Source organism: Bombina bombina, chromosome 6 (genome assembly GCF_027579735.1).
Source record: "Bombina bombina isolate aBomBom1 chromosome 6, aBomBom1.pri, whole genome shotgun sequence".
NCBI lineage: Eukaryota > Metazoa > Chordata > Amphibia > Anura > Bombinatoridae > Bombina > Bombina bombina.
Genome location: NC_069504.1, coordinates 264,685,646 through 264,757,734, shown reverse-complemented (window position 1 = coordinate 264,757,734; position 72,089 = coordinate 264,685,646).

Here is a 72,089-nt window from a genome sequence, read left to right as displayed (position 1 = left end):
TGAAAGGACGGAATGGAAAGCATGAGGAACAGGTTTGAAATAAAATTGGATCTTCAACCATTGCATGCTCGATAATGGAGAGGGACGGGAAAGATGGCCTGAATGGAAGAGGATTAAAGGCAGATTAATCCTGACAGTTGACTGGAGGAGATCGAGATGGCAGCGAGAGCTGAACAGATCTCCGACTTGATACAGTCTATTTTCTCCTGAGGTTGAAGAAGCTGAACCTGGGTTGCATCTATGGAGAAACCTAGGAACTGAACCAGTTGTAAAGAAACCAGGCTTGATTTCTCTACATTGATCACAAACCCTAGGGAGCGGAAGAGAGTGGACATGTCACACAGTTGAGACAATGAGGCATATTTATCAAGCTCCGTACGCTGCTCCATAACCTGTCCGCCTGCTCTGAGGTGGCAGACAGAAATCAACCCGATAAAATACGATCTGGTTGATTGACACCACCTGCTAGTGGCCGATTGGCCGCAAATCTGCAGGGGGCGGCTAAGAACATGACTAAGAACCTACTGCAGGTTTCAAACATTGTTTGTTTTTTATACTTATGGACCCTGCCTAAGAAAATAAAGGTCTTTTAAAAAGATACTCGGTGGCTGGAAAATGTGATTGTTTGCAGTTCACTGGAGACCTGGCTAGTCTCTTTCCTTGCCCCACTCTGGAGAGTGTGCTGTCTTCCCCCGTGGATAAAGAGTATTAGGTGTTATCAGTGGAGTGCATAATGCACCTGAAATGTAGAGTACGGGGGAAATTAGGCTGGAATATAAATACAGGTAGCCCTCAGTTTACACCGGGGTTAGGTTCCAGAAGGAATGGTTGTAAATCGAAACCGTTTTAAATTGAAACCCAGTTTATAATGTAAGTCAATGGAAAGTGAGGGGGTTAGATTCCAGGCCCCACCTAATACATCATTTTAAAGCTTTGAAATGAAGACTTTAAATGTTAAACAGCATTGTAAACAGTATCAAATAATCACACAACACAGAATATATAATTAAACTAAGTTAAATGAACAAAAACATTTGCTAAACTGCATTATAAACCTTATGAAATAATCACTCAACACAGACTTTACTTGCATTTTTCTGCAAACAGTTCCTTTTATGCATTCCAATCTGGACTGATTTATAGACAGGAAGATCTTGTTCCTATAAAAACTGCTCGATAGCTCATGTCTCGCCAGCTACACTGATTCATTTCAGCCTGCTTGTGTGTATCTTTGCAGCAACACAAGCGGACAGCTCCACCTATTTTAATCAATGCACTGCTTTCTCTATGCTTTTCCATAGCAGTCACATGACTAAAAAAAAAGATTGTTATTCTGAAACGGCGCAAATTGAACCAGCATAAACCGAGGGCCACCTGTATAGATGTAGATGCATTGCATATGTGTGTATGTATATATATATATATATATATATATATATATATATATATTTGTGTGTATATATATATATATATATATATATATATATATAAATACATACAAAATATCATGAAAAAAAAAGGAATATATAAAATGTAGATAGATAGATAGGCACAAAATATGGGCATATAAATTGAGTTAAATAAAATGCTGTCTTGAGAAAAGTACTTGTAACCACTTGATTGGTAATGGAGTAAAATGCTTAAGAAGTCCAAATATTGTTATGAAAAAAATAAAGAAAAACTAATAAGATTTATATATATATATATATATATATATATATATGCATACAGAAGAGAGAAGCGCTCTAACAGGAACGAACAACAGCTCATCAGCTAGTTCTCTGGCGATTTACCACCTGGAGCAGCCTCTTTTAGACCAGTGTGCCTTTCACATTGGAAAACTATCCTGAAGCATATCAGTCTGATCCCGCCAGTTAAGGTCAGTCCAGCTCCGAAAGACCAGGCAATTCTCCTTTGAACAAGGAACTTGACAACCCCAGACAATCGTTTCGGCCTATTGGGCCTCATCGGTGAGGTGCAGCCACATTCCTCTAAGCAAGCACTGGCCAAGGAGTCCATATCTGGTTGCCCCTAACACCCATAGGGAGACTTCCCCAGGGTCATAATTAATTTGCATACAGAAGAGAGAAGCGCTCTAACAGGAACGAACAACAGCTCATCAGCTAGTTCTCTGGCGATTTACCACCTGGAGCAGCCTCTTTTAGACCAGTGTGCCTTTCACATTGGAAAACTATCCTGAAGCATATCAGTCTGATCCCGCCAGTTAAGGTCAGCCCAGCTCCGAAATACCAGGCAATTCTCCTTTGAACAAGGAAGTTGACAACCCCAGACGATCGTTTCGGCCTATTGGGCCTCATCGGTGAGGTGCAGCCACATTCCTCTAAGCAAGCACTGGCCAAGGAGTCCATATCTGGTTGCCCCTAACACCCATAGGGAGACTTCCCCAGGGTCATAATTAATTTGCATACAGAAGAGAGAAGCGCTCTAACAGGAACGAACAACAGCTCATCAGCTAGTTCTCTGGCGATTTACCACCTGGAGCAGCCTCTTTTAGACCAGTGTGCCTTTCACATTGGAAAACTATCCTGAAGCATATCAGTCTGATCCCGCCAGTTAAGGTCAGTCCAGCTCCGAAATACCAGGCAATTCTCCTTTGAACAAGGAACTTGACAAACCCAGTCGATCATTTTGGCCTATTGGGCCTCATCGGTGAGGTGCAGCCACATTCCTCTAAGCAAGCACTGGCCAAGGAGTCCATATCTGGTTGCCCCTAACACCCATAGGGAGACTTCCCCAGGGTCATAATTAATTTACATACAGAAGAGAGAAGCGCTCTAACAGGAACGAACAACAGCTCATCAGCTAGTTCTCTGGCGATTTACCACCTGGAGCAGCCTCTTTTAGACCAGTGTGCCTTTCACATTGGAAAACTATCCTGAAGCATATCAGTCTGATCCCGCCAGTTAAGGTCAGTCCAGCTCCAAAATACCAGGCAATTCTCCTTTGAACAAGGAACTTGACAACCCCAGACGATCGTTTTGGCCTATTGGGCCTCATCGGTGAGGTGCAGCCACATTCCTCTAAGCAAGCACTGGCCAAGGAGTCCATATCTGGTTGCCCCTAACATCCATAGGGAGACTTCCCCAGGGTCATAATTAATTTGCATACAGAAGAGAGAAGCGCTCTAACAGGAACGAACAACAGCTCATCAGCTAGTTCTCTGGCGATTTACCACCTGGAGCAGCCTCTTTTAGACCAGTGTGCCTTTCACATTGGAAAACTATCCTGAAGCATATCAGTCTGATCCCGCCAGTTAAGGTCAGTCCAGCTCCAAAATACCAGGCAATTCTCCTTTGAACAAGGAAGTTGACAACCCCAGACGATCGTTTCGGCCTATTGGGCCTCATCGGTGAGGTGCAGCCACATTCCTCTAAGCAAGCACTGGCCAAGGAGTCCATATCTGGTTGCCCCTAACACCCATAGGGAGACTTCCCCAGGGTCATAATTAATTTGCATACAGAAGAGAGAAGCGCTCTAACAGGAACGAACAACAGCTCATCAGCTAGTTCTCTGGCGATTTACCACCTGGAGCAGCCTCTTTTAGACCAGTGTGCCTTTCACATTGGAAAACTATCCTGAAGCATATCAGTCTGATCCCGCCAGTTAAGGTCAGCCCAGCTCCGAAATACCAGGCAATTCTCCTTTGAACAAGGAAGTTGACAACCTCAGACGATCGTTTCGGCCTATTGGGCCTCATCGGTGAGGTGCAGCCACATTCCTCTAAGCAAGCACTGGCCAAGGAGTCCATATCTGGTTGCCCCTAACACCCATAGGGAGACTTCCCCAGGGTCATAATTAATTTGCATACAGAAGAGAGAAGCGCTCTAACAGGAACGAACAACAGCTCATCAGCTAGTTCTCTGGCGATTTACCACCTGGAGCAGCCTCTTTTAGACCAGTGTGCCTTTCACATTGGAAAACTATCCTGAAGCATATCAGTCTGATCCCGCCAGTTAAGGTCAGTCCAGCTCCGAAATACCAGGCAATTCTCCTTTGAACAAGGAACTTGACAAACCCAGTCGATCATTTTGGCCTATTGGGCCTCATCGGTGAGGTGCAGCCACATTCCTCTAAGCAAGCACTGGCCAAGGAGTCCATATCTGGTTGCCCCTAACACCCATAGGGAGACTTCCCCAGGGTCATAATTAATTTACATACAGAAGAGAGAAGCGCTCTAACAGGAACGAACAACAGCTCATCAGCTAGTTCTCTGGCGATTTACCACCTGGAGCAGCCTCTTTTAGACCAGTGTGCCTTTCACATTGGAAAACTATCCTGAAGCATATCAGTCTGATCCCGCCAGTTAAGGTCAGTCCAGCTCCAAAATACCAGGCAATTCTCCTTTGAACAAGGAACTTGACAACCCCAGACGATCGTTTTGGCCTATTGGGCCTCATCGGTGAGGTGCAGCCACATTCCTCTAAGCAAGCACTGGCCAAGGAGTCCATATCTGGTTGCCCCTAACACCCATAGGGAGACTTCCCCAGGGTCATAATTAATTTGCATACAGAAGAGAGAAGCGCTCTAACAGGAACGAACAACAGCTCATCAGCTAGTTCTCTGGCGATTTACCACCTGGAGCAGCCTCTTTTAGACCAGTGTGCCTTTCACATTGGAAAACTATCCTGAAGCATATCAGTCTGATCCCGCCAGTTAAGGTCAGTCCATCTCCGAAATACCAGGCAATTCTCCTTTGAACAAGGAACTTGACAACCCCAGACGATCGTTTCGGCCTATTGGGCCTCATCGGTGAGGTGCAGCCACATTCCTCTAAGCAAGCACTGGCCAAGGAGTCCATATCTGGTAGCCCCTCACACCCATAGGGAGACTTCCCCAGGGTCATAATTAATTTGCATACAGAAGAGAGAAGCGGTCTAACAGGAACGAACAACAGCTCATCAGCTAGTTCTCTGGCGATTTACCACCTGGAGCAGCCTCTTTTAGACCAGTGTGCCTTTCACATTGGAAAACTATCCTGAAGCATATCAGTCTGATCCCGCCAGTTAAGGTCAGTCCAGCCCCGAAATACCAGGCAATTCTCCTTTGAACAAGGAACATGACAACCCCAGACGATCGTTTCGGCTTATTGGGCCTCATCGGTGAGGTGCAGCCACATTCCTCTAAGCAAGCACTGGCCAAGGAGTCCATATCTGGTTGCCCCTAAAACCCATAGGGAGACTTCCCCAGGGTCATAATTAATTTGCATACAGAAGAGAGAAGCGCTCTAACAGGAACTAACAACAGCTCATCAGCTAGTTCTCTGGCGATTTACCACCTGGAGCAGCCTCTTTTAGACCAGTGTGCCTTTCACATTGGAAAACTATCCTGAAGCATATCAGTCTGATCCCGCCAGTTAAGGTCAGTCCAGCTCCAAAATACCAGGCAATTCTCCTTTGAACAAGGAACTTGACAACCCCAGACGATCGTTTCGGCCTATTGGGCCTCATCGGTGAGGTGCAGCCACATTCCTCTAAGCAAGCACTGCCCAAGGAGTCCATATCTGGTTGCCCCTAACATCCATAGGGAGACTTCCCCAGGGTCATAATTAATTTGCATACAGAAGAGAGAAGCGCTCTAACAGGAACGAACAACAGCTCATCAGCTAGTTCTCTGGCGATTTACCACCTGGAGCAGCCTCTTTTAGACCAGTGTGCCTTTCACATTGGAAAACTATCCTGAAGCATATCAGTCTGATCCCGCCAGTTAAGGTCAGTCCAGCTCCAAAATACCAGGCAATTCTCCTTTGAACAAGGAAGTTGACAACCCCAGACGATCGTTTCGGCCTATTGGGCCTCATCGGTGAGGTGCAGCCACATTCCTCTAAGCAAGCACTGGCCAAGGAGTCCATATCTGGTTGCCCCTAACACCCATAGGGAGACTTCCCCAGGGTCATAATTAATTTGCATACAGAAGAGAGAAGCGCTCTAACAGGAACGAACAACAGCTCATCAGCTAGTTCTCTGGCGATTTACCACCTGGAGCAGCCTCTTTTAGAAGAGTGTGCCTTTCACATTGGAAAACTATCCTGAAGCATATCAGTCTGATCCCGCCAGTTAAGGTCAGTCCAGCTCCGAAATACCAGGCAATTCTCCTTTGAACAAGGAACTTGACAACCCCAGATGATCGTTTCGGCCTATTGGGCCTCATCGGTGAGGTGCAGCCACATTCCTCTAAGCAAGCACTGGCCAAGGAGTCCATATCTGGTAGCCCCTCACACCCATAGGGAGACTTCCCCAGGGTCATAATTAATTTGCATACAGAAGAGAGAAGCGCTCTAACAGGAACGAACAACAGCTCATCAGCTAGTTCTCTGGCGATTTACCACCTGGAGCAGCCTCTTTTAGACCAGTGTGCCTTTCACATTGGAAAACTATCCTGAAGCATATCAGTCTGATCCCGCCAGTTAAGGTCAGTCCAGCTCCGAAATACCAGGCAATTCTCCTTTGAACAAGGAACTTGACAACCCCAGACGATCGTTTCGGCCTATTGGGCCTCATCGGTGAGGTGCAGCCACATTCCTCTAAGCAAGCACTGGCCAAGGAGTCGATATCTGGTTGCCCCTAACACCCATAGGGAGACTTCCCCAGGGTCATAATTAATTTGCATACAGAAGAGAGAAGCGCTCTAACAAAAAAGAACAACAGCTCATCAGCTAGTTCTCTGGTGATTTACCACCTGGAGCAGCCTCGTTTAAACCAGTGTGCCTTTCACATTGGAAAACTATCCTGAAGCATATCAGTCTGATCCCGCCAGTTAAGGTCAGTCCAGCTCCGAAATACCAGGCAATTCTCCTTTGAACAAGGAACTTGACAACCCCAGATGATCGTTTCGGCCTATTGGGCCTCATCGGTGAGGTGCAGCCACATTCCTCTAAGCAAGCACTGGCCAAGGAGTCCATATCTGGTTGCCCCTAACACCCATAGGGAGACTTCCCCAGGGTCATAATTAATTTGCATACAGAAGAGAGAAGCGCTCTAACAGGAACGAACAACAGCTCATCAGCTAGTTCTCTGGCGATTTACCACCTGGAGCAGCCTCTTTTAGACCAGTGTGCCTTTCACATTGGAAAACTATCCTGAAGCATATCAGTCTGATCCCGCCAGTTAAGGTCAGTCAATCTCCAAAATACCAGGCAATTCTCCTTTGAACAAGGAACTTGACAACCCCAGACGATCGTTTCGGCCTATTGGGCCTCATCGGTGAGGTGCAGCCACATTCCTCTAAGCAAGCACTGGCCAAGGAGTCCATATCTGGTTGCCCCTAACACCCATAGGGAGACTTCCCCAGGGTCATAATTAATTTGCATACAGAAGAGAGAAGCGCTCTAACAGGAACGAACAACAGCTCATCAGCTAGTTCTCTGGCGATTTACCACCTGGAGCAGCCTCTTTTAGACCAGTGTGCCTTTCACATTGGAAAACTATCCTGAAGCATATCAGTCTGATCCCGCCAGTTAAGGTCAGTCCAGCTCCGAAATACCAGGCAATTCTCCTTTGAACAAGGAACTTGACAACCCCAGACGATCGTTTCTGCCTATTGGGCCTCATCGGTGAGGTGCAGCCACATTCCTCTAAGCAAGCACTGGCCAAGGAGTCGATATCTGGTTGCCCCTAACACCCATAGGGAGACTTCCCCAGGGTCATAATTAATTTGCATACAGAAGAGAGAAGCGCTCTAACAAAAAAGAACAACAGCTCATCAGCTAGTTCTCTGGTGATTTACCACCTGGAGCAGCCTCGTTTAGACCAGTGTGCCTTTCACATTGGAAAACTATCCTGAAGCATATCAGTCTGATCCCGCCAGTTAAGGTCAGTCCAGCTCCGAAATACCAGGCAATTCTCCTTTGAACAAGGAACTTGACAACCCCAGATGATCGTTTCGGCCTATTGGGCCTCATCGGTGAGGTGCAGCCACATTCCTCTAAGCAAGCACTGGCCAAGGAGTCCATATCTGGTTGCCCCTAACACCCATAGGGAGACTTCCCCAGGGTCATAATTAATTTGCATACAGAAGAGAGAAGCGCTCTAACAGGAACGAACAACAGCTCATCAGCTAGTTCTCTGGCGATTTACCACCTGGAGCAGCCTCTTTTAGACCAGTGTGCCTTTCACATTGGAAAACTATCCTGAAGCATATCAGTCTGATCCCGCCAGTTAAGGTCAGTCCAGCTCCGATATACCTATTGGGCCTCATCGGTGAGGTGCAGCCACATTCCTCTAAGCAAGCACTGGCCAAGGAGTCCATATCTGGTTGCCCCTAACACCCATAGGGAGACTTCCCCAGGGTCATAATTAATTTGCATACAGAAGAGAGAAGCGCTCTAACAGGAACGAACAACAGCTCATCAGCTAGTTCTCTGGCGATTTACCACCTGGAGCAGCCTCTTTTAGACCAGTGTGCCTTTTACATTGGAAAACTATCCTGAACCATATCAATCTGATCCCGCCAGTTAAGGTCAGTCCAGCTCCGAAATACCAGGCAATTCTCCTATGAACAAGGGACTTGACAACCCCAGACGATCGTTTTGGCCTATTGGGCCTCATTGGTGAGGTGCAGCCACATTCCTCTAAGCAAGCACTGGCCAAGGAGTCCATATCTGGTTGCCCCTAACACCCATAGGGAGACTTCCCCAGGGTCATAATTAATTTGCATACAGGAGAGAGAAGCGCTCTAACAGGAACGAACAACAGCTCATCAGCTAGTTCTCTGGCGATTTACCACCTGGAGCAGCCTCTTTTAGACCAGTGTACCTTTCACATTGGAAAACTATCCTGAAGCATATCAGTCTGATCCCGCCAGTTAAGGTCAGTCCAGCTCCGAAATACCATGCAATTCTCCTTTGAACAAGGAACTTGACAACCCCAGACGATCGTTTCGGCCTATTGGGCCTCATCGGTGAGGTGCAGCCACATTCCTCTAAGCAAGCACTGGCCAAGGAGTCCATATCTGGTTGCCCCTAACACCCATAGGGAGACTTCCCCAGGGTCATAATTAATTTGCATACAGAAGAGAGAAGCGCTCTAAGAGGAACGAACAACAGCTCATCAGCTAGTTCTCTGGCGATTTACCACCTGGAGCTGCCTCTTTTAGACCAGTGTGCCTTTCACATTGGAAAACTATCCTGAAGCATATCAGTCTGATCCCGCCAGTTTACGGTGAGTCCAGCTCCGAAATACCAGGCAATTCTCCTTTGAACAATGAACTTGACAACCCCAGACGATCGTTTCGTAATTCTTTTATTAGAAAAATAATCATATATGCATATATACAAAATAAAATCATAATTATAAATGCAAAGAAAATAACTCTTGTTACAAAACTGAAATATTGACCCAAATTTTTGTCATCAGAAAAAAATCAAAATGCAATTAAACTTAAATAATCACACAAAATAAAATTAAACATATTTCAAATACAGACAAAAATAAACTGGAGAAAAAAAAAAAAAAACTAAATAATCCAATCCTTCCACTTCTTTGTCTTCCAGATGCCTTCAGAATCTAATTCCCCATATCGCCTCCTATCAAAAGAAAAATACAAAAACAACTTCCCACGGATCATACCCACACAATTACCTACAGTAACTACCTCTTTCTTAAAAATCAAAATATTACGCACATCCCACAACACCTCCTTCACACAACATGCCAACAACCATATCAATCTTGCTTTTTCTTTTTCCACACCATTTCCACACAAACCATACATCATCATATTAAAAGTAAAAAACTGCACTCCAGTCAAACCCTTAATCATCCTTTTCAAACTTCTCCAAACATCCCTAGCATACTCACAATTCCAAAACAAATGAATAACACTCTCGCTTTGAAAACAACCATCTCTAGGACACACTTCTGAAGCCACTAAACGACGCATTCTCTGAAAATCCCTTGTTGGCAAACACTTATGCACACTCATCCAACTAATATCTTTCTGCCTATTCATCAAATACTTATTACACACATTTTTCCATACCAACACACATTCATTTTCAGTCAAACCCCCAATCAACTCAAGACCTTCCTTCTTCTCCAATATTTTCAACACCATTCTGTTTGCACACCACATCTCCCTACTAACATTCTCCAAACGATATTTTTTAATCCAACATTCCACCCTTACATAAAACCACGGAACAGCAAAACATACCGGTTTCTTTCTATCAATCTCAAATAAACCATATTGTCTTAAAACATTTCCACAAGCATACTTTACCATACAACCAGCCATGCTATCCTTACCACTCAGAACCACACACCTACTAACATATTTCACAGCCAAAAATCTCTCCACATTTGGAAAACCCTTACCACCAACATTCTTACTCTTAACAACAACATCTCTTTTCAAACGCTCCATACCAGAACTCCAGAAAAAAGAAAACAACACTCTCAAAATTCTCCGAAAAATCCTCTCAGGTGGCGGAAAAACTAACGCCAAATATAACATAATAGGGATCAAAACCGATTTAATAACTAACATTTTTCCTTCCAAAGATAAAGTCCTTAAAGACCAAAACTGAAGTTTTCTACTCACTTTATCAAAAACATTCTCCCAACTTTCCAAGCCTTTCAAATCCACATCAAATTTCACACCCAACACCTCAATTGCACCTTCAGTCACAGGCCATCCACAGGAATCAATCTCCCTATCATTACCAAAAACTTTAACTTTACACTTATTCCAATTAACTCTGAAACCACTTGCCATACAAAAACATTCAACTAAAGTTTTCACCCTCCTCAAACCAGCCTGAGTCTCACATACCACACTCACATCATCCATATTCCCAATCACTTTTAAACACCTTCGATTACTACCAGGAACACTCACACCTCTAACTAATTTATCCTTCCTCAAAGGAGACAAAGGACATCCTTGACGCACTCCAGATTTAACACAAAATTCCTCAGTAAAAAAACCATTAACCTGGACTTGACTCACAATATCACTATACAAACATTTAAACCATCCAATAATCTTACCAGAAAAACCTAAACGTTCTAAAACATGAAACATAAAATCATGCACTACCCTATCATACGCTTTTTCAAAATCCACAATAGCAACAGCAACAGACCTCATCCTCTCCCTCACATACCACAGTACATCACGTAGTAACAACAAACTTTCAGAAATCTGACGCCCAGGAACAGCACACACTTGCTCTTCACCCACAACCTTACCAATCACTCCACGCATTCTACTTGCCAACACCTTTGCAATAACCTTATAGTCAACATTCAACAACGTAATCGGCCTCCAATTCCTAAAATCTCTCTTATCACCCTTTTTAAATAACAAAACAATCAAACCTTTCCTCATTGAAACAGGCAAAACATTCATTCTAAAAACAAACTTACAAACATCCAACATATCCACCCCAATCAAATTCCAAAAACAAGTATAAAATTCAACAGGCAAACCATCACAACCAGGTACCTTCCCATTCTTAAAACTCCTAACAACCTCTGCAATCTCATCCAAACTTAGATCCCTTTCTAACAAATCATTATCATATTTTTCCAACTTAACCTCAATGTTTTCCAACAACTCATTTTCCAATAAAACATCTCTTGTTTTTTCTTTATACAGCTCACTGTAAAACTCATGAACTTCACGCAAAACACCATCTGTACCATTAACTTCGCACTCAACCTTATCAAAAACACTAACAAAACCAGTCTTTCCTTCAAAAGCTTTCTTAAAAAAATATTTACTACAAGACTCATCCTTTTCCATTTTCTCCAATCTTGCCATAAAAACAATTTTCTTTCCTTTTTCATACATACACTTTTTAATTATCTTTCTTGCTTCAGCAATTTCCTCATGCACATCAATACCACAATTTCTCAATTCATACAAATACAACAACCTCAGATACCATTTATCATACAACTCCCTTTCCATTCTAGCTTTCTCACAGCCTTTCTTAATAAAAAACCTCTTTATTTCCACCTTCAACCATTCCCACCACATAAGCACATTACTAAAATCACATTTTCTTTCACGCCACCTTTCATACATCCAAACAAACTAACGCTTAAACTTCTCATCTTCTAACAAATCCACATTCAGTTTCCAAACACACTTACCATACTTGATCTTCAAATCACAATTCACCTTACACATTAAAAGGGCATGATCCGTAAAGGGCATCCGCTTTAAAGAAAAATCATCAACACATAAAAATTTAGATAAAAAACAAAAATCAATTCGAGATTTTATCCCACCACTATCACTAAAGAAAGTAAAACCCTCCCCTGAAAAAGAAACAGACCCGAAGGCATCCTTCAAACCGAAAGATTTAAGCAAATCAAGTAAAAACTTCCCTGAGCTATCCACCCTATAATCACTCCCACCCTCTCTGTCCCCATTCTTAATAATACAATTAAAATCCCCAACCAAAAAAGTTGGCTCTCGGCCTGGCAGAAAAAACTTTAAAGTTTCAAAATTAAGCAAACGTTCTACCCTATTTGGAGAAGCATATACATTAAACAAACGAAAAACAGTCCCACAAAAACTAAAACTAACCAAAAGCACCCAACCTGGGACAATATGAACTACATTAAGGATAGAAAAACTAAACCCCTTAAACAAAACTCCCACCCCCCCATTCCTATCAGAAGAACAAGACCATACTTTAGGACCATATTCCCAGTCAGCACATTTAGGATGTTCAGAGAGACCACATTCCTGCAAACAAAAAATATTAGCAGAACATACAGATAATAATTTAAAAATTGCAGCTCTCCTTGCTATAGTTGTCATACACCTGACATTAAGGGAATAAATGGTCAGAGACATCACAAAAATAAATTAAAGAAAAACAAAAAAAGAAATAACATCAGGACTTCTTCTTTCCTTTCTTTTTCTTAGGACTCCAAGGAGATCCTTTAAATCTGCCTCTGTGACGTTCCGACCTCCTAGGCTCCCCCTTGTCAGCCTCATAATCAGTAACTTCAGCAAGTTGGTTCACATCTCTTTTATCTAGATATCCAACAGAAGAGGCATCAGAAAAGTCACCTATACACTGGCTTGAGTCAGTAGGAACGTCTTTAGTAGAGACAGAAGGAAACTCTGAAATTAAAGAGTCAGCATCACTTGTAGTATCTGGATCTGCACCCTTAACTACTGGAAGATTCAAATCAGGACTCTCCCATCCATCAGAATCTGCATCTATTTTTCGCTTGGAGGCAGATTTTTTCCCTTCAGTGTCCATATCCTCCTCAGAACTAGAGGACACAACAGCAGACCAATCAATGTTCTCCCCTTCACCAAGAACAGCATCAGGAGCAGCATCACAAGATGACTCAGTGAAGGAAAAATTCTCTGTCACAGGAACAGCAACAGTATCATCCACAGAATTGGGCCACAGGGCTTCAAGAACATCTGAAGCAGCTATCACATTAGATGTAGCAAGATCCACTTCCTGAAGATGAGATTGGGCTTCCTCCACCTTCTCAGCCACAGGAACCACCACAGGAGCATCAGATACCTCTCCGACAGGGACCCCAAATGCAGATTTCTTGCACAAAAGAGGTAATATAGAGTTCAATGCCTCATCAGAGACCTCCTCCTCATTCACAGATAGCTCAGCTGCAACTGAAGATGTTTTTTTTGCAACATCAGCATAAGAAGGCTTCACTCTATCAAGCCCCTGAAACATCTTCAAAGGACACATCCTGCACAGATGACTTGAAGAACCACACAGGTCACAGGTCCGGCGTTTACTACAGTGGGCAACAAGATGATCCTCCTCACCGCAATTTCGACATCTGGCACCTGGGCAATTTTCAGCAATGTGACCAAACAGATTGCAACTACAGCAAAAAAGAGGCATGTCATCATAGTATAGGAAACCTCTATTTCCACCAATGGCGAAAGTCTGTGGAGGGTGTTTCTTTCCACCAATACCTAATTCATCAGGCACAAACCGCACCCAGAACCTGCGCTTTCCATTGAAAGTCCCAAACTGATTCTTCAGCTTGCTACCTCCTTGAACATCATCAAAGTAGCGACAAAGAAACAGACGAATTTCCACATCAGTGACCCAAGGGTTGTACATATGTACTGTCACCGGGATTCTTCTCTCCCTCTGCACACAGGCAACAAATTTCATGCCAACCAACTCTGGAGCAGCAGCCATATCAATAGTCCGTTGATAGCAGGTCTGTAAATAATGCTCATCGGTGAAAGCCACATCAAAAATCCCTCTTGAAGGGAATGACTGAACACAATGCAAACTTGCTCTTGGCATCTTCAAAACACCCTCCAAAACCACCTGCTGGACATGAGCCAAACCAATCTTCTCTCGAAAGTCCTCAGAGATCAACACCCGAAGTGTATGGGGAACATTTGGCACATTAGTAGCCATATTTGCCCTATTGCCTCTTTAGGCTGGATTTCAGAGCGCCCCCCCAAAAGCAGCATGTGGCTGAAGTCCAGGGACGATGCCACAAGGCCAAGGGGACGGCCCTACTACCCAGTTGCTCTACGCCTAAGGAGTAGCCACCCCCCCAATAGCAGCAGGAGCCCAAACCCCAAAGGGAAAGGACCCCAGGCCGAAGGAGCAGGTCTCCAGGCAGCAAACCAAGACCAAGCATAGAAAACTGCACTTGATCCAAGCCAAAGGCACGAGAAGCAACCTCAGCTGATCATTTTGGCCTATTGTGGGCCTCGTCAGTGAGGTGCAGCCACATTCCTCTAAGCAAGCACTGGCCAAGGAGTCCATATCTGGTTGCCCCTATCACCCATAGGGAGACTTCCCCAGGGTCATAATTAATTTGCATACAGAAGAGAGAAGCGCTCTAACAGGAACGAACAACAGCTCATCAGCTAGTTCTCTGGCGATTTACCACCTGGAGCAGCCTCTTTTAGACCAGTGTGCCTTTCACATTGGAAAACTATCCTGAAGCATATCAGTCTGATCCCGCCAGTTAAGGTCAGTCCAGCTTCGAAATACCAGACAATTCTCCTTTGAACAAGAGGCTGCTCCAGGTGGTAAATCGCCAGAGAACTAGCTGATGATCTGTTGTTCGTTCCTGTTAGAGCGCTTCTCTCTTCTGTATGCAAATTAATTATGACCCTGGGGAAGTCTCCCTATGGGTGTTAGGGGCAACCAGATATGGACTCCTTGGCCAGTGCTTGCTTAGAGGATTGTGGCTGCACCTCACCGATGAGGCCCAATAGGCCGAAACGATCGTCTGGGGTTGTCATCTTCCTTGTTCAAAAGAGAATTGCCTGGTATTTCGGGGCTGGACTGACCTTAACTGGCGGGATCAGACTGATATGCTTCAGGATAGTTTTCCAATGTGAAAGGCACACTGGTCTAAAAGAGGCTGCTCCAGGTGGTAAATCGCCAGAGAACTAGCTGATGAGCTGTTGTTCGTTCCTGTTAGAGCGCTTCTCTCTTCTGTATGCAAATTAATTATGACCCTGGGGAAGTCTCCCTATGGGTGTTAGGGGCAACCAGATATGGACTCCTTGGCCAGTGCTTGCTTAGAGTAATGTGGCTGCACCTCACCGATGAGGCCCAATAGGCCGAAACGATTGTCTGGGGTTGTCATGTTCCTTGTTCAAAGGAGAATTGCCTGGTATTTCGGGGCTGGACTGACCTTAACTGGCGGGATCAGACTGATATGCTTCAGGATAGTTTTCCAATAAGAAAGGCACACTGGTCTAAAAGAGGCTGCTCCAGGTGGTAAATCGCCAGAGAACTAGCTGATGAGCTGTTGTTCGTTCCTGTTAGAGCGCTTCTCTCTTCTGTATGCAAATTAATTATGACCCTGGGGAAGTCTCCCTATGGGTGTTAGGGGCAACCAGATATGGACTCCTTGGCCAGTGCTTGCTTAGAGGAATGTGGCTGCACCTCACCGATGAGGCCCAATAGGCCGAAACGATCATCTTGGGTTGTCATGTTCCTTGTTCAAAGGAGAATTGCCTGGTATTTCGGGGCTGGACTGACCTTAACTGGCGGGATCAGACTGATATGCTTCAGGATAGTTTTCCAATGTGAAAGGCACACTGGTTTAAAAGAGGCTGCTCCAGGTGGTAAATCGCCAGAGAACTAGCTGATGAGCTGTTGTTCGTTCCTGTTAGAGCGCTTCTCTCTTCTGTATGCAAATTAATTATGACCCTGGGGAAGTCTCCCTATGGGTGTTAGGGGCAACCAGATATGGACTCCTTGGCCAGTGCTTGCTTAGAGGAATGTGGCTGCACCTCACCGATGAGGCCCAATAGGCCGAAACGATCGTCTGGGGTTGTCATGTTCCTTGTTCAAAGGAGAATTGCCTGGTATTTCGGGGCTGGACTGACCTTAACTGGCGGGATCAGACTGATATGCTTCAGGATAGTTTTCCAATGTGAAAGGCACACTGGTCTAAAAGAGGCTGCTCCAGGTGGTAAATCGCCAGAGAACTAGCTGATGAGCTGTTGTTCGTTCCTGTTAGAGCGCTTCTCTCTTCTGTATGCAAAATAATTATGACCCTGGGGAAGTCTCCCTATGGGTGTTAGGGGCAACCAGATATGGACTCCTTGGCCAGTGCTTGCTTAGAGGAATGTGGCTGCACCTCACCGATGAGGCCCAATAGGCCGAAACGATCGTCTGGGGTTGTCATGTTCCTTGTTCAAAGGAGAATTGCCTGATATTTTGGGGCTGGACTGACCTTAACTGGCGGGATCAGACTGATATGCTTCAGGATAGTTTTCCAATGTGAAAGGCACACTGGTCTAAAAGAGGCTGCTCCAGGTGGTAAATCGCCAGAGAACTAGCTGATGAGCTGTTGTTCGTTCCTGTTAGAGCGCTTCTCTCTTCTGTATGCAAAATAATTATGACCCTGGGGAAGTCTCCCTATGGGTGTTAGGGGCAACCAGATATGGACTCCTTGGCCAGTGCTTGCTTAGAGGAATGTGGCTGCACCTCACCGATGAGGCCCAATAGGCCGAAACGATCGTCTGGGGTTGTCATGTTCCTTGTTCAAAGGAGAATTGCCTGGTATTTCGGGGCTGGACTGACCTTAACTGGCGGGATCAGACTGATATGCTTCAGGATAGTTTTCCAATGTGAAAGGCACACTGGTCTAAAAGAGGCTGCTCCAGGTGGTAAATCGCCAGAGAACTAGCTGATGAGCTGTTGTTCGTTCCTGTTAGAGCGCTTCTCTCTTCTGTATGTATATATATATATATATATATATATATATATATATACACATATATACAGGGAGTGCAGAATTATTAGGCAAGTTGTATTTTTGAGGATTAATTTTATTATTGAACAACAACCATGTTCTCAATGAACCCAAAAAACTCATTAATATCAAAGCTGAATAGTTTTGGAAGTAGTTTTTAGTTTGTTTTTAGTTATTGCTATTTTAGGGGGATATCTGTGTGTGCAGGTGACTATTACTGTGCATAATTATTAGGCAACTTAACAAAAAACAAATATATACCCATTTCAATTATTTATTTTTACCAGTGAAACCAATATAACATCTCAACATTCACAAATATACATTTCTGACATTCAAAAACAAAACAAAAACAAATCAGTGACCAATATAGCTACCTTTCTTTGCAAGGACACTCAAAAGCCTGCCATCCATGGATTCTGTCAGTGTTTTGATCTGTTCACCATCAACATTGCGTGCAGCAGCAACCACAGCCTCCCAGACACTGTTCAGAGAGGTGTACTGTTTTCCCTCCTTGTAAATCTCACATTTGATGATGGACCACAGGTTCTCAATGGGGTTCAGATCAGGTGAACAAGGAGGCCATGTCATTAGATTTTCTTCTTTTATACCCTTTCTTGCCAGCCACGCTGTGGAGTACTTGGACGCGTGTGATGGAGCATTGTCCTGCATGAAAATCATGTTTTTCTTGAAGGATGCAGACTTCTTCCTGTACCACTGCTTGAAGAAGGTGTCTTCCAGAGACTGGCAGTAGGACTGGGAGTTTAGCTTGACTCCATCCTCAACCCGAAAAGGCCCCACAAGCTCATCTTTGATGATACCAGCCCAAACCAGTACTCCACCTCCACCTTGCTGGCGTCTGAGTCGGACTGGAGCTCTCTGCCCTTTACCAATCCAGCCACGGGCCCATCCATCTGGCCCATCAAGACTCACTCTCATTTCATCAGTCCATAAAACCTTAGAAAAATCAGTCTTGAGATATTTCTTGGCCCAGTCTTAACATTTCAGCTTGTGTGTCTTGTTCAGTGGTGGTCGTCTTTCAGCCTTTCTTACCTTGGCCATGTCTCTGAGTATTGCACACCTTGTGCTTTTGGGCACTCCAGTGATGTTGCAGCTCTGAAATATGGCCAAACTGGTGGCAAGTGGCATCTTGGCAGCTGCACGCTTGACTTTTCTCAGTTCATGGGCAGTTATTTTGCGTCTTGGTTTTTCCACACGCTTCTTGCGACCCTGTTGACTATTTTGAATGAAACGCTTGATTGTTCGATGATCACGTTTCAGAAGCTTTGCAATTTTAAGAGTGCTGCATCCCTCTGCAAGATATCTCACTATTTTTGACTTTTCTGAGCCTGTCAAGTCCTTCTTTTGACCCACTTTGACAAAGGAAAGGAAGTTGCCTAATAATTATGCACACCTGATATAGGGTGTTGATGTCATTAGACCACACCCCTTCTCATTACAGAGATGCACATCACCTAATATGCTTAATTGGTAGTAGGCTTTCGAGCCTATACAGCTTGGAGTAAGACAACATGCATAAAGAGGATGATGTGGTCAAAATACTCATTTGCCTAATAATTCTGCACTCCCTGTATACTGTATATATGTATATATATATATATATATATATACACACATACATACACACACAGTATATATAGCCAAAAAGCAAGTGCCCCTCAAAAAAACAGCAGCGAGCTCACCAGCTGTGAAAGACACAGACAATCTGGTGTCAACTGCTGTGAGACGGACACTAGATATGGGGCCTACAGAGAACATAACCGAAAGGGACCACACAGGATGATAGCAAGGATCGCAAGGAGGAATCCCGGACAGAGAAAAAAGCTCCCGTGCGACTCACGAACCAGTCAGGTCCTGAGTGCATGGAGGGACAAAGGAATAAAAATTGAATGCAGCAACAGAATATATTGCTAGAACTGCCGCTGCACGCACTATGCCACTAACGGAAATATGGTTTAGATATTGATTATAAGGTTAATACCAGAATGTAAAAAATATAAAGAAATAAAAATAATAATCAATATATAGTTAATAAGAAAAAATTAAGAAGAATTAACAAATATCGGGAAATGAATCTTGAAGGAAAAGAATAAATATGAAATTAAGAATTAGAAAAATAAAAGAATTGGTGTGGAAAAGTAAAGTTATCCTGTTTGCAAGAACTGTATACATCACCTGCTGTCTGGAAGGCAGCAAAGAAAAGAGGAAGCTATTTTCTGTAGCTATGTGGTTATAACACTTTCCTTCTGCTGATTGGTTGTTTTTTTGTTACTATATTATTTGAAATCAATGATAGTTTTGTATAAATGAACACCCTAAGTAGTTTATTATATGCAAATAGGAATAATCAAGCAGAATGCACAGTTATGCACAATATATGTATAATGAGTTTATCTAAATATGTAAAATATTCATCCCAATGGATCTCCTTGTGGTGTTTTGTTTTCTTAGTCAACTGTTCTGCATATGCTGACTTTTCTGCTTAATTGTATCACCGTACTTTCCACAAGGGGGCAGTCCAGAAATGTAGTCCCTCTCACATGTCTTCCTCTGTATGGTAATATGACAAACAAGCTGTGTCCTTATTACATAAAAACGACAAAATCTCAGTTATATGATTCTTAGGGGCCGATTTATCACCATGATGCCCCTGTCTTAAGACCGCTGATCCATAACTGGTCTGCTGTCGGTGTATGCTGTCGGCATTCAGCACTGTCTGTCGGACATGATACGCTACAGCGTATCATGTTGGACAGACAATGATAGATCGGCCCCTTAGTCAGTACAGGGTAATCCAATCATTTGTAAAAACTTTGTAAAGGTTCTTACTGTCCAAAACTGGAAACTCCTGCAGGATACTACCTTAAAAAATGAACTACATTTTAGTACAATAATTTTAATTAAATGGATGATAAAGTCAAAATTAAACTTGCAAGATTCACATAGAGCGTGTAATTTTTAGACATTTTTAATTTCACTTCTCTTTTCAAATGTGCTTAGTTATTTTGGTATCCCTTGTTGAAAAAAAAGCACATATCCTACACTAGTGGGAGCTGCTGCTGATTGGTGCCTGCACACATTTGTTTCTTATGATTGGCTAACTAGATGTGTTCAGCTATCTGTCAGTAGTGCAATGCTTTTCCTTCAGCAAAGGATAATGAGATAAAGAAGCAAATTAGATAACAGAAGTAAATTGGAAAGTTGTTTAAAATTGTATGCTCTATCCAAATCAAGAAAAACTATTTTGGGGTTTCCTGTCCCTTTAAGCCATATACAAGAGTTCTGGCTTTTCCCCCTCTTTCTTTCAAAGGACTGCCAATCCCTAGAGGAATCTTTCTCAATAAATATAATTTTGTTATGTATTTTGGACTTGTCTTTTAGTGGTTTCTCTCCACTTCACTGACCTATTCCTACTGCTCTCTTGAAACTCTTATATCGTTGGGGTCCATCTCCAGAAAACTTGGTTTTAGTTTTGGCTACTATGGGAAACCTGTTTTTTGAATGACTACAATCCAAAATCCATTCATCTGCTAAAAGCTCACAAATTAGTTTCCTATAGAAGTTACCTAAAACGTGTTTTCAGTTGTTAGGTACTTGTTATCAGGATATAAACTGGGAATCCAACTGAAACTGCCATATACAATTACCCTTTCACACTTTCAAGGTTATGTTACACTTCTTTTAAATAAACTCCTTTACATGTATGAGATTACCCAGTTGTAATCCAAATCCACCCTGGTCACTGGTAAACAATCAATATATCATTTGCATATAGACATGGCATGTATACTGGGTGTGTTTGCTCAATCATATTGACACTTTTAATACTTTAAGGGTCAGATTACAAGTGGCGCGCTAAATACATTTTTCAGTGCGCATATTACATGTTTAAAGTAAAAAGTTATAGCGTGCAAGTGAAACCCAATGCGCACTAACTTCAGATGTTGCGACCGGTTTAACTTCTTCTCCCCTTAGACTTCAATGGAGTGCGCTGTTCAAAAAAAAAGTAACATTTATTGTTGGTACACTAACCCGGCACCGCATTAGACCAACTGTGCTAAAGCCAAAGGTTTGTTATGAATATTTAACATTCCAGTGTTCTTCACATAGAAGAATATGTTATTTTATTTTTAAATATTTATCTATTTTTACATTTTATAGATATATATATATATATATACTTATTTTTGTAAAATGTATATATACATACCATATCTATATGCATATATAGAGGTATAGCTATATATACAGATAAATATAGAAATAAATATTTAAAAATAAAAATAACATTTTCTTCTAAGTGAACATTGGAATATTAAATATTTTGATTGAAAACACTATAAAACACATTACAATCTATAAAATATGAATACAAATTATTTTTCATGTTTAAAGGCATTTGAGTGTAAAGGGCTCCAAAGTGTATATATTGCCCTCTGACGAACTGAAGCCATTCACAAAACAAGTAAAGGCGGAGCTACAAGCAGCGGTGTGTCACTTCCGGTTTTGCAATTTCTTCAAATGAAAGCGGACGCCGGTGCAGCTCCTTGTTGAGAAGTACACTCCCACAGGACTTGGACAAGTTTATAAATAGCTTTTAAACAAGCACTGACTTTAACATAAGTACAGACTTTTTTATATATACCAGAAAAGTAATTACCGGAAAACTGGACTAAAATTAGGCAGCAATATCAGTACAGCCCTGATAACTATCTTTCCAGATAAATAACTGTTACGGTTACCCTTAGTCTCGCTGAGAGATGGACCGCTTAGTAGCCTGGATCCCTATTGCTAAAGAGGGGAGAAGCTGCTTTCCATAGTATTCTATATGAGTCTCGCAAATATAGAATAATCTCCCTTAGCTGCAGTACAGCTAGGATACCCTTCTGCCCACAAAAACGAGTCAACGCTGCGATTGAGGGTCAAACAAGAACTCAGGACTGGGATGCCCAGCCTGCTTTTTATTAAGGTTACATGCACACAGGGCACTCCCAGGGGGAGAGGGGGGGAAGCACAAAATCCCCCATCACACATTTAGATAGAGAGCACTGTCCTTTGACAGGCCACAATAGGATTACAGTACTTAAGATAACAAGTTTACAAGTTCATCTTATCAATTAGCAGTCTGGCTCCAGAGGTGATTAGACAATAGTTTCTAAAAGCTGAAAAAAAAGAGTTAACTCTTTATGAAATGAAACTTGTTACAGTTTTCTTGGAGCCCTTCTTAGGCGCTGGCTTGCTGGTTCAGGCATTGCTGCTGGGAAATAAGCTCTTCACAACAGAATAACTAATGCTTCTGTAACATTGCTCCCTTTCTGTGGAACACTCTGGCAGACACGGTCTGACCCCTTTTCGGGGCAGACTAAGGCTGTCCAGACCGCTGGTTATGCGGGGCTGAGGTCGGTTTGTCTGGACAACCCGTCGGCGTTGCCATTCTGTTTCCCAGGTCTGTAAGTAATGGTGAAATTGAAGGTTTGCAACGATAAGCTCCAACGTAATAGCCTGCCGTTATCTCCAGAGACCCGGTTCAGCCACACCAACGGGTTATGGTCAGTGACCAGAGTGAACTCCTGACCATATAAATAGGGAGTCAATTTCTTTAATGCCCACACCAAAGCCAAACACTCCTTTTCGACCGCTGCATAGCTGACTTCGCGGGGCAGGAGCTTCCGGCTGATGTAGGCAACTGGATGCTCCCCTCCATCTTCGCCTACTTGGCTGAGGACAGCTCCCAGCCCGAACATGGAAGCATCTGTATGGACGATAAAACATTTGTTAAGGGCTGGGGCCGCCAAGACAGGAGCGTTAATTAGAGCATTTTTGAGAGCCTGGAAAGCCGTTTCACAGTGGGGAGACCACAGGACCTGTCGAGGTAAGTTCTTCTTGGTCAAGTCAGTCAGGGGTTTGGCAAGTGTGCTGTAGTCTGGTACGAACCGTCTATAGTACCCTGCCGTGCCCAGGAAGGCTAGGACCTGAGTCTTAGTGATGGGGGTGGGCCAATTGGCGACAGCTTCTATTTTGGCCGGCTCTGGTCGCTGCTTTCCACACCCCACCCGGTGACCCAGGTACTGTACCTCGGCCATCCCAAAGTGGCATTTTTCTGGCTTCAGAGTCAGGCCAGCAGCCCGGATCTGATCCAGAACCATTCCCACATGAGCTAAGTGGTCCTCCCAGGACTCACTGTGGATCGCTATGTCGTCCAGGTAGGCGCAAGCAAAACTCTGGAAGCCATCCAGGAGCCTATCCACCAAGCGCTGGAATGTAGCTGGGGCATTCTTCATCCCAAACGGCATTACCCTAAACTGATATAAGCCGAATGGGGTGACGAATGCCGACTTGGGGATAGCCTCCGGGGCCAGGGGAATCTGCCAGTAACCTTTGCAGAGGTCAATAGTGGTCAGGTAATTTCCCCTGGCTATACGATCGAGTAGCTCGTCTACCCTGGGCATAGGGTAAGCGTCCGTCACGGTATTTTCATTGAGCCTCCGATAGTCTACGCAGAACCGGGTGGTCCCATCTTTCTTGGGCACCAAGACAACTGGGGAGGCCCAGGGACTATCGGAGGGCTCAATTACCCTGAGCTGGAGCATCTCATCGATCTCCTTCTTCATTCCTGTCCTAACTGCTTCGGGGATTCGGTACGGAGCCTGGCGCAAGGGAGCTTGTCCCGGAGTATCTACCTGGTGGGTGGTTAAAGTAGTGTACCCTGGCTTCGGGGAGAAGGTGAGGTGTTTGGACTGGAGGAGTTGGTTGAGCTGCTCCCTTTCAGTGGGGCTAAGTCGGTCCCCTATCTGAACCTGCGCCACTATACCTGTGGGGAGGCTCTTTTCTAATAGGTCTGGAATGGGTAAACTGTCGGGGTCTTCCTGAGGGGAACAACATACGGCCGTCACGTTCTCTGGTCGCTCAAAATATTCCTTGAGCATGTTTACATGGAATGTCTTTCTAAGATTGTTGTCGTGGCAGCTAGCTATCACATAAGTGGTGTCTCCCCTTTTCTCTACGATCTGGTAGGGACCCTGCCAGGACGCCTGCAATTTGTCTGTCTTCACCGGCTTAAGTACTAACACCTTTTGTCCTATGGTGAAGATTCTCTTTCGGGCCCCCCGATCGTACCATACTTTCTGTCTTCTCTGGGCCAACTGGAGATTAGCCCGCACGGATTTGGCTAATTGCTCCATTCGGTCCCTGAGTTCCAGCACGTATGGCACAATTGGGACACCGTCAGCCTCCATCTCTCCCTCCCAGTGCTCCCGGATCAGGTTTAGGGGTCCCCGTACCTTTCTTCCGTAGAGCAACTCGAAGGGAGAGAACCCTGTCGTTTCCTGGGGCACCTCCCGATAAGCAAATAGGAGGTGCGGCAGGAAGCGTTCCCAGTCTCGGTATTCCTGAGTGAACGTCTTGAGCATTTGCTTGAGGGTCCCATTGAACCTCTCACACAGCCCGTTCGTCTGGGGGTGGTATGGGGAGCTTAGGAGGGACTTAATTTTGCAAACCTGCCAGAGTTGTTGGGTCAATTCAGCCGTAAATTGGGTGCCTCGGTCGGATAGGATTTCTTTTGGAAATCCTATCCGGGAGAACACCTGTACTAGTGCATTCGCTACCGTATCCGCTTGTATGTTGGATAGGGCGACAGCCTCTGGGTACCTGGTAGCGTAGTCCACTACGGTAAGAATGTATCGCTTACCGGAGGGACTAGGGGTAGCCAGTGGTCCCACTAGGTCAATAGCAACCCGGCTGAAGGGTTCCTCTACAATGGGCATATTTACTAGCTGGGCTTTAGGGTGATCGCCTCGCCTTCCTACTCGTTGACACACATCGCAGGTGTTACAGTAAGTTCTAACGTCAGCGTGCACCCCTGGCCAAAAGAACGTGTGAGTAATGCGGTGTAGGGTACGGGTAACGGCTAGGTGGCCTGCTAAGGGGATGTCGTGGCCTATTTTGAGGATTTCTTGACGGTATTTGTGGGGCACTACCAGCTGTCGCCTACGCTGTCCCCTTTTCTCTGTCCAGCGGTATAGTTTCCCTTTTTCCCATAAGAATGTTTCGTTATCTGCCCCGCCCCCTCCGGTCTCTGCTCGTTCCCGGTACTTTTGTAAGGTCGGGTCAGTCTTAGACTCTGCCTCGAAGGCATCTGGGGTGTCCCAGGGTATGGGGCCTAACCTGTCAGGCAAGGTCGGGGTAGGTCTTACCTGTGTCTCCCGCACTGGTGAGAGCTCTCGCTCCGTCCGGGCTTGGGCCCGTGTAGTCACTGGGTCCGCCTCGTTGTTGCATACTGGAGCATAGGCAGAAGTCATGGGGCCCAAATCGTTGCCCAGTAGTACTTCGGCAGGTAAATTATCCATTAGGCCCACGTTCACAGCCCCCTTTCCCGCTCCCCAATCAAGATGCACTTTAGCTGTTGGAATTTTGTACACATCCCCCCCCGCCACTCTAACGGCCACCGTCTGTCCGGATCGCTTGTGCTCTGGCACCAAATGACTCTGTACCAGCGTGATAGTAGCCCCTGTGTCTCGCAATCCCTCGGTAGATCGCCCCTCGAGCCATACCCTCTGCCGATGGTGCTGGCGGTTATCTGAGGCAGCATATACAGGGTCTGCCTCGTGAAGCGGCCCCACATATCCCTCCATAGGGGCCTCTTGGTTAACACAGAGGGCCCGGGCCGGACGATAGGACCCAGAGGGGTAATTGTAATTCCTGGGTGTCTGGTGCGTATTAAGGGGGCAGCTAGCCATGAAATGCCCTGGTTGCTTGCATCGGTGGCAAGTCGGTCTGGGACGCTCAGAGCTGTTATTGGGTGGTCCTGAGTGTCGGACGGGCCCTGTGGGCACCGGGGCTCGGAATTCAGCACGAGGGGGTGCACGGTAAACCTCTCTGGGTTCGACCCGTGCTGGAGCTCGGTAGTTCATGGGTTCGTGAAGACGGGAGTCATAATGTTCATCGGCCAATTTGGCTGCTTCTTCTAAGGTAGAAGGCCGCCTGTCTCGCAGCCATTCCTTCCCTTGCTGTTCCATGCCATTATAAAAATGTTCTAAGAGAAACAATTGTAAAATTTCCTCCCCAGTCACCGCTTTACTTCCGCTCAGCCAGTGATTTGCCGCTCTCCGCATTCGGTGCGCCCATTCCATATGGGTATCGTTAGGCTTCTTTTCCGTGCCCCGAAACTGTCGACGATACGTGTCCGGAGTTACAGCGTACCGTCGCAACAGTGTCTCCTTAACTAGCTCATACTGTGTCACTTCCTCAGCACCCAGAGTACGAAAGGCTTCCAGGGCTCGCCCGGATAGTTTCCCAGACAATATCGTGGGCCACTCTCTGTTGGGAATCTGGTGCAGGGCACATTGCCTTTCGAAGTCCGCCAAATATTCATCAATCCCTGTCTTGCTCTCTAGGAAGGGTCGAAATGCCGCATAGGGTATCTTGGGCCTCCCAGCATTTTCGACAGGGATGATTACCTGCGGGGCTTCAGCATTGCGGTGTGCGTTCGCTAGGTTGAGTTCGTGGGCTCGAGTCTCTCGTATATCCTCGTCCGCCTCCGCCATCAACTGCTGTACCAATTCCATGGAGGGGTTCGGCCCGTATAATGAGAGCCTTTCCCGAACAATCCTGGTTTTTTCGTCACTAATCGTGGTCGGTGTTTCCGCCATTGTGAAGCTCTGATCCAGTTCGGTCAATTCTGCGATCAGCTCTCTCCTCGGCCGGTTGCTGGCGTACCCCCCTCTGCTTTCAAGTAAATCCTTTAGGGTTGTACGCTTCAATTTTTCGTAAGCGCTCTCCATCCGTTCTGTACCTCTCCTAGGAAATCCAGGAAAATCCCGCCGCTGCCGCCAAATGTTACGGTTACCCTTAGTCTCGCTGAGAGATGGACCGCTTAGTAGCCTGGATCCCTATTGCTAAAGAGGGGAGAAGCTGCTTTCCATAGTATTCTATATGAGTCTCGCAAATATAGAATAATCTCCCTTAGCTGCAGTACAGCTAGGATACCCTTCTGCCCACAAAAACGAGTCAACGCTGCGATTGAGGGTCAAACAAGAACTCAGGACTGGGATGCCCAGCCTGCTTTTTATTAAGGTTACATGCACACAGGGCACTCCCAGGGGGAGAGGGGGGGAAGCACAAAATCCCCCATCACACATTTAGATAGAGAGCACTGTCCTTTGACAGGCCACAATAGGATTACAGTACTTAAGATAACAAGTTTACAAGTTCATCTTATCAATTAGCAGTCTGGCTCCAGAGGTGATTAGACAATAGTTTCTAAAAGCTGAAAAAAAAGAGTTAACTCTTTATGAAATGAAACTTGTTACAGTTTTCTTGGAGCCCTTCTTAGGCGCTGGCTTGCTGGTTCAGGCATTGCTGCTGGGAAATAAGCTCTTCACAACAGAATAACTAATGCTTCTGTAACAATAACCTTATATAACTTTTAACAGTAAGGATAAGCACAACTTTACACTAAATTTACAATCGATATCTGTCTAACTATGGGCCAGATTACTGTATCGCGCGAGGCTGTTAGCGCAAGTTTATCTTTTGTATTACAAGTTAAAAGTAAATGCAATTGCTTAAGCACAATTTAAGTTAACGCTTGTCAGGATAGCGCGTCCTCAGATCTCAGGTTTAACTGGACATTGGAACTCAGATCACAATGGTATTAGGTGGTACTTTAGCCCCTTTATACTGTTATGTATACTGTTATTGTAAATTTGTTAATAGTTACTACAATCTGTGAGTAATAAGTGGCTGCTTGAGGCCAAATTAACTTTTAGACTCTGTTGTTAAGTATATCTTAATATGATGTTCCTGCAGTGCATATGAAATAAATTGTGCTCATAAACAACAACAGGGTTAATACAGCTTAATTATTAACATCTAACATATGGGCCCCTAGTTATCAAGCCGTCAACCTCAAATACGCTGGAATTCCGCAGCGTATTTGTGGCAAGGCTGATTCGCCTTAGTTATCAAGCCCTTTACACCGGCAAAAGTAGAATTTTGTGACGTAAGCTTCGATCCGCCGGACTCCAACACAGATCGATTCTTACGTCACTCCAGATGTTCTGCACACAAGTTATCAAAAAACTAGCAGGTACGTTCGGCACTTTTCCGGCCCAGCGTACCTGGTTTTCAAACCGTCGCCCTGGAGGGGCTACCTAGTTAAAATAAAGAGAAATTAACCTGTAAAATAAAAACTAACCTAAGTTACACTTACACCTAACACTACACTATACTTAAATAAATTATTCCTATTTAAAACTAAATACCTGTAAAATAAACCCTAAGATAGCTACAATGTAATTAATAATTACATTGTAGCTATCTTAGGATTTATATTTATTTTACAGGTAACTTTGTATTTATTTTAGCTAGTTAGAATAGTTATTAAATAGTTATTAACTATTTAATAACTACCTAGCTAAAAGAAATACAAAATTACCTGTAAAATAAATCCTAACCTAAGTTACAATTAAACCTAACACTACACTATCATTAAATAAATTAAATAAATTACCTACAAATAACTACAATTAAATACAATTAAATAAACTAACTAAAGTACAAAAAATAAAAAAAGCTAAGTTACAAAAAATAAAAAAATAAGTTACAAACATTTCAAAAATATTACAATTTTAAGCTACTTACACATAATCTAAGCCCCCTAATAAAATAACAAAGCCCCCCAAAATAAAAAAATGCCCTACCCTATTCTACATTAAAAAGTTACCAGCTCAATTACCTTACCAGCCCTTAAAAGAACCTTTTGCGGGGCATGCCCCAAAGAAACAGCTCTTTGGCCTGTAAAATAAAAATACACCCCCCCAACATTAAACCCACCACCCACATACCCCTACTCTAACCCAAACCCCCCTTAAATAAACCTAAGACTACCCCCCCTGAAGATCATCCTACCTTTAGCCATCTTCAGCCAGCCGAACAACGATGGAACCGAAGAGGAGATCCGGAGCGGCAGAAGTCATCATCCAAGGGGCGCTGAAGAAGTCTTCCAACCGATTGAAGTCATCATCCAGGCGGCGTCTTCAATCTTCATCCATCCGGAGCGGAGCCATCTTCAGACGAGCCTACGTGGAGCCATCTTCTTCCACCGACGACTGAACGACGAATGACGGTTCCTTTAAGTGATGTCATCCAAGATGGCGTCCCTCGAATTCCGATTGGCTGATAGGATTCTATCAGCCAATCGGAATTAAGGTAGGAAAAATCTGATTGGCTGATTGAATCAGCCAATCAGATTCAAGTTCAATCGAATTGGCTGATCCAATCAGCCAATCAGATTGAGCTTGCATTCTATTGGCTGATCGGAACAGCCAATAGAATGCGAGCTCAATCTGATTGGCTGATTGGATCAGCCAATCGGATTTAACTTGAATCTGATTGGCTGATTCAATCAGCCAATCAGATTTTTCCTACCTTAATTCCGATTGGCTGATAGAATCCTATCAGCCAATCGGAATTCGAGGGACGCCATCTTGGATGACGTCACTTAAAGGAACCTTCATTCATCGGGAGTCGCCGGAAGAAGAGGATGGATCCGCGTCGGCTGATTCAAGATGGTCCCGCTCCGCGCCAGATGGAAAAAGATAGAAGATGCCGCCTGGATGAAGATGTCTACCGGTCCGGATGTCCTCTTCTTGCCGGATAGGATGAAGACTTCGGACCTTCTTCTGGACCTCTTCTTGCCGGATAGGATGAAGACTTCGGACCCTCTTCTTGACGGATCGGTGATACCCGGCGTGGTGAAGATAAGGTAGGGAGATCTTCAGGGGCTTAGTGTTAGGTTTATTAAGGGGTGTTTGGGTTAGATTAGGGGTATGTGGGTGGTGGGTTGTAATGTTGGGGGGGTATTGTATGTTTATTTAAATGCAAAAGAGCTGTTTTCTTTGGGGCATGCCCCGCAAAAGGCCCTTTTAAGGGCTGGTAAGGTAAAAGAGCTGTTAACTTTTTATTTTAGAATAGGGTAGGTAATTTGTTATTTTTTGAGTAGGTGTAATTAGTTTAAATTTCTTGTAATCTTTTTTTATTTTTTGTAATTTAGTTTAGTTGATTTAATTGTAGATAATTGTAGGTAGTTTAGTTAATTAATTTATTGATAGTGTAGTGTTAGGTTTAATTGTAACTTAGGTTAGGATTTATTTTACAGGTAAATTTGTAATTATTTTAACTAGGTAGCTATTAAATAGTTATTAACTATTTAATAGCTATTGTACCTAGTTAAAATATATACAAAGTTGCCTGTAAAATAAATATAAATCCTAAAATAGCTAAAATATAATTATTATTTATATTGTAGCTATATTAGGGCTTATTTTACAGGTAAGTATTTAGCTTTAAATAGGATTAATTTATTTAATAAGAAATAATTTATTTAGTTAGATTAAAATTATATTTAATTTAGGGGGTGTTAGGGATAGGGTTAGACTTAGCTTTAGGGGTTAATACATTTATTAGAGTAGCGGCGAGGTCCGGTCGGCAGATTAGTGGTTAATACTTGAAGTTAGGTGTCGGCGATGTTAGGGAGGGCAGATTAGGGGTTAATACTATTTATTATAGGGTTTTTGAGGTGGGAGTGAGGCGGTTTAGGGGTTAATACATTTATTATAGTGGCGGCGAGGTCCAGTTGGCAGATTAGGGGTTAAGAAGTGTAGGTAGGTAGCGGCGACGTTGGGGGGGGGCAGATAAGTGGTTAATAAATATAATATAGGGGTCGGCAATGTTAGGGGCAGCAGATTAGGGGTACATAGGGATAATATAGGTTGCGGCGGTGTACGGAGCAGCAGATTAGGGGTTAATAATAAAATGCAGTGGTCAGCGATAGCGGGGGCGGCAGATTAGAGGTTAATAAGTGTAAGGTTAGGGGTGTTTAGACTCGGGGTACATGTTAGGGTGTTAGGTGCAGACTTAGGAAGTGTTTCCCCATAGGAAACAATGGTGCTGCGTTAGGAGCTGAACGCTGCTTTTTTGCAGGTGTTAGGTTTTTTTTCAGCTCAAACTGTCCCATTGTTTCCTATGGGGATATCGTGCACGAGCACGTTTTTGAAGCTGGCCGCGTCCGTAAGCAACGCTGGTATTGAGAGTTGAAGTGGCGGTAAATTATGCTCTACGCTCCCTTTTTGGAGCCTAACGCAGCCCTTCAGAGAACTCTAAATACCACCGTTGTTTAAAAGGTGCAGGGGAAAAAAGACACGGGTAGCTAACGCACCCCTTCTAACGCAAAACTCTAAATCTAGGTGCTGATATTCTGGGTGATTTCTCTCCATGCTGGTGAGATTTTCATTATCAGGCCCTAAGTAAGCTGTAAATGAGGCTTTTTATATGGTTGTGATTGCAAAACCAATCTTTTATTGTAATAAAGGACTGTTAAAGTTACAGGTTTATTTTTGTCCTACATTTTGTGTTGCAGGAGAAAGCTTTAAAATATTAAAGGTAGTTTTACAACCTATATTATTTTAAATGGACATGAAAACTACAGTTTTTTTACTTCAACTTTCCAATTTACTTCTTTTATCTTATTTGATTTGTTCTCTTTATATCCTTTGTTGAAAAGAATACCTAGGTAGGTTCAGGACCAGCAATACATTACTTGGTGATAGCTGCTGATTGCTGATATAGACCTATTCTTATTGGTTTATCTAATGTGTTCAGATAGCAGCTTTAAGTAGTAAGTGCTGATCCTTCAACAAAGGATACAAGAAAACGGAGCAACTTTCATAATGAAAATGAATTGGAAAGCTGTTTAAACTTATATGCTCTATCTGAATCACGACAGAAAAATGTTGGGCTTCATATCCCTTTAACATTGTCCTTTGTGTGCAAACCAGGCCTATCTGAAACCATTCAAACCAACTTGACAGAAGCAATAAGAATAATCTAACAACCTTTCGGTATCTTTTTAATGCAATATTTATTCTTCTGTAAACAAACTTCTATCTTCTATACATAAAAGATTTTTTTAAATCAAACAACATCATTTTGCATTCTTTAAAGGGACATGAAAACCACATTTTGGGGCCCATTTATCAAGCTCCGTACGGAGCTTGTGGGACCGTGTTTCTGGCGAGTCTTCAGACTCGCCAGAAACACAAGTTATGAAGCAGCGGTCTAAAGACCGCTGCTCCATAACCCTGTCCTCCTGCTCTGAGCAGGCGGACAGGAATCGCCGGAAATCAACCCGATCGAGTACGATCGGGTTGATTGGCAGCTCCCTGCTGGCGGCCCATTGGCCACGAGTCTGCAGGGGGCAGCGTTGCACCAGCAGCTCTTGTGAGCCGCTGGTGCAATGTTAAATGCGGAGAGCGTATTGCTCTCCGCATTCAGCGAGGTCTTGGGGACCTGATCCGCACTGTTGGATCAGGTCTGCAAGACCTTTAATAAATAGACCCCTTTGTCTTTCATGATCCAGAGAGAGCATGTGATTTTAAACTTTCTAACTTACTTCTATTATCAAATTTTTATTGTTCTCTTGGTACCTTTTGTTGAAAAGCAGGGATGTAATCTTAGGAGCGTGCACGTGTCTGAAGTACTATATAGCAGTAGTTTTGCAAGAATGCTATCCATTTGCCAGAGCACTAGATGGCAGCACTATTTCCTGCTATGTAGAGCTCCAGACACCTACCTAGGTATCTCTTCAACAAAGAATACCGTGGGAACATAGCAAACTTGATAACAGAAGAAAATTGTTTTGTTTTTTTTATGATATACTCTGTCTGAAGCATAAAGGAAAGATTTTTGGGTTTCATATACCTTTCATAGCTTGTTTAATGTTATTTTTCAGCCTGGTTCAGCACCTGGGTAGCACTTGCTGATTGGTAGGTATTTTTAGACACCATTCAGCAAGCGCTACCCAGGTGCTGAACCAAAAAGGCTGGTTTCTAAGCTTACATTCCTGCTTTTCAAATAAAGATACCAAGGGAACGAAGTTAAATTGGAGTAATTTAGAAAGTTGCTTAAAATTGCATGCTCTATCTGAATCATGAAAGAAAACATTTGGGTTTCATATCCCTATAAGTAAGTTCACACTGTAATGGATGGGTTTACATCTAATATTGTGACCGAACTGTAACAAATTTATTATTAATATATAACATATTTGGTACAGTGCTTTTGCGATATTAGAACTAAACACATTCAGTACAGTGAAAACTTGTAGCGGCTATACAAATACAATGCTAAAAAACACTATCTATTTTACAAAACATTTTACTCTAGTGCGATGTTTAAAAAACACTCTACTGTAAAACTGAAAAGCCTCGACTACTTTCTTCTATAGGATATTAATATCCTGTTCACTAAATATTGTTCCTAAAAAGGAAAGAATACACACACACACACACACACACACACACATATATATATATATATATATATATATATATATATATATATACAGTATATATATACATAATGTACACATATACATATATTCATACACTCATATATATATATATATATATATATATATATATATATATACATACATAATGTACACATATACATATATTCATACACTCATACAAATAAACACACATACGTATACACCTTCAAGCCCTTCCCAGTCCAACACCTTGTCATATATCATATCCCTTTAAATTAATGTTAACATATTTTTATTAATAATAAAATGCTATTTTACATTTAATATGTAAGTATATATATGTGTGTGTGTGTGAATTACTTTATTTTATTAGATTTTACATACATTTCCTTATACTTTTACTCTAGCCCTAACACTTTACTTCACATCTCCAGGCATGCTAAATTTGTCAGAACTTACAATATGAACGGTGACAGAGCGCCTGAGTCAGTGAGCCATTACCTCCCACAGTGAAGTGTAGTAAAACACCTCTAGAGACTGCCTTTTAACAGTGATTTAGAGCATTATGTGGATACCTTTATAGCGCTATTGTAACACTGCTTTTAGCATCAGCCCTTAGTTCAACAAGCAGAGCTTGGCAGTTCAGCACGTTATCACTAGTGATGTTGCGAACTGAAAATTTTCCGTTCGCGAACGGCGGACTCGAACTTCCGCAATTGTTCGCGAACGGGCGAACCGGGCGAACCGCCATTGACTTCAATAGGAAGGCGAATTTTAAAACCCACAGGGACTCTTTCTGGCCACAATAGTGATGGAAAAGTTTTTTCAAGGGGACTAACACCTGGACTGTGGCATGCCAGAGGGGAATCCATGGCAAAACTCCCACGGAAAATTATTACATAGTTGATGCAGAGTCTGGTTTTAATCCATAAAGGGCATAAATCACCTAACATTCCTAAATTGTTTGGAATAACGTGCTTTAAAACATCAGGTATGATGTTGTATCGATCAGGTAGTGTAAGGGTTACGCCCGCTTCACAGTGACAGACCAAACTCCCCGTTTTACGCACCGCAAACAACCGCAAACAGTCCATTTGCACAACCACGAGATAGATAGATTTGATCGATACCTAGATACATAGATTAGATAGATAGATCAATAGATGCAATATACATTTGATAGATACGATAGATAGATAGATTTGATAGATAAATAGATAGATTTGATAGATATATAATTTCCCAGACAGAGAATTACAAGACGTGTGGTCTGGGACCCATGGTAAGGTTTCCAGAGGCAGTTGCGGCACCAGGGGACGTGTATATGGCATGGATTTTAGGAACCAGGAGATGGAAAAAGATGCTTGGTCGGTCCTCCTACTTCAAATTTGGGGCACTGCGCGTGCAATCTACTGTGCCACCAGATATGAGTGGTGTGTTAAGTAGTACTATTCTGATCAGTTTAATACCTGTTATTCCCCCTATCAGGGGAGGTGTATATGGCATGGATTTTAGGAACCGGGAGATGGAAAAAGATGCTTGGTTGGTCCTCCTACTTCAAATTTGGGGCACTGCGCGTGCAATCATGGCCGGACTTTTAGCCGACGGCCATTTGTCCGATGGACATTTGGCCGAAAAACACAAGTGGCTGTCACAAAACAGTCCGGCCACGAGATAGATAGATTTGATAGATAGATACATAGATTAGATCAATAGATGCAATATACATTTGATAGATACGATAGATAGTTAGATAGATTTGATAGATAAATAGATAGATTTGATAGATATATAATTTCCCAGACAGAGAATTACAAGACGTGCGGTCTGTGACCCATGGTAAGGTTTCCAGAGGCAGTTGCGGCACCAGGGGACGTGTATATGGCATGGATTTTAGGAACCGGGAGATGGAAAAAGATGCTTGGTTGGTCCACCTACTTCAAATTTGGGGCACTGCGCGTGCAATCTACTGTGCCACCAGATATGAGTGGTGTGTTAAGTAGTACTATTCTGATCAGTTTAATACCTGTTACTCCCCCTATCGGGGGAGGTGTATATGGCATGGATTTTAGGAACTGGGAGATGGAAAAAGATGCTTGGTCGGTCCTCCTACTTCAAATTTGGGCAGTAGGTGCTTGGCGGACTCGAACTTCCGCAACTGTTCACGAACGGGCGAACCGGGCGAACCGCCATTGACTTCAATAGGAAAGCGAATTTTAAAACCCACAGGGACTCTTTCTGGCCACAATAGTGATGGAAAAGTTGTTTCAAGGGGACTAACACCTGAACTGTGGCATGCCAGAGGGGGATTGTTACAGAAGCATTAGTTATTTTGTTGTGAAGAGCTTATTTCCCAGCAGCAATGCCTGAACCAGCCAAACCAGCGCCTAAGAAGGGCTCCAAGAAAACCGTAACAAGTATCATTTCATAAAGAGTTAACTTTTTTTCAGCTTTTAGAAACTATTTTCTAAATACAAGTTTGCTGGCCTCAGCTCTAATTAAGTTTAGTGATAAAACATTCCCATTGTCTAATCACCTCCGGAGTCAGACTGCTAATTGATAAGATGGACTGCATTGTTTTTTTATGTGTACCTTGTTATCTGAAGTACTGTAATCCTATTGTGGCCTGTCAAAGGACATTGTCTCTCTATCTAAATGTGTGATGGGGGATTTTATGCTTCCCCCCCTGGGAGTGTCCTGTGTGCATGTAACCTCAATAAAAAGCAGGCTGGGCATCCCAGTCCTGAGTTCTTGGTTGACCCTCAATCGCAGCGTTGACTCGTTTTTGTGGGCAGAAGGGTATCCTAGCCGTACTACAGCTAAGGGGGATTATTTTACATTTGCGAGACTCATATAGAATACTATGGAAAGCAGCTTCTCCCCTCTTCAGCAATAGGGATCCAGGCTACTAAGCGGTCCATCTCTCAGCGACACTAAGGGTAACCGTAACATTTGGCGGCAGCGGTGGGATTTTCCTGGATTTCCTAGGAGAGGTACAGAACGGATGGAGAGCGCTTATGAAAAATTTAAGCGTACAACCCTAAAGGATTTACTTGAAAGCAGAGGGGGGTACGCCAGCAACCGGTCGAGGTGAGAGCTGATCGCAGAATTGACTGAACTGGATCAGAGCTTCACAATGGCGGAAATACCGACCACGATTAGTGACGAAAAAAACAGGATTGTTCGGGAGAGACTCTCACTGTACAGGCCGAACCCCTCCATGGAATTGGTACAGCAGTTGATGGCGGAAGCGGACGAGGATATATGAGAGACTCGAGCCCACAAACTCAACCTAGCGAACGCACACCGCAATGCTGAAGCCCCGCAGGTAATCATCCCTGTCGAAAATGCTGGGAGGCCCAAGATACCCTATGCGGCATTTCGACCCTTCCTAGAGAGCGAGACAGGGATTGATGAATATTTGGCGGACTTCGAAAGGCAATGTGCCCTGCACCAGATTCCCAACAGAGAGTGGCCCACGATATTGTCTGGGAAACTATCCGGGAGAGCCCTGGAAGCCTTTCGTACTTTTTCGTGCTGAGGAAGTGACACAGTATGAGCTAGTTAAGGAGACACTGTTGTGACGGTACGCGGTAACTCCGGACACGTATCGCCGACAGTTTCGGGGCACGAAAAAGAAGCCTAATGATACCCATATGGAATGGGCGCACCGAATGCGGAGAGCGGCAAATCACTGGATGAGCGGAAGTAAAGCGGTGACTGGTGAGGAAATTTTACAATTGTTTCTCTTAGAACATTTTTATAATGGCATGGAACAGCAAGGGAAGGAATGGCTGCGAGACAGGCGGCCTTCTACCTTAGAAGAAGCAGCCAAATTGGCAGATGAACATTATGACTCCCGTCTTCACGAACCCACGACCTACCAAGCTCCAGCACGGGTCGAACCCAGAGAGGTTTACCGTGCACCCCCTCGTGCTGAATTCCGAGCCCCGGTGCCCGCAGGGCCCGCCCGACACTCTGGACCACCCAATAACAGCTCTGAGCGTCCCAGACCGACTTGCCACCGATGCAAGCAACCAAGGCATTTCATGGCTAGCTGCCCTCTTAATACGCACCAGACACCCAGGAATTACAATTACCCCTCTGGGTCATATCGTCCGGCCCGGGCCCTCTGTGTTAACCAAGAGGCCCCTATGGAGGAATATTTGGGGCCGCTTCACGAGGCAGACCCTGTATATGCTGCCTCAGATAACCGCCAGCACCATCGGCAGAAGGTATGGCTCGAGGGGCGATCTACAGAGGGATTGAGAGACACAGGGGCTACTATCACGCTGGTACAGAGTCATTTGGTGCCGGAGCACAAGCGATCCAGACAGACTGTGGCCGTTAGAGTGGCGGGAGGGGATGTGTACAAAATTCCAACAGCTAAAGTGCATCTTGATTGGGGAGCGGGAAAGGGGGCTGTGAACGTGGGCATAATGTATAATTTACCTGCCGAAGTACTACTGGGCAACGATTTGGGCCCCATGACTTCTGCCTATGCTCCAGTATGCAACAACGAGGCAGACCCAGTGACTACACGGGCCCAAGCCTGGACGGAGCTAGAGCTCTCACCAGTGCGGGAGAAACAGGTAAGACCTACCCCGACCTTGCCTGACATGATAGGCCCCATACCCTGGGACACCCCAGATGCTTTTGAGACAGAGTCTAAGACTGACCCGACCTTACAAAAGTACTGGGAACGAGCAGAGACCGGAGGGGGCGGGGCAGATAACGAAACATTCTTATGGGAAAAAGGGAAACTATACCGCTGGACAGAGAAAAGGGGACAGCGTAGGCGACAGCTGGAAGTGCCCCACAAATACCGTCAAGAAATCCTCAAGATAGGCCACGACATCCCCTTAGCAGGCCACCTAGCCGTAACCCGTACCCTACACCGCATTACTCACACGTTCTTTTGGCCAGGGGTACACGCTGACGTTAGAACTTACTGTAACACCTGCGATGTGTGTCAACGAGTAGGAAGGCGAGGTGATCACCCTAAAGCCCATTTAGTAAATATGCCCATTGTAGAGGAACCCTTCAGCCGGGTTGCTATTGACCTAGTGGGACCACTGGCTACCCCTAGTCCCTCCGGTAAGCGCTACATTCTTACCGTAGTGGACTACGCTACCAGGTACCCAGAGGCTGTCGCCCTATCCAACATACAAGCGGATACGGTAGTGAATCCACTAGTACAGGTGTTCACCCGGGTAGGATTTCCAAAAGAAATCCTATCCGACCGAGGCACCCAATTTACGGCTGAATTGACCCAACAACTCTGGCAGGTTTGCAAAATTAAGTCCCTCTTGAGCTCCCCATACCACCCCCAGACAAACGGGCTGTGTGAGAGGTTCAATGGGACCCTCAAGCAAATGCTCAAGACGTTCACTCAGGAATACCGAGACTGGGAACGCTTCCTGCCGCACCTCCTATTTGCTTATCGGGAGGTGCCCCAGGAAACGACAGGGTTCTCTCCCTTCGAGTTGCTCTATGGAAGAAAGGTACGGGGACCCCTAAACCTGATCCGGGAGCACTGGGAGGGAGAGATGGACACTGACGGTGTCCCCATTGTGCCATACGTGCTGGAACTCAGGGATCGAATGGAGCAATTAGCCAAATCCGTGCGGGCTAATCTCCAGTCGGCCCAGAGAAGACAGAAAGTATGGTACGATCGGGGGGCCCGAAAGAGAATCTTCACCATAGGACAAAAGGTGTTAGTACTTAAGCCGGTGAAGACAGACAAATTGCAGGCGTCCTGGCAGGGTCCCTACCAGATCGTAGAGAAAAGGGGAGACACCACTTATGTGATAGCTAGCTGCCACAACAACAATCTTAGAAAGACATTCCATGTAAACATGCTCAAGGAATATTTTGAGCGACCAGAGAACGTGACGGCCGTATGTTGTTCCCTTCAGGAAGACCCCGGCAGTCTACCCATTCCAGACCTATTAGAAAAGAGTCTCCCCACAGGTATAGTGGCTCAGGTTCAGATAGGAAACCGACTTAGCCCCACTGAAAGGGAGCAGCTCAACCAACTCCTACAGTCCAAACACCTCACCTTCTCCCCGAAGCCAGGGTACACTACTTTAACCACCCACCAGGTAGATACTCCGGGACAAGCTCCCTTGCGCCAGGCTCCGTACCGAATCCCCGAAGCAGTTAGGACAGGAATGAAAAAGGAGATCGATGAGATGCTCCAACTCAGGGTAATTGAGCCCTCCGATAGTCCCTGGGCCTCCCCAGTTGTCTTGGTGCCCAAGAAAGATGGGACCACCCGGTTCTGCATAGACTATCGGAGGCTCAATGAAAAAAACGTGACGGACGCTTACCCTATGCCCAGGGTAGATAAGCTACTCGATCATATAGCCAGGGGAAATTACCTGACCACTATTGACCTCTGCAAAGGTTACTGGCAGATTCCCCTGGCCCCGGAGGCTATCCCCAAGTCGGCATTCGTCACCCCATTCGGCTTATATCAGTTTAGGGTAATGCCATTTGGGATGAAGAATGCCCCAGCTACATTCCAGCGCTTGGTGGATAGGATCCTGGATGGCTTCCAGAGTTTTGATTGCGCCTACCTGGACGACATAGCGATCCACAGTGAGTCCTGGGAGGACCACTTAGCTCACGTAGGAATGGTTCTGGATCAGATCCAGGCTGCTGGCCTGACTCTGAAGCCAGAAAAATGCCACTTTGGGATGGCCGAGGTACAGTACCTGGGTCACCGGGTGGGGTGTGGAAAGCAGCGACCAGAGCCGGCCAAGATAGAAGCTGTCGCCAATTGGCCCACCCCCATCACTAAGACTCAGGTCCTAGCCTTCCTGGGCACGGCAGGGTACTATAGACGGTTCGTACCAGACTACAGCACACTTGCCAAACCCCTGACTGACTTGACCAAGAAGAACTTACCTCGACAGGTACTGTGGTCTCCCCACTGTGAAACGGCTTTCCAGGCTCTCAAAAATGCTCTAATTAACGCTCCTGTCTTGGCGGCCCCAGCCCTTAACAAATGTTTTATCGTCCATAAAGATGCTTCCATGTTCGGGCTGGGAGCCGTCCTCAGCCAAGTAGGCGAAGATGGAGGGGAGCATCCAGTTGCCTACATCAGCCGGAAGCTCCTGCCCCGCGAAGTCAGCTATGCAGCGGTCGAAAAGGAGTGTTTGGCTTTGGTGTGGGCATTAAAGAAATTGACTCCCTATTTATATGGGCAGGAGTTCACTCTGGTCACCGACCATAACCCGTTGGTGTGGCTGAACCGGGTCTCTGGAGATAACGGCAGGCTATTACGTTGGAGTTTATCGTTGCAACCCTTCAATTTCACCATTACTTACAGACCTGGGAAACAGAATGGCAACGCCGACGGGTTGTCCAGACAAACCGACCTCAGCCCCGCATAACCAGCGGTCTGGACAGCCTTAGTCTGCCCCGAAAAGGGGTCAGACCGTGTCTGCCAGAGTGTTCCACAGAAAGGGAGCACTGTTACAGAAGCATTAGTTATTTTGTTGTGAAGAGCTTATTTCCCAGGAGCAATGCCTGAACCAGCCAAGCCAGCACCTAAGAAGGGCTCCAAGAAAACTGTAACAAGTATCATTTCATAAAGAGTTAACTTTTTTTCAGCTTTTAGAAACTATTTTCTAAATACAAGTTTGCTGGCCTCAGCTCTAATTAAGTTTAGTGATAAAACATTCCCATTGTCTAATCACCTCCGGAGTCAGACTGCTAATTGATAAGATGGACTGCATTGTTTTTTTATGTTTACCTTGTTATCTGAAGTACTGTAATCCTATTGTGGCCTGTCAAAGGACATTGTCTCTCTATCTAAATATGTGATGGGGGATTTTATGCTTCCCCCCCCCTGGGAGTGCCCTGTGTGCATGTAACCTCAATAAAAAGCAGGCTGGGCATCCCAGTCCTGAGTTCTTGGTTGACTCTCAATCGCAGCGTTGACTCGTTTTTGTGGGCAGAAGGGTATCCTAGCTGTTCTACAGCTAAGGGGGATTATTCTACATTTGCAAGACTCATATAGAATACTATGGAAAGCAGCTTCTCCCCTCTTCAGCAATAGGGATCCAGGCTACTAAGCGGTCCATCTCTCAGCGAGACTAAGGGTAACCGTAACAGGGATCCATGGCAAAACTCCCACAGAAAATTACATAGTTGATGCAGAGTCTGGTTTTAATCCATAAAGGGCATAAATCACCTAACATTCCTAAATTGTTTGGAATAACGTGCTTTAAAACATCAGGTATGATGTTGCGCGTGCAATCGTGGCCGGACTTTTAGCCGACGGCCATTTGTCCGACGGACATTTGGCCGATGGACATTTGGCCGAAACACAAGTGGCTGTCACAAAACAGTCCGGCCACAAGATAGATAGATTTGATAGATAGATACATAGATTAGATAAATCAATAGATGCAAAATACATTTGATAGATACGATAGATAGATAGATTTGATAGATAGATAGATAGATAGATTTGATAGATATATAATTTCCCAGACAGAGAATTACAAGACGTGCAGTCTGTGACCCATGGTAAGGTTCCCAGAGGCAGTTGCGGTGCCAGGGGACGTGTATATGGCATGGATTTTAGGAACCGGGAGATGGAAAAAGATGCTTGGTCGGTCCTCCTACTTCAAATTTGGGGCACTGCGTGTGCAATCTACTGTGCCACCAGATATGAGTGGTGTGTTAAGTAATACTATTCTGATCAGTTTAATACCTGTTACTCCCCCTATCGGGGGAGGTGTATATGGCATGGATTTTAGGAACCGGGAGATGGAAAAAGATGCTTGGTCGGTCCTCCTACTTCGAATTTGGGGCACTGCGCGTGCAATCATTGCCCGGACTTTTAGCCGACGGCCATTTGTCCGATGGACATTTGGCCGAAAAACACAAGTGGCTGTCACAAAACAGTCCGGCCACGAGATAGATAGATTTGATAGATAGATACATAGATTAGATAGATCAATAGATGCAATATACATTTGATAGATACGATAGATAGATAGATTTGATAGATAAATAGTTAGATTTGATAGTTATATAATTTCCCAGACAGAGAATTACAAGACGTGCGGTCTGGGACCCATGGTAAGGTTTCCAGAGGAAGTTGCGGCGCCAGGGGACGTGTATATGGCATGGATTTTAGGAACCGGGAGATGGAAAAAGATGCTTGGTCGGTCCACCTACTTCAAATTTGGGGCACTGCGCGTACAATCTACTGTGCCACCAGATATGAGTGGTGTGTTAAGTAGTACTATTCTGATCAGTTTAATACCTGTTACTCCCCCTATCGGGGGAGGTGTATATGGCATGGATTTTAGGAACCGGGAGATGGAAAAAGATGCTTGGTCGGTCCTCCTACTTAAAATTTGGGCACTGCGCGTGCAATCGTGGCCGGACTTTTAGACGACGGCCATTTGTCCGATGGACATTTGGCCGAAAAACACAAGTGGCTGTCACAAAAAGGTTCGACCACGAGATAGATAGATTTGATTGATAGATACATAGATTAGATAGATCAATAGATGCAATATACATTTGATAGATACGATAGATAGATAGATAGATTTCATAGATAAATAGATAGATTTGATAGATATATAATTTCCCAGACAAAGAATTACAAGACGTGCGGTCTGGGACCCATGGTAAGGTTCCCAGAGGCAGTTGCGGCGCCAGGGGACATGTATATGGCATGGATTTTAGGAAACGGGAGATGGAAAAAGATGCTTGGTCGGTCCTCCTACTTCAAATTGGGGGCACTGCGCGTGCAATCTACTGTGCCACCAGATATGAGTGGTGTGTTAAGTAGTACTATTCTGATCAGTTTAATACCTGTTACTCCCCCTATCGGGGGAGGTGTATATGCCATGGATTTTAGGAACCGGGAGATGGAAAAAGATGCTTGGTCGGTCCTCCTACTTCAAATTTGGGGCACTGCGCGTGCAATCGTGGCCGGACTTTTAGCCGACGGCCATTTGACCGACGGAAATTTGTCCGACGGACATTTGGCCGAAAAACACAAGTGGCTGTCACAAAACAGTCCCGCCACGAGATAGATAGATTTGATAGATAGATAGATATATAGATTAGATAGATCAATAGATGCAATATACATTTGATAGATACGATAGATAGATAGATTTGATAGATAAATAGATAGATTTGATAGATATATAATTTCCTAGACAGAGAATTACAAGATGTGCGGTCTGGGACCCATGGTAAGGTTCCCAGAGGCAGTTGCGGCGCCAGGGGACGTGTATATGGCATGGATTTTAGGAACCGGGAGATGGAAAAAGATGCTTGGTCGGTCCTCCTACTTCAAATTTGGGGCACTGCGCGTGCAATCTACTGTGCCACCAGATATGAGTGGTGTGTTAAGTAGTACTATTCTGATCAGTTTAATACCTGTTACTTCCCCTATCGGGGGATGTGTATCTGGCATGGATTTTCGGCCGAAACACAAGTGGCTGTTACAAAACAGTCCGGCCATGAGATAGATAGATTTGCTAGATAGATACATAGATTAGATAGATCAATAAATGCAATATACATTTGATAGATACAATAGATAGCTAGATAGATTTGATAGATAAATAGATAGATTTGATAGATATATAATTTCCCAGACAGAGAATTACAAGACGTGCGGGCTGCGACCCATGGTAAGGTTCCCAGAGGCAGTTGCGGTGCCAGGGGACGTGTATATGGCATGGATTTTAGGAACCGGGAGATGGAAAAAGATGCTTGGTCGGTCCTCCTACTTCAAATTTGGGGCACTGCGCGTGCAATCTACTGTGCCACCAGATATGAGTGGTGTGTTAAGTAGTACTATTCTGACCAGTTTAATACCTGTTACTCCCCCTATTGGGGGAGGTGTATCTGGCATGGATTTTTGGCCGAAACACAAGTGGCTGTCACAAAACAGTCCGGCCATGAGATAGATAGATTTGATAGATAGATAGATAGATACATAGATTAGATAGATCAATAGATGCAATATACATTTGATAGATACGATAGATAGTTAGATAGATTTGATAGATAAATAGATAGATTTGATAGATATATAATTTCCCAGACAGAGAATTACAAGACGTGTGGTCTGCGACCCATGATAAGGTTCCCAGAGGCAGTTGCGGCAAAAGGGGACGTGTATATGGCATGGATTTTAGGAACCGGGAGATGGAAAGAGATGCTTGGTCGGTCCTCCTACTTCAAATTTGGGGCACTGCGCGTGCAATCTACTGTGCCACCAGATATGAGTGGTGTGTTAATTAGTACTATTCTATCGGGGGAGGTGTATATGCCATGGATTTTAGGAACTGGGAGATGGAAAAAGATGCTTGGTCGGTCCTCCTACTTCAAATTTGGGGCACTGCGCGTGCAATCGTGGCCGGACTTTTCGCCGACGGCCATTTGTCCGACGGAAATTTGTCCGACGGGCATTTGGCCGAAAAACACAAGTGGCTGTCACAAAACAGTCCGGCCACGAGATAGATAGATTTGATAGATAGATACATAGATAGATACATAGATTAGATAGATCAATAGATGCAATATACATTTGATAGATACGATAGATAGTTAGATAGATTTGATAGATAAATAGATAGATTTGATAGATATATAATTTCCCAGACAGAGAATTACAAGACGTGCAGTCTGGGACCCATGGTAAGGTTCCCAGAGGCAGTTGCGGCGCCAGGGGACGTGTATATGGCATGGATTTTAGGAACCGGGAGATGGAAAAAGATGCTTGGTCAGTCCTCCTACTTCAAATTTGGGGCACTGCGCGTGCAATCTACTGTGCCACCAGATATGAGTGGTGTGTTAAGTAGTACTATTCTGATCAGTTTAATACCTGTTACTCCCCCTATTAGGGGAGGTGTATCTGGCATGGATTTTTGGCCGAAACACAAGTGGCTGTCACAAAACAGTCCGGCCATGAGATAGATAGATTTGATAGATAGATACATAGATTAGATAGATCAATAGATGCAATATACATTTGATAGATACGATAGATAGTTAGATAGATTTGATAGATAAATAGATAGATTTGATAGATATATAATTTCCCAGACAGAGAATTACAAGACGTGCGGTCTGCGACCCATGATAAGGTTCCCAGAGGCAGTTGCGGTGCCAGGGGACGTGTATATGGCATGGATTTTAGGAACCGGGAGATGGAAAAAGATGCTTGGTCAGTCCTCCTACTTCAAATTTGGGGCACTGCGCGTGCAATCTACTGTGCCACCAGATATGAGTGGTGTGTTAAGTAGTACTATTCTGATCAGTTTAACACCTGTTACTCCCCCTATCGGGGGAGGTGTATATGGCATGGATTTTAGCAACCGGGAGATGGAAAAAGATGCTTGGTCGGTCCTCCTACTTCAAATTTGGGGCACTGCGCGTGAAATCGTGGCCGGACTTTTAGCCAACGGACATTTGCCCGACGGACATTTGTCAGACGGACATTTGGCCGAAACACAAGTGGCTGTCACAAAACAGTCCGACCACGAGATAGATAGATTTGATAGATACATAGATTAGATAGATCAATAGATGCAATATACATTTGATAGATACGATAGTTAGATAGATTTACTAGATAAATAGATAGATTTGATAGATATATAATTTCCCAGACAGAGAATTACAAGACTTGTGGTCTGGGACCCATGGTAAGGTTCCCAGAGGCAGTTGCGGCGCCAGGGGACGTATATGGCATGGATTTTAGGAACCGGGAGATGGAAAAAGATGCTTGGTCGGTCCTCCTACTTCAAATTTGGGGCACTGCGCGTGCAATCTACTGTGCCACCAGATATGAGTGGTTTGTTAAGTAGTACTATTCTGATCAGTTTAATACCTGTTACTCCCCCTATCGGGGGAGGTGTATATGGCATGGATTTTAGGAACCGGGAGATGGAAAAAGATGCATGGTCGGTTCTCCTACTTCAAATTTGGGGTACTGCGCGTGCAATCGTGGCCGGACTTTTAGCCGACGACATTTGTGCGACGGACATTTGTCCGACGGACATTGGGCCGAAACACAAGTGGCTGTCACAAAACAGTCCGGCCACGAGATAGATAGATTTGATAGATAGATACATAGATTAGATAGATCAATAGATGCAATATACATTTCATAGATACGATAGATAGATAGATAGATTTGATAGATAAATAGATAGATTTGATAGATATATCATTTCCCAGACAGAGAATTACAAGACGTGTGGTCTGAGACCCATGGTAAGGTTCCCAGAGGCAGTTGCGGCGCCAGGGGACGTGTATATGGCATGGATTTTAGGAACCGGGAGATGGAAAAAGATGCTTGGTCGGTCCTCCTACTTCAAATTTGGGGCACTGCGCGTGCAATCTACTGTGCCACCAGATATGAGTGGTGTGTTAAGTAGTACTATTCTGATCAGTTTAATACCTGTTACTCCCCCTATCGGGGGAGGTGTATATGGCATGGATTTTAGGAATCGGGAGATGGAAAAAGATGCTTGGTCGGTACTCCTACTTCAAATTTGGGGCACTGCGCATGCAATCGTGGCCGGACTTTTAGCCGACGGACATTTGGCCGACGGACATTTGTCCGATGGACACTTGGCCGAAACACAAGTGGCTGTCACAAAACAGTCCGGCCACGAGATAGATAGATTTGATAGATACATAGATTAGATAAATCAATAGATGCAATATACATTTGATAGATACGATAGATAGATAGATAGATAGATAGATAGATAGATAGATTTGATAGATAAATAGATAGATTTGATAGATAGATAATTTCCCAGACAGAGAATTACAAGACGTGTGGGCTGGGACCCATGGTAAGGTTACTTCCTTTTGCACAATCGAGTACAGGTTGGGGACACTGCGGTGTCCCCTATCAGGGGATGTGTATATGGCATGGATTTTAGGAACCGGGAGATGGAAAAAGATGCTTGGTCGGTCCTCCTACTTCAAATTTGGGGCCCTGCGCATGCAATCTAATGTGCCACCAGATAGGAGTGGTGTGTTAAGTAGTACTATTCCTATCAGTTTAATCCCTGTTAAGTGTCTTTTTTTTTGTTTTGGTTTTGAAGCCACAGTGCAGCACCAGAGGCCAGAAAAATTAGGCATGTACACATGCCTGAAAAATTAGGTATTGTTGCAGCCGCTGTAGCAGCGGCCAGAAAAATTGATGTTTGTTTCCCAGGCAGAGAGTGCCCTAAAACATTGCGGCTTGAACACTAGTTGGTGGCGGATAAGTCACGCAAGTCATCCGGCATTTGAAGATAAAATACAGCAGCATGTGGACCTTTTTTAGCCCAAGGCAGCTCATCTCATCAGGCCTTTTTTACTCGAATGTATCGCCCAATGTCAGTCCCTTCGGGATCCGTCCCTCATTCATCTTAATAAAGGTGAGGTAATCTAGACTTTTTTGACCTAGGCGACTTCTCTTCTCAGTGACAATACCTCCTGCTGCACTGAAGGTCCTTTCTGACAGGACAGAAGTTCTATTGCAAATTGGGATAGCTCAGGCCACAGGTCAAGCCTGCACACCCAGTAGTCAAGGGGTTCATCGCTCCTCAGAGTGTCGATATCTGCAGTTAAGGTGAGGTAGATTGCTACCTGTCGGTCGAGTCGTTCTCTGAGGGTGGACCCCGAAGGGCTGTGGCGATGCATAGGAGTTAAAAAGCTCTGCATGTCCTCCATCAACAACACGTCTGTAAAGCGTCCTGTCCTTGCCGGCGTGGTCGTGGGAGTCGGAGGATTACTTTAAGCTCTTCCCCTGTTAGATTCACGATGTGCTGTGACATCACCCTTATACGCTGTGTAAAGCATACTTTTTAATTTATTTTGGAAATGCTGCATCCTTTCCGACTTGTTGTAATTCTGTAACATTTCTGGCACTTTATGCTTATACCGAGGGTCTAGTAGCGTGGACACCCAGTGCAGGTCATTCTCCTTCAGCTTTTTTATACGAGGGTCCCTCAACAGGCACGACAGCATGAAAGACCCCATTTGCACAAGGTTGGATGCCGAGCTACTCATGTCCCGTTCCTCGTCCTCAGTGATGTCACTGAAGGTATCTTCCTTCCCCCAGCCACGTACAACACCACGGGTACCAGATAGGTGACAACGAGCACCCTGGAATGCCTGTTGTGGTTGGTCTTCCTCCTCCTCCTCAAAGCCACATTCCTCCTCTGACTCCTCTTCCTCACAATCCTCTTCCAGCGTTACCGCAGGTCCAGCAAGCGATGCTGATAAGGCTGTTTCTGGTGGTGATGGTGACCACAACTCTTCCTCTTCACCCTCATCTACGGCTTGATCCAGCACTCTTCGCAGGGCACGCTCCAGGAAGAAAACAAATGCTATGATGTCACTGATGGGGCCTTCGGTGAGACTGACTAGGTTTGTCACCTCCTCAAAAGGACGCATGAGCCTACAGGCATTGCGCATGAGCGCCCAGTAACGTGGCAAACAAATTCCCAGCTCCGCAGAGGCTGTCCTAGCACCTCGGTCATACAAATACTCGTTAACATCTTTTTCTTGTTGGAGCAGGCGGTCGAACATTATTAGTGTTGAATTCCAATGTGTCAGGCTGTCTCAAATCAAGAGCCTCACTGGCATGTTGTTTCGCTGCTGGATATTGGAAAAGTGTGCCATGGCCGTGTAGGAACACCTCAAATGGCCACACACCTTTCTGGCCTGCTTCAGGACGTCCTGTAAGCCTGGGTACTTATGCACAAAGCGTTGTATGATCAGATTACACACATGTGCCATGCACGGCACATGTGTCAACTTGCCCAATTTCAATGCCGCCACCAAATTACTTCCATTGTCAGAAACCACTTTACCGATCTCCAGTTGGTGCGGAGTCAGCCACTGATCCACCTGTGCGTTCAGGGTGGACAGGAGTGCTGGTCCGGTGTGACTCTCTGCTTTCAGGCAAGTCAACCCCAAGACAGCGTGACACTGCCGTATCCGGGATGTGGAATAGTACCTACGGAGCTGGGGGGGTGCCGTTGATGTGGAGCAAGACACAGCAGCAGAAGAGGACTCAGCCGAGGAGGTTATGGAAGAGGGTGGAGTAGGAGGAGTAGAGGAGGTGGCAGCAGGCCTGCCTGCAAGTCGTGGCAGTGTCACCAACTCCTCCTCTGCAGAGCCACGCATTCCATGCTTTGCAGCCGTCAGCAGGTTTACCCAATGCGCAATGTAGGTGATATACCTGCCCTGACCATGCTTTGCAGACCAGCTATCAGTGGTCATATGGACCCTTGCCCCAACACTGTGTGCCAGACATGCCATTACTTCCTTTCGCACAATCGAGTACAGGTTGGGGATTGCCTTTTGTGAAAAGAAATTTCGGCCGGGGGACCTTCCACTGCGGTGTCCCAATAGCTACACATTTTTTGAACGCCTCAGACTCCACCAGCTTGTATGGTAAAAGCTGGCGGGCTAAGAGTTCAGACAAGCCAGCTGTCAGACGCCGGGAAAGGGGGTGACTTTGTGACATTGGCTTCTTACGCTCAAACATGTCCTTGACAGACACCTGACTGTGGGCAGATGAGCAGGAACTGCTCCGGAAGAGAGACGGAGTGGGCGATGGTTGAGAGAGGGCAAGGAGGACAGCAGTGGTTGACGTGGCTGAAGATGCTGGACCAGAAGGAGGATGGCGGCTTTAAATTTGTGTGCTGCTTCTACTCATGTGTTGATCCCATAGGCGTTTATGATGTGCGATCATGTGCCTTCGCAAAGCAGTTGTACCTAGGTGGGTGTTGCACTTCCCACGACTCAGTTTCTTTTGGCACAGGTTGCAAATGGCATCGCTGTTGTCAGAGGCAGACACACACAAAAATGGCACACTGCTGAGCTCTGCGATGACGGCATTCTGGTGGTGGCAACAGCATGCGTTGATTGGCGTGCTGTCTGGCTGACCCCGGGTGCCGATGCATGCTGTCTGACTGTGCCACTAGCTCCTTGCGACAACCTCCCCCTGCTTCCAACTCATCTCCTCCTCCTCCTCTCTGTCTCCCCATCTGAACTTTCCCCCTGTTCTTCTTCTCTTCTAGCGGGCAACCACGTGACATCAACGGACGCATCGTCATCATCAACCGCTTCACTTGTATCTGACAAATCAACAAAGGAAGCAGCAGCGGGTACAACATCATCATCATCACACCGTACGTCCATGTCTGTAATGCTGCCTGACTGAGACATATCACTGTTATCTACATCCTCTGTCAATGATGGTTGTCCATCACTCATTTCTTCCAACTGATGTGTTAAAAACTCCTCTGACAGATCAAGTGAAGCGGCTGTGGTGCTAGTGTTGGTGGTAGCAGCAGGCGGGCGAGTGGTAGTAACTTGAGAGGTGCCCGAAGATAAGCTGGAGGAGGATGGTGCGTCAAGGTTCGGAGCGGAAGCTATAGAAGATTGGGTGTCCTGTGTTAAAAAGTCAACTATGTCCTCCTCAGAACTTTTCGAGTTCATGGTACGTGGCCTCTGAACACTGGGCATTATTCTATGGCCAAAGGGAATCACAGCACCATGACCACGACGCCACCTGCGGGGTGGCCTGCCTCTGCCTGTCATTTTTTTAAAAATGTACACTTACACTACTATTAAACAAGATATGAGTGGTTTCACTGGGCAAGTGGGCACAGTATACGCTGTGAGCCTGACACAAAAAAGCAGACTGATGTTTGACAGTCCAAAAAGTTTTTATTTTTTTAAATGTACACTTACACTACTATTAAACAAGATATGAGTGGTGCCACTGGGCAAGTGGGCACAGTATTCGCTGTGAGCCTGGCACACACCCTGGCAGGCAGGCAACTGCAATTAGATTACACTAGCAGACTGATGTTTCACAAGCAAAAAAGTTTTTTTTTTTAATTATTTACACTACTGTTACACCAGATATGAGTGGTGGCACTGGGCAAGTGGGCCTGGCACACACACTGGCAGGCAGGCAACTGCAATTAGATTACACTAGCAGACTGATGTTTCACAGTCAAAAAAGTTTTTTTTTTTTTAATTATTTACACTACTGTTACACCAGATATGAGTGGTGGCACTGGGCAAGTGGGCCTGACACACACGCTGGCAGGCAACTGCAATTAGATTACACTAGCAGACTGATGTTTCACAGTAAAAAAAGTTTTTTTTTTTAATTATTTACACTACTGTTACACCAGATATGAGTGGTGGCACTGGGCAAGTGGGCCTGGCACACACGCTGGCAGACAGGCAACTACAATTAGATTACACTAGCAGACTGATTATTCACAGTCAAAAAAGTTTTTTTTAAAAAAATTATTTACACTAATGTTACACCAGATATGAGTGGTGGCACTGGGCAAGTGGGCCTGGCACACACGCTGGCAGGCAGGCAACTGTAATTAGATTACACTAGCAGACTGATGTTTCAAAGTCAAAAAAGTTTTGTTTTTTTTAAATTATTTACACTACTGTTACACTAGATATGAGTGGTGGCACTGGGCAAGTGGCACACTGGCAGGCAGGCAACTGCAATTAGATTGCACTAGCAGACTGATGATTCACAGTCAAAAAAGTTTTTTATTTTTTTTAAATTATTTACACTACTGTTACACCAGATATGAGTGGTGGCACTGGGCAAGTGGGCCTGGCACACACGCTGGCAGGCAACTGCAATTAGATTACACTAGCAGACTGATGTTTCACAGTAAAAAAAGTGGGGGGTTTTAAATTATTTACACTACTGTTACACCAGATATGAGTGGTGGCACTGGGCAAGTGGGCCTGGCACACACGCTGGCAGACAGGCAACTACAATTAGATTACACTAGCAGACTGATTATTCACAGTCAAAAAAGTTTTTTTTAAAAAAATTATTTACACTAATGTTACACCAGATATGAGTGGTGGCACTGGGCAAGTGGGTCTGGCACACACGCTGGCAGGCAGGCAACTGCAATTAGATTACACTAGCAGACTGATGTTTCACAGTCAAAAAAAATTGTTTTTTTTTAAATTATTTACACTACTGTTACACCAGATATGAGTGGTGGCACTGGGCAAGTGGGCCTGGCGCACACGCTAGCAGGCAGGCAACTGCAATTAGATTACACTAGCAGACTGATGTTTCACAGTCAAAAAAGTTTTTTTTATTTTTTATTATTTACACTACTGTTACACCAGATATGAGTGGTGGCACTGGGCAAGTGGGCCTGGCACACACGCTGGCAGGCAGGCAACTGCAATTAGATTACACTAGCAGACTGATGTTTCACAGTCAAATTTTTTTTTTTATTATTTACACTACTGTTACACCAGATATGAGTGGAGGGACTGGGCAAGTGGGCCTGGCACACACGCTGGCAGGCAGGCAGGCAGGCAACTGCAATTAGATTACACTAGCAGACTGATGTTTCACAGTCAAAAAAGTTTTTTGTTTTTTTAATTATTTACACTACTGTTACACCAGATATGAGTGGTGGCACTGGGCAAGTGGGCCTGGCACACACGCTGGCAGGCAACTGCAATTAGATTACACTAGCAGACTGATGTTTCACAGTCAAAAAAGTTTTTTTTTTTAATTATTTACACTACTGTTACACCAGATATGAGTGGTGGCACTGGGCAAGTGAGCCTGGCACACACGCTAGAAGGCAGGCAACTGCAATTAGATTACACTAGCAGACTGATGTTTCACAGTCAAAAAAGGTTTTTTTTTTATTTTTTTTTATTTACACTATTGTTACACCAAATATGAGTGGTGGCACTGGGCAAGTGGGCCTGGCACACATGCTAGCAGGCAGGAAACTGCAATTAGATTACACTAGCAGACTGATGTTTCACATTCAAATAAGTTTTTTTAAAAAAAAATTATTTACACTACTGTTACACCAGATATGAGTGGTGGCACTGGGCAAGTGGGCCTGGCACACACGTTGGCAGGCAGGCAACTGCAATTAGATTACACTAGCAGACTGATGTTTCACAGTCAAAAAAGTTTTTTTTTTAATTATTTACACTACTGTTACACCAGATATGAGTGGTGGCACTGGGCAAATGGGCCTGACACATGCTAGCAGGCAAGCAACTCCAATTAGATTACACTAGCAGACTGATGTTTCACAGTCCAAAAAGTTTTTTTAAAAAAATTATTTACACTACTGTTACACCAGATATGAGTGGTGGCACTGGGCAAGTGGGCCTGGCACACACGCTGGCAGGCAGGCAACTGCAATTAGATTACACTAGCAGACTGATGTTTCACAGTCAAAAAAGTTTTTTTTTTTAAATTATTTACACTACTGTTACACCAAATATGAGTGGTGGCACTGGGCAAGTGGGCCTGGCACACATGCTAGCATGCAGGCAACTGCAATTAGATTACACTGGCAGACTGATGTTTCACAGTCAAAAGTTTTTTTTTTTAATTATTTACACTACTGTTACACCAGATATGAGTGGTGGCACTGGGCAAGTGGGCTGGGCACATCCATTGGCAGGCATGCAACTGCAATAAGAATTACACTAGCAGACTGATGTTTCACAGTCAAAAAGTTTTTTTTTTTAATTATTTACACTACTGTTACACCAGATATGAGTGGTGGCACTGGGCAAGTGGGCCTGGCACACCCGCTAGCAGGCAACTGCAATTAGATTACACTAGCAGACTGATGTTTCACAGTCAAAAAAGTTTTTTTTTTTTAATTATTTACACTACTGTTAAACCAGATATGAGTGGTGGCACTGGGCAAGTGAGCCTGGTACAAACGCTGGCAGGCAGGCAGGCAACTGCAATTAGATTACACTAGCAGACTGATGTTTCACAGTCAAAAAATGTTTTTTTTTTTAATTATTTACACTACTGTTACACCAGATATGAGTTGTGGCAATGGGCAAGTGAGCCTGGCACACAAGCTAGCAGGCAGGCAACTGCAATTAGATTACACTAGCAGACTGATGTTTCACAGTCAAAAAATGTTTTTTTTTTAAATTATTTACACTACTGTTACACCAGATATGAGTGGTGGCACTGGGCAAGTGAGCCTGGCACACACGCTAGCAGGCAGGCAACTGCAATTAGATTACACTAGCAGACTGATGTTTCACAGTCAAAAAATGTTTGTTTTTTTTTAAATTATTTACACTACTGTTACACCAGATATGAGTGGTGGCACTGGGCAAGTGAGCCTGGCACACACGCTAGCAGGCAGGCAACTGCAATTAGATTACACTAGCAGACTGATGTTTCACAGTCAAAAAAGTTTAGTTTTTTTTTAAATTATTTACACTACTGTTACACCAAATATGAGTGGTGGTACTGGGCAAGTGGGCCTGGCACACACGCTAGCAGGCAACTGCAATTAGATTACACTAGCAGACTGATGTTTCACATTCAAAAAAGTTTTTTTTTAAATTATTTACACTACTGTTACACCAGATATGAGTGGTGGCACTGGGCAAGTGGGCCTGGCACACACGTTGGCGGCAGGCAACTACAATTAGATTACACTAGCAGACTGATGTTTCACAGTCAAAAAAGTTTGTTTTTTTTAAATTATTTACACTACTGTTACACCAGATATGAGTGGTGGCACTGGGCAAGTGGGCCTGGCACACACGCTGGCAGGCAGGCAACTGCAGTTAGATTACACTAGCAGACTGATGTTTCACAGTCAAAAAAGTTTTTTTTTAAAATTATTTACACTACTGTTACACCAGATATGAGTGGTGGCACTGGGCAAGTGGGCCTGGCACACACGCTAGCAGGCAACTGCAATTAGATTACACTAGCAGACTGATGTTTCACAGTCAAAAAAGTTTTTTTTTTTTAATTATTTACACTACTGTTACACAAGATATGAGTGGTGGCACTGGGCAAGTGGGCCTGGCACAGACGCTAGCAGGCAGGCAACTGCAATTAGATTACACTAGCAGACTGATGTTTCACAGTCAAAAAAGTTTTTTTTTTAAATTATTTACTCTACTGTTACCCCAGATATGAGTGGTGGCACTGGGCAAGTGGGCCTGGCACACACGCTGGAAGACAGGCAACTGCAATTAGATTACACTAGCAGACTGATGTTTCACAGTCAAAAAAGTATTTTTTTTAAATTATTTACACTACTGTTACACCAGATATGAGTGGAGGGACTGGGCAAGTGGGCCTGGCACACACGCTGGCAGGCAGGCAAGCAGGCAACTGCAATTAGATTACACTAGCAGACTGATGTTTCACAGTCAAAAAAGTTTGTTTTTTTTTAAATTATTTACACTACTGTTACACCAGATATGAGTGGTGGCACTGGGCAAGTGGGCCTGGCACACACGCTGGCAGGCAGGCAACTGCAATTAGATTACACTAGCAGACTGATGTTTCACAGTCAAAAAAGTTTTTTTTTTTTAATTATTTACACTACTGTTACACCAGATATGAGTGGTGGCACTGGGCAAGTGGGCCTGGCACACATGCTAGCAGGCAGGAAACTGCAATTAGATTACACTAGCAGACTGATGTTTCACATTCAAATAAGTTTTTTTTTTAAAAATTATTTACACTACTGTTACACCAGATATGAGTGGTGGCACTGGGCAAGTGGGCCTGGCACACACATTGGCAGGCAGGCAACTGCAATTAGATTACACTAGCAGACTGATGTTTCACAGTCAAAAAAGTTTTTTTTTAAATTATTTACACTACTGTTACACCAGATATGAGTGGTGGCACTGGGCAAATGGGCCTGACACATGCTAGCAGGCAAGCAACTCCAATTAGATTACACTAGCAGACTGATGTTTCACAGTCCAAAAAGTTTTTTTTTTTTAAATTATTTACACTACTGTTACACCAGATATGAGTGGTGGCACTGGGCTAGTGGGCTGGGCACATCCATTGGCAGGCATGCAACTGCAATAAGAATTACACTAGCAGACTGATGTTTCACAGTCAAAAAGTTTTTTTTTTTAATTATTTACACTACTGTTACACCAGATATGAGTGGTGGCACTGGGCAAGTGGGCTGGGCACATCCATTGGCAGGCATGCAACTGCAATAAGAATTACACTAGCAGACTGATGTTTCACAGTCAAAAAGTTTTTTTTTTAATTATTTACACTACTGTTACACCAGATATGAGTGGTGGCACTGGGCAAGTGGGCCTGGCACACACGCTAGCAGGCAACTGCAATTAGATTACACTAGCAGACTGATGTTTCACAGTCAAAAAAGTTTTTTTTTTTAATTATTTACACTACTGTTAAACCAGATATGAGTGGTGGCACTGGGCAAGTGAGCCTGGTACAAACGCTGGCAGGCAGGCAGGCAACTGCAATTAGATTACACTAGCAGACTGATGTTTCACAGTCAAAAAATGTTTTTTTTTTTAATTATTTACACTACTGTTACACCAGATATGAGTGGTGGCACTGGGCAAGTGAGCCTGGCACACAAGCTAGCAGGCAGGCAACTGCAATTAGATTACACTAGCAGACTGATGTTTCACAGTCAAAAAATGTTGTTTTTTTTTTTAAATTATTTACACTACTGTTACACCAGATATGAGTGGTGGCACTGGGCAAGTGAGCCTGGCACACACGCTAGCAGGCAGGCAACTGCAATTAGATTACACTAGCAGACTGATGTTTCACAGTCAAAAAAGTTTAGTTTTTTTTTAAATTATTTACACTACTGTTACACCAGATATGAGTGGTGGCACTGGGCAAGTGAGCCTGGCACACACGCTAGCAGGCAGGCAACTGCAATTAGATTACACTAGCAGACTGATGTTTCACAGTCAAAAAATGTTTTTTTTTTTTTTAATTATTTACACTACTGTTACACCAGATATGAGTGGTGGCACTGGGCAAGTGAGCCTGGCACACACGCTAGCAGGCAGGCAACTGCAATTAGATTACACTAGCAGACTGATGTTTCACAGTCAAAAAAGTTTAGTTTTTTTTTAAATTATTTACACTATTGTTACACCAAATATGAGTGGTGGTACTGGGCAAGTGGGCCTGGCACACACGCTAGCAGACAACTGCAATTAGATTACACTAGCAGACTGATGTTTCACATTCAAAAATTTTTTTTTTTTTTTAATTATTTAAACTACTGTTACACCAGATATGAGTGGTGGCACTGGGCAAGTGGGCCTGGCACACACATTGGCGGCAGGCAACTACAATTAGATTTCACTAGCAGACTGATGTTTCACAGTCAAAAAAGTTTTTTTTTTTTTAATTATTTACACTACTGTTACACCAGATATGAGTGGTGGCACTGGGCAAGTGGGCCTGGCACACATGCTGGCAGGCAGGCAACTGCAGTTAGATTACACTAGCAGACTGATGTTTCACAGTCAAAAAAGTTTTTTTTTTAAATTATTTACACTACTGTTACACCAGATATGAGTGGTGGCACTGGGCAAGTGGGCCTGACACACACGCTGGCAGGCAACTGCAATTAGATTACACTAGCAGACTGATGTTTCACAGTAAAAAAAGTTTTTTTTTTTAATTATTTACACTACTGTTACACCAGATATGAGTGGTGGCACTGGGCAAGTGGGCCTGGCACACACGCTGGCAGACAGGCAACTACAATTAGATTACACTAGCAGACTGATTATTCACAGTCAAAAAAGTTTTTTTTAAAAAAATTATTTACACTAATGTTACACCAGATATGAGTGGTGGCACTGGGCAAGTGGGCCTGGCACACACGCTGGCAGGCAGGCAACTGTAATTAGATTACACTAGCAGACTGATGTTTCAAAGTCAAAAAAGTTTTGTTTTTTTTAAATTATTTACACTACTGTTACACTAGATATGAGTGGTGGCACTGGGCAAGTGGCACACTGGCAGGCAGGCAACTGCAATTAGATTGCACTAGCAGACTGATGATTCACAGTCAAAAAAGTTTTTTATTTTTTTTTAATTATTTACACTACTGTTACACCAGATATGAGTGGTGGCACTGGGCAAGTGGGCCTGGCACACACGCTGGCAGGCAACTGCAATTAGATTACACTAGCAGACTGATGTTTCACAGTAAAAAAAGTGGGGGGTTTTAAATTATTTACACTACTGTTACACCAGATATGAGTGGTGGCACTGGGCAAGTGGGCCTGGCACACACGCTGGCAGACAGGCAACTACAATTAGATTACACTAGCAGACTGATTATTCACAGTCAAAAAAGTTTTTTAAAAAAAAATTATTTACACTAATGTTACACCAGATATGAGTGGTGGCACTGGGCAAGTGGGTCTGGCACACACGCTGGCAGGCAGGCAACTGCAATTAGATTACACTAGCAGACTGATGTTTCACAGTCAAAAAAAATTTTTTTTTTTTAAATTATTTACACTACTGTTACACCAGATATGAGTGGTGGCACTGGGCAAGTGGGCCTGGCGCACACGCTAGCAGGCAGGCAACTGCAATTAGATTACACTAGCAGACTGATGTTTCACAGTCAAAAAAGTTTTTTTTATTTTTTATTATTTACACTACTGTTACACCAGATATGAGTGGTGGCACTGGGCAAGTGGGCCTGGCACACACGCTGGCAGGCAGGCAACTGCAATTAGATTACACTAGCAGACTGATGTTTCACAGTCAAATTTTTTTTTTTTATTATTTACACTACTGTTACACCAGATATGAGTGGAGGGACTGGGCAAGTGGGCCTGGCACACACGCTGGCAGGCAGGCAGGCAGGCAACTGCAATTAGATTACACTAGCAGACTGATGTTTCACAGTCAAAAAAGTTTTTTGTTTTTTTAATTATTTACACTACTGTTACACCAGATATGAGTGGTGGCACTGGGCAAGTGGGCCTGGCACACACGCTGGCAGGCAACTGCAATTAGATTACACTAGCAGACTGATGTTTCACAGTCAAAAAAGGTTTTTTTTTTATTTTTTTTTATTTACACTATTGTTACACCAAATATGAGTGGTGGCACTGGGCAAGTGGGCCTGGCACACATGCTAGCAGGCAGGAAACTGCAATTAGATTACACTAGCAGACTGATGTTTCACATTCAAATAAGTTTTTTAAAAAAAAATTATTTACACTACTGTTACACCAGATATGAGTGGTGGCACTGGGCAAGTGGGCCTGGCACACACGTTGGCAGGCAGGCAACTGCAATTAGATTACACTAGCAGACTGATGTTTCACAGTCAAAAAAGTTTTTTTTTTAATTATTTACACTACTGTTACACCAGATATGAGTGGTGGCACTGGGCAAATGGGCCTGACACATGCTAGCAGGCAAGCAACTCCAATTAGATTACACTAGCAGACTGATGTTTCACAGTCCAAAAAGTTTTTTTAAAAAAATTATTTACACTACTGTTACACCAGATATGAGTGGTGGCACTGGGCAAGTGGGCCTGGCGCACACGCTAGCAGGCAGGCAACTGCAATTAGATTACACTAGCAGACTGATGTTTCACAGTCAAAAAAGTTTTTTTTATTTTTTATTATTTACACTACTGTTACACCAGATATGAGTGGTGGCACTGGGCAAGTGGGCCTGGCACACACGCTGGCAGGCAGGCAACTGCAATTAGATTACACTAGCAGACTGATGTTTCACAGTCAAATTTTTTTTTTTTATTATTTACACTACTGTTACACCAGATATGAGTGGAGGGACTGGGCAAGTGGGCCTGGCACACACGCTGGCAGGCAGGCAGGCAGGCAACTGCAATTAGATTACACTAGCAGACTGATGTTTCACAGTCAAAAAAGTTTTTTTTTTTAAATTATTTACACTACTGTTACACCAAATATGAGTGGTGGCACTGGGCAAGTGGGCCTGGCACACATGCTAGCATGCAGGCAACTGCAATTAGATTACACTGGCAGACTGATGTTTCACAGTCAAAAGTTTTTTTTTTTAATTATTTACACTACTGTTACACCAGATATGAGTGGTGGCACTGGGCAAGTGGGCTGGGCACATCCATTGGCAGGCATGCAACTGCAATAAGAATTACACTAGCAGACTGATGTTTCACAGTCAAAAAGTTTTTTTTTTTAATTATTTACACTACTGTTACACCAGATATGAGTGGTGGCACTGGGCAAGTGGGCCTGGCACACACGCTAGCAGGCAACTGCAATTAGATTACACTAGCAGACTGATGTTTCACAGTCAAAAAAGTTTTTTTTTTTTAATTATTTACACTACTGTTAAACCAGATATGAGTGGTGGCACTGGGCAAGTGAGCCTGGTACAAACGCTGGCAGGCAGGCAGGCAACTGCAATTAGATTACACTAGCAGACTGATGTTTCACAGTCAAAAAATGTTTTTTTTTTTAATTATTTACACTACTGTTACACCAGATATGAGTTGTGGCAATGGGCAAGTGAGCCTGGCACACAAGCTAGCAGGCAGGCAACTGCAATTAGATTACACTAGCAGACTGATGTTTCACAGTCAAAAAATGTTTTTTTTTTAAATTATTTACACTACTGTTACACCAGATATGAGTGGTGGCACTGGGCAAGTGAGCCTGGCACACACGCTAGCAGGCAGGCAACTGCAATTAGATTACACTAGCAGACTGATGTTTCACAGTCAAAAAATGTTTTGTTTTTTTTAATTATTTACACTACTGTTACACCAGATATGAGTGGTGGCACTGGGCAAGTGAGCCTGGCACACACGCTAGCAGGCAGGCAACTGCAATTAGATTACACTAGCAGACTGATGTTTCACAGTCAAAAAAGTTTAGTTTTTTTTTAAATTATTTACACTACTGTTACACCAAATATGAGTGGTGGTACTGGGCAAGTGGGCCTGGCACACACGCTAGCAGGCAACTGCAATTAGATTACACTAGCAGACTGATGTTTCACATTCAAAAAAGTTTTTTTTTAAATTATTTACACTACTGTTACACCAGATATGAGTGGTGGCACTGGGCAAGTGGGCCTGGCACACACGTTGGCGGCAGGCAACTACAATTAGATTACACTAGCAGACTGATGTTTCACAGTCAAAAAAGTTTGTTTTTTTTAAATTATTTACACTACTGTTACACCAGATATGAGTGGTGGCACTGGGCAAGTGGGCCTGGCACACACGCTGGCAGGCAGGCAACTGCAGTTAGATTACACTAGCAGACTGATGTTTCACAGTCAAAAAAGTTTTTTTTTAAAATTATTTACACTACTGTTACACCAGATATGAGTGGTGGCACTGGGCAAGTGGGCCTGGCACACACGCTAGCAGGCAACTGCAATTAGATTACACTAGCAGACTGATGTTTCACAGTCAAAAAAGTTTTTTTTTTTAAATTATTTACACTACTGTTACACAAGATATGAGTGGTGGCACTGGGCAAGTGGGCCTGGCACAGACGCTAGCAGGCAGGCAACTGCAATTAGATTACACTAGCAGACTGATGTTTCACAGTCAAAAAAGTTTTTTTTTTAAATTATTTACTCTACTGTTACCCCAGATATGAGTGGTGGCACTGGGCAAGTGGGCCTGGCACACACGCTGGAAGACAGGCAACTGCAATTAGATTACACTAGCAGACTGATGTTTCACAGTCAAAAAAGTATTTTTTTTAAATTATTTACACTACTGTTACACCAGATATGAGTGGAGGGACTGGGCAAGTGGGCCTGGCACACACGCTGGCAGGCAGGCAAGCAGGCAACTGCAATTAGATTACACTAGCAGACTGATGTTTCACAGTCAAAAAAGTTTGTTTTTTTTTTAAATTATTTACACTACTGTTACACCAGATATGAGTGGTGGCACTGGGCAAGTGGGCCTGGCACACACGCTGGCAGGCAGGCAACTGCAATTAGATTACACTAGCAGACTGATGTTTCACAGTCAAAAAAGTTTTTTTTTTTTAATTATTTACACTACTGTTACACCAGATATGAGTGGTGGCACTGGGCAAGTGGGCCTGGCACACATGCTAGCAGGCAGGAAACTGCAATTAGATTACACTAGCAGACTGATGTTTCACATTCAAATAAGTTTTTTTTTTAAAAATTATTTACACTACTGTTACACCAGATATGAGTGGTGGCACTGGGCAAGTGGGCCTGGCACACACATTGGCAGGCAGGCAACTGCAATTAGATTACACTAGCAGACTGATGTTTCACAGTCAAAAAAGTTTTTTTTTAAATTATTTACACTACTGTTACACCAGATATGAGTGGTGGCACTGGGCAAATGGGCCTGACACATGCTAGCAGGCAAGCAACTCCAATTAGATTACACTAGCAGACTGATGTTTCACAGTCCAAAAAGTTTTTTTTTTTAAATTATTTACACTACTGTTACACCAGATATGAGTGGTGGCACTGGGCTAGTGGGCTGGGCACATCCATTGGCAGGCATGCAACTGCAATAAGAATTACACTAGCAGACTGATGTTTCACAGTCAAAAAGTTTTTTTTTTTAATTATTTACACTACTGTTACACCAGATATGAGTGGTGGCACTGGGCAAGTGGGCTGGGCACATCCATTGGCAGGCATGCAACTGCAATAAGAATTACACTAGCAGACTGATGTTTCACAGTCAAAAAGTTTTTTTTTTAATTATTTACACTACTGTTACACCAGATATGAGTGGTGGCACTGGGCAAGTGGGCCTGGCACACACGCTAGCAGGCAACTGCAATTAGATTACACTAGCAGACTGATGTTTCACAGTCAAAAAAGTTTTTTTTTTTAATTATTTACACTACTGTTAAACCAGATATGAGTGGTGGCACTGGGCAAGTGAGCCTGGTACAAACGCTGGCAGGCAGGCAGGCAACTGCAATTAGATTACACTAGCAGACTGATGTTTCACAGTCAAAAAATGTTTTTTTTTTTAATTATTTACACTACTGTTACACCAGATATGAGTGGTGGCACTGGGCAAGTGAGCCTGGCACACAAGCTAGCAGGCAGGCAACTGCAATTAGATTACACTAGCAGACTGATGTTTCACAGTCAAAAAATGTTTTTTTTTTTAATTATTTACACTACTGTTACACCAGATATGAGTGGTGGCACTGGGCAAGTGGGCCTGGCACACATGCTAGCAGGCAGGAAACTGCAATTAGATTACACTAGCAGACTGATGTTTCACATTCAAATAAGTTTTTTTTTTAAAAATTATTTACACTACTGTTACACCAGATATGAGTGGTGGCACTGGGCAAGTGAGCCTGGCACACACGCTAGCAGGCAGGCAACTGCAATTAGATTACACTAGCAGACTGATGTTTCACAGTCAAAAAAGTTTAGTTTTTTTTTAAATTATTTACACTACTGTTACACCAGATATGAGTGGTGGCACTGGGCAAGTGAGCCTGGCACACACGCTAGCAGGCAGGCAACTGCAATTAGATTACACTAGCAGACTGATGTTTCACAGTCAAAAAATGTTTTTTTTTTTTTTAATTATTTACACTACTGTTACACCAGATATGAGTGGTGGCACTGGGCAAGTGAGCCTGGCACACACGCTAGCAGGCAGGCAACTGCAATTAGATTACACTAGCAGACTGATGTTTCACAGTCAAAAAAGTTTAGTTTTTTTTTAAATTATTTACACTATTGTTACACCAAATATGAGTGGTGGTACTGGGCAAGTGGGCCTGGCACACACGCTAGCAGACAACTGCAATTAGATTACACTAGCAGACTGATGTTTCACATTCAAAATTTTTTTTTTTTTTTTAATTATTTAAACTACTGTTACACCAGATATGAGTGGTGGCACTGGGCAAGTGGGCCTGGCACACACATTGGCGGCAGGCAACTACAATTAGATTTCACTAGCAGACTGATGTTTCACAGTCAAAAAAGTTTTTTTTTTTTTAATTATTTACACTACTGTTACACCAGATATGAGTGGTGGCACTGGGCAAGTGGGCCTGGCACACATGCTGGCAGGCAGGCAACTGCAGTTAGATTACACTAGCAGACTGATGTTTCACAGTCAAAAAAGTTTTTTTTTTAAATTATTTACACTACTGTTACACCAGATATGAGTGGTGGCACTGGGCAAGTGGGCCTGGCACACACGCTAGCAGGCAACTGCAATTAGATTACACTAGCAGACTGATGTTTCACAGTCAAAAAAGTTTTTTTTTTTTTAAATTATTTACACTACTGTTACACCAGATATGAGTGGTGGCACTGGGCAAGTGGCCCGGGCACACACGTTGGCAGGCAGGCAACTGCAATTAGAATTACAGGCACAAAGAAATTCCAGCAGCACAACAGTAGTGAATTATATTCCAAATTTATTAGGTACCTGGAGGTAAAATAATGACGTTTCGGGCTCAGTTGCCCTTAATGATATGACCTCAATGTAGTATACACCTTCCTTAAATACCCAACACCACAGGTGTGGCCAATCATATCATTACCTAGCTTATTCCTGCAACAATTTCTAATCTTAGCGCCACCTAGTGGTGTTTGTCTAATAGTACATCAAAAACTAAATAAGTCTAACAGTGTTACATACTCATATTTCATCTACATGTTACATCTCATATCAAAATTTCAGAACAATACAAAATACAATATTTACAAAGATAGTAGTGAGGGACAATTCTTCATCTCAACGTTCATATCTAGAGTAGGGATTTTTGTAGACTCTGCAAAATCACAAAAAGATATTAAAATCAATTTCACGGTTCATTCCTTTAGGATACAGACAATCTAGCCTATAGATCCACATAGATTCTCTCATTTTTAAGATCAGTTCTCTGTCCCCACCTCTTCATGGGACAGGGACATGATCTATAATTTGAAATTTCAACTGTGCAATCGAATGGCCAAAAGTCAAAAAATTATTGGAGACAGGAGCATTAAAGTCTTTACATCTAATATTAGACTTATGCTGTATGATTCTATCCCTTACCCTTTGGGTGGTCTCTCCAATATAAACCCACCCACATGGGCATTTAATCAAGTAAATTGCATAATTGGTATTACAAGTGTAAAAGCCATTAATTTTATAAACTTTACCAGTTAAGGGATGTGTAAAATTACGGCCCTTGGCCATGTTATTACAATTAGCACACCCTAAGCAGGGATAACAACCCAAACCTTTTCCAGAAATATAGCCTTGTTTTAATTTTCTACTCCCTATGTCTGCTCTTACAAGTTTGTCTTTAATGCTAGTACCTTTTCTATATGCAGGCATAGGCCCATTAGCAAAAACCTTTGTATCTGGGTGACAGTCTCTTAACAAAAACCAGTATTTATTGACAATTTTTTGTATTTTAGGACTTTGATTGTTGTACTCTGAGACAAAGATAATTCTACCTTCTCTATTGTCTATTTTATTTTTATTTTTACTGGTTAATGTGTCATTCTTAGCCCTCTTCATTTCATTATGTATGAGGTCAGCCGGATAACCCCTATCTCTAAATTTTTCTCCCATCTCTCCTAGTCTTATTTCAATAAGTTGTTCATCTGACACAATTCTTTTGACTCTTGTCATTTGGCTTCTAGGTAACGATTTAATTAGAGAGGATGGGTGTGCACTTGTATAATGTAATAGACTATTCTTGTCTGTACTTTTCCTGTATAAGTCTGTTTTGAGACTACCACCTTCTTTATAAATCAAAGTGTCTAGAAAATTAATTGATTGCTCATCCCAAGTAGGGGTAAATTTAATACATCTAGTGGCTCTATTCAGATCCTCAACGAACTCCAATAGGGATTCAATGTCGCCCCACCATATTCCAAAGACATCATCTATATACCGCCACCAGGTGGCCCCATATAGAAGAAACATCTTGTTTTGGTAAACAAACTTTTCCTCAAATGTTGACATAAATAAATTTGCATAGGTAGGGGCGACATTGGATCCCATTGCAGTACCCTTAACTTGCATGTAAAAATTGTCCTCAAAAAGGAAGTAGTTACAGTATAAGATGATACTTAACAGGTTTAACAAAAAATCTTGCTGTTGGACAGTATATAAACCACTTGTTGCCAGTACATTTCTCACAGCGCCCAATCCGCCTTCATATTCAATAGAGGTATATAGACTGACCACATCAAGACTATACAATATACATCTGTCCGGTGCCATAAGGTTTTGTATTTTATTTAGAAAATCTCCAGTGTCTTTTATGTAAGAAGTAGATTGCTCAACAGATCCCCTTAGGATCTTGTCCAAATATATAGATATGTTAGAAAAAATGGACTCTGTGCTGGCCACTATAGGCCTCGCTGGTGGTTTGTCTAGTCTTTTATGCACTTTTGGCAAAGTATAAAAAAACGGGTATTATCCCATTCTCTATGTGCAAAAACTTTCTGGTTTCATTATCAATTAACCCATTATTAATAGCATTATCCAAACAACCAATTATTTTTCTCTGTATTGCCCATGTTGGATTATAGTTTAATAGCTGGTATACTTCTGTATCACTCAATTGTGATCTTATTTCATCTACATAATAAACCTTGTTTAGTACTACTAAGGCACCGCCCTTGTCAGCCTGCTTATAGATTGTATCTTTCTTATCTTTCAATATTACCAAGGCCTCTCTCTCTGCTTTAGTAAGATTATTTCTGTTACTCAACTTATTGTGTATTTCCTTTTTGTTATGTACACTATCCCTCAGTTTGTTAATATCTTTACACACTAAGTCTATGTAGGTATCTACAAAATGATTATAGCTGTTAGGCATAAAGTTACTCTTATTCTTTAACCCAAATTTACGAATGTTTAACTCAGTGTAAGTTTTCACATTTATATGTAACTCATTACTGGAAAAAAAGGATTTTAACTTAATGTTCCTAAACAGTCTATTCAAATCTTGTTGTAAGTCAAAAAAATTACAGTCTTTGCTAGGACAGACCCTTACTTAGTATTTTTTCCTCAGCGGCCGTCAAGGGTACTCCGGAAATGTTCACTATCAGGTCTTGTGTTTTTGTCTCGTCTGGCGTTGTTGTTGCGGCTCCCTCTGCGACGTCCATCCTTGTCCCTGTGGGCCTTTTGCGGTGGTGTCTCTTGCCCCCGTGTGCTTCCTGTATCCGATTCCCCCGGAGAGCTGTCCGTCTGCGAATCGATAGTATTAGCCTCACGTCTTGTGTAGCGGTTGCCACGTCTAGCCCAACCGGAAGTGCGCTGGCGTTCCCTTCCGGTACGTTCCCTTGTCCAGCGGTATACAGTTCCATGTATGTAGTCCTGTTCATCTCGATAGAACTTCTCACGTTTTCTGGTTTGTAGCTCTTTCTTTATTTCAGCTATCTCCTTATTGATTGTTGCCAGCTTAGATTCAATATCATCAGTAGAGAGATCTATTTTCAATGCATCCTCTATTTGCTTGATCTCAATCTTCTGCTCATCTATGGCTTTCTGTAGATACTCCATCGTAAGCACTATGATATCCAACGAGCATTTATTTAAAATGCATTCATATTTCTTGCAATATTCTTTGTTGTCTACCAATAGGGTGGGTCTGGAGCTCATTCTCAGGCCCCTAGGAATTCTTCGCACCCTATGGTATTCCGCAAGCATGGTGGCATGTAATTCAAAAGTCATTTGCCTTTTAGCCAATCTTTCATAGCTTTTAAACGTGGCTTCATTAACAGGTGTCTTTAGGAAATCCCTGGATCCACAAACCAATGTAGTTATTCTTGCAGCCTCCATATCACTGTATGTAAAAACCTGAGCCTCCATGTCTGGTACTGTCCCTTGTAGGGTCTCCATCTTGAAGCACACTGTGCACAGAGTCAAGCAGTATAGATAAAATCCGCAAAGTCAAAGTAACTCAAGCACCAGTGGCTTATATTAAGTGTGCAAAGCTGGAGGAGCCACTGCTTGAAGACTCCAACATAATATAGGCACAAATAAATTCCAGTAGCACAACAGTAGTGAATTATATTCCAAATTTATTAGGTACCTGGAGGTAAAATAATGACGTTTCGGGCTCAGTTGCCCTTAATCATATGACCTCAATGTAGTATACACCTTCCTTAAATACCCAACACCACAGGTGTGGCCAATCATATCATTACCTAGCTTATTCCTGCAACAATTTCTAATCTTAGCGCCACCTAGTGGTGTATGTCTAATAGTACATCAAAAACTAAATAAGTCTAACAGTGTTACATACTCGTATTTCAGCTACATGTTACATCTCATATCAAAATTTCAGAACAATACAAAATACAATATTTACAAAGATAGTAGTGAGGGACAATTCTTCATCTCAATGTTCATATCTAGAGTAGGGATTTTTGTAGAATCTGCAAAATCACAAAAAGATATTAAAATCAATTTCACGGTTCATTCCTTTGTCAATTGTCAATAAATACTGGTTTTTGTTAAGAGACTTTCACCCAGATACAAAGGTTTTTGCTAATGGGCCTATGCCCGCATATAGAAAAGGTACTAGCATTAAAGACAAACTTTTAAGAGCAGACATAGGGAGTAGAAAATTAAAACAAGGCTATATTTCTGGAAAAGGTTTGGGTTGTTATCCCTGCTTAGGGTGTGCTAATTGTAATAACATGGCCAAGGGCCGTAATTTTACACATTTTTTTAACTGGTAAAGTTTATAAAATTAATGGCTTTTACACTTGTAATACCAATTATGCAATTTACTTGATTAAATGCCTATGTGGGTGGGTTTATATTGGAGAGACCACCCAAAGGGTAAGGGATAGAATCATACAGCATAAGTCTAATATTAGATGTAAAGACTTTAATGCTCCTGTATCCAATCATTTTTTGACTTTTGGCCATTCGATTGCACAGTTGAAATTTAAAATTATAGATCATGTCCCTGTCCCACGAAGAGGTGGGGACAGAGAACTGATCTTAAAAAAGAGAGAATCTATGTGGATCTATAGGCTGTATCCTAAAGGAATGAACCGTGAAATTGATTTTAATATCTTTTTGTGATTTTGCAGATTCTACAAAAATCTCTACTCTAGATATGAACGTTGAGATGAAGAATTGTCCCTCACTACTATCTTTGTAAATATTGTATTTTGTATTGTTCTGAAATTTTGATATGAGATGTAACATGTAGCTGAAATACGAGTATGTAACACTGTTAGACTTATTTAGTTTTTGATTTACTATTAGACATACACCACTAGGTGGCACTAAGATTAGAAATTGTTGCAGGAATAAGCTAGGTAATGATATGATTGGCCACACCTGTGGTGTTGGGTATTTAAGGAAGGTGTATACTACATTGAGGTCATATGATTAAGGGCAACTGAGCCCGAAACGTCATTATTTTACCTCCAGGTACCTAATAAATTTGGAATATAATTCACTACTTTTGTGCTGCTGGAATTTCTTTGTGCCTATAAAATGTTGGAGTCTTCAAGCAGTGGCTCCTCCAGCTTTGCACACTTAATATAAGCCACTGGTGCTTGAGTTACTTTGACTTTGCGGATTTTGTCTATACTGCTTGACTCTGTGCACAGTGTGCTTCAAGATGGAGACCCTACAAGGGACAGTACCAGATATGGAGGCTCAGGTTTTTACATACAGTGATATGGAGGCTGCAAGAATAACTACATTGGTTTGTGGATCCAGGGATTTCTTAAAGACACCTGTTACTGAAGCCACGTTTAAAAGCTATGAAAGATTGGCTAAAAGGCAAATGACTTTTGAATTACATGCCACCACGCTTGCGGAATACCATAGGGTGCGAAGAATTCCTAGGGGCCTGAGAATGAGCTCCAGACCCACCCTATTGGTAGACAACAAAGAATATTGCAAGAAATATGAATTCATTTTAAATAAATGCTCGTTGGAGATCATAGTGCTTACGGTGGAGTATCTACAGAAAGCCATAGATGAGTAGTGATGTCGCGAACATAAAAATTTGGGTTCGTGAACGGCGAACGGGAACTTCCGTAAAAGTTCGCGAACCGGACGAACCGCCATAGACTTCAATGGGCAGGCGAATTTTAAAACCCACAGGGACTCTTTTTGGCCACAATAGTGATGGAAAAGTTGTTTCAAGGGGATTAACACCTGGACTGTGGCGTGCCGGAGGGGGATCCATGGCAAAACTCCCATGGAAAATTACATAGTTGATGCAGAGTCTGGTTTTAATCCATAAAGGGCATAAATCACCTAACATTCCTAAATTGTTTGGAATAACGTGCTTTAAAACATCAGGTATGATGTTGTATTGATCAGGTAGTGTAAGGGTTACGCCCACTTCACAGTGACAGACCAAACTCCCGCAGCGGGTACAACATCATCATCATCACACCGTACGTCCATATGTGTAATGCTGCCTGACTGAGACATATCCCTGTTATCTACATCCTCTGGCAATAATGGTTGTGCATCACTCATTTCTTCCAACTTATGTGTAAATAACTCCTCTGACAGATCAAGTGAAGCGGCTGTGGTGCTAGTGTTGGTGGTGGCGGCAGGCAGGCGGTTCCGAGCGGAAACTGTAGAAGATTGGGTGTCCTGTGTTAGCCAGTCAACTATGTCCTCAGAACTTTTCGAGTTCAGGGTACGTGGCCTCTGAACACTGGGCATTATTCTAGGGCCAAAGGGAATCACAGCACCACGACCACGACGGTTAGTGGTACTATGCGTGCACGCTACTGTGACAACAGATATGAGTGGCACTGTGCACTGGCAGAAGTTGGCAGAGTAGACGCGCTTGCAGACAACTAACTGCTATTCAATCTATTACAGTCAAAATTGTATTTTTTTTTTAATGTACACTACTGTTACACCAGATATGAGTTGCACTGGTGTGACACTGTGCCCTGGAAGGCCCTGAAAAATCTGTTACACATCTACAACCACCAAAAAACAACCATGCTAAATAGTTTCTAAATTTTGTCCTGAGTTTAGAAATACCCAATGTTACTTGTTCTTTGCTTTTTTTGCAAGTTATAGGGAAATAAATACAAGAAGCACTTTGCTATTTCAAAACCACTTTTTTTCAAAATGAGCGCTAGTTACATTGGAACCCTGATATCTGTCAGGAATACCTGAATATCCCTTGACATGTATATATATTTTTTTAGAAGACATCCCAAAGTATTGATCTAGGCCCATTTTGGTATATTTCATGCCACCATTTCACCGCCAAATGCGATCAAATAAAAAAAAATTGTTCACTTTTTCACAAACTTTAGGTTTCTCACAGAAATTATTTACAAACAACTTATGCAATTATGGCATAAATGGTTGTAAATGCTTCTCTGGGATCCCCTTTGTTCAGAAATAGCAGACTTATATGGCTTTGGCGTTGCTTTTTTGTTATTAGAAGGCTGGCTGCTAAATTCCACTGCGCACCACACGTGTTTTATGCCCAGCAGTGAAGGGGTTAATTAGGAAGCATGTAGGGAGCTTGTAGAGTTAATTTTAGCTTAAGTGTAGTGTAGTAGACAACCCAAAGTATTGATCTCGGCCCATTTTGGTATATTTCATGCCACCATTTCACCGCCAAATGCGATCAAATTAAAAAAAAACGTTAAATTTTTCACAATTTTAGGTTTCTCA